This window comes from Dama dama, chromosome X, assembly GCF_033118175.1.
Source record: "Dama dama isolate Ldn47 chromosome X, ASM3311817v1, whole genome shotgun sequence".
Lineage (NCBI taxonomy): Eukaryota > Metazoa > Chordata > Mammalia > Artiodactyla > Cervidae > Dama > Dama dama.
Window position 1 is genome coordinate 157,946,114 of NC_083714.1, and position 71,908 is coordinate 158,018,021.

The 71,908-nt window shown below is 48.9% G+C and overlaps 1 protein-coding gene across 1 annotated transcript; it reads right to left on the reverse strand.

The window, feature by feature from the left end:
- Positions 1 to 18,687: 18,687 nt before the first annotated feature.
- Positions 18,688 to 53,283, reverse strand: LOC133052985 (G-protein coupled receptor 143-like). The gene is given in 11 exon segments (XM_061137739.1): positions 18,688 to 18,782; positions 20,930 to 20,935; positions 31,275 to 31,518; positions 32,892 to 33,009; positions 34,700 to 34,808; positions 37,168 to 37,277; positions 42,439 to 42,531; positions 44,556 to 44,650; positions 45,923 to 46,032; positions 53,015 to 53,069; positions 53,071 to 53,283. Coding segments are annotated over 11 exon segments (1,248 nt in total).
- Between the last annotated feature and the right edge of the window lie 18,625 nt (positions 53,284 to 71,908).

Consider the following 71,908-nt stretch of genomic DNA (forward strand, 5'->3'; position numbering starts at 1 on the left):
CCCCTCCCCTCCCCAATTTGTTTTGGGAATCTGAGTTTCCACTCACAGAGCAGAGACCTTGTTTTTTTTTTTCAGGGGCCCACATCTGGGTGATGTTCCTTAAAGGTCTTTGGGGTGTTCTTCATACTCACGGGAAGGTTTCTGTACCCGTATGGGCACTGGTCTTGGTCACTGTTGGTGATGGGAGCCTGCAAATCACTAGTTTACATGCATGAGAAGGTGCGGGCAGCAGATAATGGACCTTTACAAAAGGCTCCGAATTGCATGGAATTTGGGGTTTTTTTCCCACAGCCTAGCTCCCTTTTTCTGCAAAGTGTCTTCATCCACACACAAGGTAAGCAAAGTGAAGAAATAGGTCCACCCGGAGAGCCACATGGGAAGTCGAGGGGAGGGAGGCTCCACAGGGGTCGGGGCAGCCAGGGACTTCAAGGTTCAGGGGAAGAGTTAACCCAGGTCTTCTGCATTGCAGGCAGATTCTTTACCAGCTGAGCCACTGGACTCTGGCTAACGGAAGCCAGAATGATTGAGGAGTATACTAAGCAGCTCTGAGGTATCCCAGGCATGGGGGCAGGACAGACAGAAGCAGCCAGAGCCGGGCACAGAATCGGGCCCATGCAGGTAACACACACAGCACTGGGGAGCTGCCCACACCTCAATGCCAGACGCTGGGCTGGCCCCTAGGAATTCACCCAGGCTGCCTTCCAAAGCAGACGTTCCAGCTGCCAACCCCTTCCCGGAATTGCTTCTGCACAGCCCATTGCCTTGTGCATCAGCTTCCAACGTTGAATTGGGGCATGAGTCTCCTCAGCCGCGCCAGGCCCATCTGAGACACGCTCTGGCTGCAAGGGAGCCTGGGAAAGCCAGCAGCTAGCATCTTTGCTCTAGAGTTGGGTTGGGGCTGTGTCTCGCTCGGCAGGAGGAACCCTCAGAGGAGAGCCGTCAGGGCTTCTGATGATTTTGGCAGACTGGATATCAATACAGAGGTTAAGAACTCAGAAAAGCTCAAAAGTCCTTTTTACTGCTGCTGGGCATCTTGGGTCCAGGTGGCTGTGACGTCATAACAAGGGCAGCTTTAGGAGCTTGCAGCCCTGGGCACCACGGTCATGGTCATGGGATGCCCTGAATCCCCTCTGTGGCCCTAGGACTCCAAAAGCACAAATCCAGCAGCTGCCTGGACAGCTTTCCCCAAGCAAGACAGATTTCTGATCTTGATGTGAATGAGGGTCACATGGCAAAACTGAGGAAATGGTGTGTGCTTGTGCCATAGAGTTATCTAGGTGGCTTGTGTCTCCTGTGTGTAGTATGTACAATATTTTCGTCCCCCAAAACGTATATGCCTGTGTGTGTTTATAATACATAAAGTCTGTAAACAGACAGTCCTCCACACTGCCCCGCAAATGTAGACCAAGCAGATGTGGAGGGCATCTGTGGATTTTGGTTTCCATGGGGGTCCCAGAACAAACCTCTCATGGATACCAAAGGACAGCTTTATGTTATTATATATTTAAGATTATGGAATGATGGAAATGTTGGCAATGATCTGAGCATAGTCAGGTCCTAAGCCCATGTAACCAAAGCTACAGTTTTTCACATAGTCATGTGTGGATGTGAAAGTTGGGCCATAAAGAAGGGTGAGTGCCCAAGAATTGATGCTTTTGAACTGTGGTGTTGGAGAAGACTTGGGCTGCAAGGAGATCCAACCAGTCCATCCTAAAGGAAATCAGTCCTGAATATTGAATGGAAGGAGTTATGCCGAAGCTCCAATACTTTGGACACCTGATGCGAAGAACTGACTCCTTGGAAAAGACCCTGATGCTGGGAAAGGTTGAAGGCGGGAGGAGAAGGGGACAACAGAGGATGAGATGGTTGGATGGCATCACCAGCTCGATGGACATGCCTTTCAGCCAGGTCCGGGAGCTGGTGGCGGACAGGGAGGCCTGGCGTGCTGCAGTCTATGGGGTCGCAAAGAGTCTGACATGCTGAGGGACTGAACTGAACTGAACGGAAGCCTGTATCAAGACAGGCAGAACGAGCCCTGTTTAACGCGTGCAGAATTTTGGAGAATAGTCAAGGAAGAGAAGAGAGAGCCTCAGGGAGGTAAATGCCTGGAGAAGCCTGAGATACAGGAAGAGGCTATGATTACGACCAAATAAAAGCAAGTGTGTGCCTGTAGCGTCTCCACGACCACCACACGAAACCCTACCGTGGCCTGCGGGGGGAGAGGCACTCGCAGAGTCCTCTTGGGGCAGGATGAAGATGAGTCCGGGGGGATCTAGGTCGGAATAGGTCACACCAAGAGTGATGAGCCCTCTGAGAGCAGAGGAATTTAGAAGATGGGGGATGGGGGAAGGGCTCACGTCAACGGCCATGGACCCTGCAGCCACATCTCAGGAGAGTCCAGGTTGCCCATCGAGATGGTGGGAGCAGCCGTTTTACTGGAGCAGAGAACCTGCTCCTCCTGGAGACCAGGCAGTCAGTTCAGTTCAGTCGCTCAGTCGTGTCCAACTCTGTGTGACCCCGTGGACTGCAGCACACCAGGCTTCCCCATCCATCACCAACTCCTAGAGCTTGCTCAAACTCATGTCCGTTGAGTCAGTGATCCCATCCAATCATCTCATCCTCTGTCGTCCCCTTCTCCTCCCACCTTGTCTTTCTCAGCATCTGGGTCTTTTCAAGTGAGTCAGCTCTACGCACCAGGTGGCCAAAGGATTGGAGCTTCAGCTTCAGCATCAGTCCTTCCGATGAATATTCAGGACTGATTTAGGACTTTAGGATGGACTGGCTGGATCTCCTTGCAGTCCAAGGGACTCTCAAGAGTCTTCTCCAACACCGCAGGTCAAAAGCATCTCCTCAATTTTCTTTATAGTCCAACTCTCCCATTCACACCCGACTACTGGAAAAACCATAACTTTGACTAGACGGACCTTTGTCAGTAAAGTAATGTCTCTGCTTTTTAATATGCTGTCTAGGTTGGCCATAACTTTCCTTCCAAGGAGTAAGCATCTTTTAATTTCATGGCTGCAGTCACTGTCTGCAGTGATTTTGGAGTCCCCAAAAACAGACTGCCACTCTTTCCCCATCTATTTGCCATGAAGTGCTGGCACCGGATGCCATGATCTTAGTTTTCTGAATGTTGAGTCTTAAGCCAAGTTTTTCACTCTCCTCTTTCACTTTCATCAAGAGGCTCTTTAGTTCTTCACTTTCTGCCATATGGGTGCTGTCATCTGCATATCTGAGGTTATTGATATTTCTCCTAGCAATCTTGATTCCAGCTGGTGCTTCTTCCAGCCCGGCATTCCTCATGATGTACTCTGCATATAAGTTAAATAAGCAGGGTGACAATATACAGCCTTGATGTACTCCGTTCCCTGTTTAGAGCCAGTCTGTTGTCCCATGTCCAGTTCTAACTGTTGCTTCCTGATCTGCATATAGATTTCTCCAGAGGTAGGTCAGGTGGTCTGATATTCCCATCTCTAAGAATTTTCCTGAGTTTGTTGTGGTCCACACAGTCAAAGGCTTTGGCATAGTCAATAAAGAAAGAAGTGGATGTTTTCCTGGAACTCTCTTGCTTTTCTGATAATCCAGCAGATGCTGGCAATTTGATCTCTGGTTCCTCAACCTTTTCTAAATCCAGCTTAAACATCTGGAAGTTCACGGTTCATGTACTTTTGAAGCCTGGCTTGGAGAATTTCGAGCATTACTTTACTAGCGTGTGAGATGGGTGCAATTGTGCAGGAGTTTGAACATTCTTTGGCATTGCCTTTCTTTGGGATTGGAATGAAAACTGACCTTTTCCAGTCCTGTGGCCACTGGTGAGATTTCCAGATTTGCCGTCATGTTAAGTGCAGCACTTTCACAGCATCATCTTTGGGATCTGAAATAGCTCAACTGGAATTCCATCACCTCCACTAGCTTTGTTCGCCATGATGCTTCCTGAAGCCCACATGACTTCGCATTCAAGAATGTCTGGCTCTGGGTTGGTGATCACACCATCATGATTATTTGTGTGATGAAGCTTTTGCTTATATAGTTCTTCTGGGTATTCTTGACACCTCTTCTTAACATCTTCTGCTCCTGTTAGGACCATACCACTTCTGTCCTTTATTGAGCCCATCTTTGCGTGAAATGTTCCCTTGGTATCTCTAATTTTCTTGAAGAGATCTCTAGTCTTTCCCATTCTATTGTTTTCCTCTATTTCTTTGCACTGATCCCTGAGGAAGGCTTTCTTGATGTTCTTTGGAACTCTGCATCCAGCCTGTGTTACAGGTCCCAGGCTTTTTGCAATGAGGACGGAGTGCTCCTGCCCCCTGCTGGAAGCTTGTGCTTACTACACCCAGGCATTTTTTCAGCAAGAACAGAGCGCTCCTGCCCCCTGCTGGATCCTTGAGCTTACTACGCCCATGCTTTCTGCATAGAAGACAGAGCATTCCTGCCCCCTGCTGGCCGCTTGTGCTTACTACTCCCAGGTTTTTGGCATAGAAGAGGGAGCATTCCTGCCCCCTGCTGGACGCTTGTGCTTACTACTCCCGGGCTTTTGGCATAGAAGACAGACCGATCCTGCCCCTGCTGGACGCTTGTGTTAACTACACCCAGGCTTTTTTTTTTTCCCTTTTTTTCCCCCATTTTTTTTATGATGCTCCCAGGTTTTGACAGAGACCACAGGGTGCTCCGCCCCCTGCTGGACGCTCGTGTTTACTACTCCCAGGTTTTTTGTAGAGAAGGCGGAGCGCACCTGCCCCCTGCTGGAAACTTGTGCTTACTATTCCCAGGCGTTTTTACAGCAAGAACAGAGTGCTCCTGCCCCCTGCTGGACACTGAGTTTAGTACTCCCAGGCTTTTTGTATAGCAGACAGAGCATTCATGCCCCCTGCTGGATGATTGTGTTCACTACTCCCAGGCTATTTTCGGAGAAGGCAGTGCACTCCTGCCGCCTGTTGGAAACTTGTGTTTACTAATCCCAGGCTTTTCACATAGCAGACAGAGCGCTCCTGTCCCCTACTGGACACTTGTGTTTACTACTCCCAGGCTTTTTTCGCAGAAGGCAGAGCACTCCTGCCCCCTGTTGGAAGCTTGGTTTCTCTAATCCCAGGCATTTCACAGAGCAGACAGAGCACTCCTGCCCCCTGCTGGATGCTTGCGCTTAGTACTGCCAGGCTTTCTGCATAGATGACAGAGCATTACTGCCCCCTCCTGGAAACTTCTGTTTACTACTCCCAGGCTTTCATTTCTTTACTTTTTTTTTTTTTTCAACCTTTGGCTCTCTTGCAGAATGAAGTCAACGCCATCAAATGGGATCCCTCTGGCATGTTGCAGGCCTCTTGCTCTGATGACATCACATTGAAGGTAAGGCTGGAATGACCCTAGGTGACCCCCGGAGCCCCCACACTGTCTTCAGTCCCAGTGCTGCTCCTGCAGCTGACAGTTGTGTCGTGAGCTCCCTTAATGTCTCTGTCGTCTTTTGTCTTGGCAAACGGCGTCCCGCTTGCCCCGGGAATGAAGCCCTGTTTATCGGCCACAGTCCCGCGGAACTTCCTTTCGTTCCCGAGGCCTTTCTCCCATCCAAGTACTAACTAGACCCGACCGGACCCTGCCTAGCTTCTGAGATCAGACTAGGGTAGTATGGACCGCCCCCCCTCCCCCCCCCCGTCCCCGCCCTCGCCCCCGCCCCCGGCCTTTCTCACGGGCGCCCCCTGGTGGTCAGCAGACGCCTCTGCCTGTGAAGCACCTGCCCTTTGTCAGACACCCACCCCACTGGCCCTGAGCTTCCCAGAGACAAGAGAAACCTCTGCAATGCTCCAGGCAGGAGCCGTGACCAACTCCGCACTCCCCGGTGGGAGAATCAGCCTTTGCTCACTGCGATCCCATTGTGTCCCCTAGATCTGGAGTATGAAGCAGGACATGTGTGTCCACGACCTTCAGGCACACAGCAAAGAGGTATACACCATCAAGTGGAGTCCCAGCGGTCCAGGCACCAGCAACCCCAACTCCAGCATCATGCTGGCAAGGTAATTGACAGACACCTCACACCCCAGTCTCACTTTCCAAAAACTCCCTTGATCACTGAGGCTGTGCCAGCCACGCAGTGGGTAAAAGTCACTCACGTCCCCAACAGACCTCGAGATGCAGTCAGGGTGTCTTACAAACGTGTTTATGCCCTCAGATGCTAAAGAGTCTGCCTATAATGCAGGAGACTTGGGTCCGATCCCTGGGTTGGGAAGGTTCCCCCAGAAAAGGAAATGGCAACCCACTCCAGTATTTTTGCATGGAGAATCCCATGGACAGAGGAGCCTGGCGGGCTACACTCTGTGTGGTTGCAGAGAGGTGGACACGACTGAGCAACTCACAACTTAGCTTGGACCTCGCGCTTGGTTGGGCTTCCCTGATAGCTCAGTTGGTAAAGAATCCACCTGCAATGCAGGAGACCCTGGTTTGATTCCTGGGTCAGGGAGATCCCCTGGAGAAGGAAAGGCTATCAACTCTAGTATTCTGGCCTGGAGAATCCCAGGGGATCACAAACTAGTCAGACACAACTGAGCGACTTTAACTTTGGGCTTGGTTTACTTGGCCCAACTTGGCTGCAGCTGGGAAGAATGTTGAATGGTGATAAAACATCCCCCAGCCGATACCAGATCCAGTCTAACTGTTCATACTGGCTGTCCCTTGCTTTTTTGCCACCAGGGACCAGCTTTATGGAAATCACTTTCCCAAGATTTCAGGATGATTCAAGCACACTACATTTCCTGTGCCCTTTATTGCTGTTATGATTGCATCTGCTTCAGCTCGGATCATCAGGCATTAGATCACAGGGGATGGGGACCCCTGGTATAGGCAGTAAACCCCCTTAGATGCCAGCATCGGAGGCAGAGGACTAGTCAGTCAGTGATACACCAGAAGGGAGCAGAGTGGTTAGACGTTCACAAAAGGTCATCACTGAGGCTGCGTTCTGCAGTCTTGTGTGTTCCTGGTCCTGGTCCGACGTCACGCAGGATACAATGTTGCACTCCCAATAGGGTATTTTAGTAAGAACCTTGAGGGACACAAGCTAAAGATATTCCAAGTGAAAGGATGGATACCCTGAGGCTTCTAGAAACCATGATCCCATGAAGTGTGGGTGTGTCTGGCCTGGGAAAGACAGGACTTGGGAGGAAGGGGTAGTGGGTTTTTTTCTGCCTAGTTTCAGAGAATGGGGTGGAGGGGAGAAGTGGCCGGTGGCCCCGCATTGCTGAAAGTTAGAGGTAGCCCCCCTCCCCTTGTCTTTGTCCCATAACAGTGGGATGTACAGTCTGTTACTGAAAGTGCATGACCCAAGGCCATCTCTCAGAAAACACAGAAAGGAATTGTTGCATCAGCTGAAAAGCTGATCCAGAAAAACATGAGAGGTGTTATCCTCTAATTGCCAGTCACTGTCCTCAAATCCACTGAAAGGTCTAGGAACAAAACAGTGTCTTTTGTTTTGCATTGTTTTGTTTCTGAATCACATGGTACCATGACGGGTGTAAGTGAGGCTTCTAGACAACCAAGCATAAAGAGATGGATGTAAGTCCCAGAAGAGGGAAGAAATGCTGAGAGAAACAGCTTTGTGGTGGGTGGGCTACCCAGGTGGCACTAGTGGTCAAGAAGCCGCCTGCCAGTGCTGAAGATGTAAGAGACATGGGTTCGATCCCTGGGTCAGGAAGACGCCCTGGAGGAGTGCACGGCAACCCACTGCAGTGTTCTTGCCTGGAGAATCCCATGGACAGAGGAGCCTGGCGGGCTCCATGGGGTCGCAAACAGTCGGACATGAATGGGACAACTTGGAACGCATGGATGCCCACTCTTCTTTCAGATTTAGACGTAACTCAAATTTGCAGCTCCCGGGAGTGTGATTATATATTTGGATGCGATTATATTTTAATTTGCATGGGATTAAAATTTGTGTTCGCTCACTTAGCTATGTCCCCAAATATGGCTCTCGGCTCTATTTTTGGAATTGTTTTCATTGGCAGCGATACCATGTGTTGTCAGTGGTGGGACTGTTTTAGAAACTGTCGCGAAGATATCTCGTTCATGTCTCAGAGAATGCAGAAATAAATGAGTGTGGTTGTCAGTTTGTTCCCCTGATAACAGCATCCAAAAGGAGAAAGAGATTTATTGTGTGACTCTTTTTTTTTAATTTATCCTAATTGGAAGAAAACACTTTATGATGTTGTGATGGTTTTTGGCATACCTCAGCACAAATTGGCCACAGGCATGCATGTGTCCCCTCCCTGGACCGTGGCTCTTTGTTCAGTGCATCTTGAGTCATGTTCTAGAAGAGGAAGAGGTACCCATTTACAGTCTCTGAAACGTCAGAGTCTGCGCAGGACAGCCACTCTTTTACTGTGAGAGTCGCATCCTCAGGAGACTGGCGGGAAACTGCTGGGAGCTGTGGTGAGCTTTTCTGAACCCACGGGCATCCTCAGTGACCTCTGTGTCCTTCCAGCGCCTCATTCGATTCTACCGTCCGACTCTGGGACGTAGAGCGGGGCGTGTGCATCCACACGCTCACCAAGCACCAGGAGCCCGTCTACAGCGTGGCCTTCAGCCCCGACGGGAAGTACTTGGCCAGCAGCTCCTTCGACAAGTGCATGCACATCTGGAACACTCAGGTAAGCCCCCTGCATCCCCGCCACCTGGGTCTCCACCCCTCCCCAGCCCCACACCCAACACAGTCAAGTTCTCACTGACCCGTGGGCTTCCCTGGTGCCTCAGGTGGTACAGAAGCCACCTGCAATGCGGGAGACCCTGGTTCGATCCCTGGGTCAGAAAGATTCTCCCGGTGAAGGGAACAGCAACCCACTCCAGTGTTCTCGCCTGGAGAACCCAGTGGACAAAGGAGCCTGGCAGGCTACAGTCCATGGGGTCGCCAAGAGTCGGACATGACTGAGCGACTGACACTTTGATTTCACTTTCTTGGTGACCCCAGAACCCGAGTTTGCACTCAGGAGTGCCTCGCCTCGGACACATATCTAGACACATCCTCGGTTCCCTGGAGGGGAGCATAAGCCCACCCAGCGGCATCTACACAGGGCTCTTTGTGGGAGCTGGGTCGCCCCTGCGAGGGACTCGGGTTATGTTTTTTCTGAGTCCTTGGCAGGAAATGTTGCACCCACCACTGCCCTCCATTGGCAGCAGCAGACATTGTGTGTGGTCCCAGGATGGACCTGCCCTCTTCAACCTCCCTCTCCCCAACCATCTCAACCCTCCAGGTCATCACAGAGCACCGAGATAAAGTCCCCATGGTCTATCCAGCAGCTTCCCACGTTTTGCATTCTCCTCACCAACCCCCCCCCCCTGCCCCGCCGCCGCCCCCTGCCGTGGCCATAGTTCTGATTCAGACTTCCCGCAGCCACCAGAGCCCCTTTCACTGAAAGTTCTATCAGCATCCGTGTCTTTGGAAGCTTCTGGGCCGACATCCCCAGCGGGGGGGTGGTTTCGTCAGTGTTCCCCTCTCGGGTGATTAAGCCCTTGCTTTGCAGAGCGGAAGTCTCGTCCACAGCTACCGAGGCACCGGGGGCATCTTCCAGGTGTGCTGGAAAGCCCGGGGCGACAAAGTGGGCGCCAGTGCGTCAGACGGCTCCGTAAGCGGCACCCTGGGGTTCCTCCCTCGGCGGGAGAGAGAGGGGATGCAGGGGCGGGGGGCGGTTTCGGGAGGGGGTCAGAGAGCGATCCAGACCGCTGAGAACCACGTGGGTGCACTCCCAGGGCCGGGATGGGCCTCGGAGATGCCTGTTGACGAAGGAAGCATCTGGGCTGGGCAGTGCTCTGAGAGCGGACCTCTCTTCTCACTTCCTGGATGTTGTTTTTTTTTTTTTCTGGCGGAATTGATGGTTCTCAGCTGGGACGATTGCACCCCTGGAGACATTGGAAGTGTCTGGAGGCATTCGGGCTGTGGGTTCTTTTGAGGGTGTGTGGGGGGCGTTGCTGGCATCTGATGTGGAAACCGTGGCTGCTGCTGGAACTCTCGGGGTGCTGGGGACCTCCCGCCACAGCAGAGAAGTGCCCCCCATATCCCAGGTGCTGAGCAACTTGGCCCACCCTTGGCTTCCACGTTCGTCCTCCCACCCGGACCCTCTGGTGACGAAGGCCCAACCTTCCATTCCACCGGTCTCCTGGGTCCCAGTAACCGTCTGCTGGTGCCCTGAGGTGTCCAGCTTGCGGATTCATGCCTGCACTCTGGAATTGCCCTGAGCTGTAAGGCAGGGTGCTGGCTGGCTGAGTGTCAGCCTGCCCCCCTGCCCCAGATGTGTGCTGAGGCTTCAGTTCCCTTCTGCTCCACCATGTAGTGGTCTGGTCTGTGACACCCACCCATGGCCGTGGCCTGCGGTTGGGTGGTAATGATGTTTAGACAGCCACCTGTCCGCTAGAGCTGGTGGGAATGAGCCCTGAGTGAATTCACTCTGAATGAAAGTTCATTCAGGCTGAATGAACACAGAGTGGACTGTGTGCAAAGAAAACTTTATTTATAAACAAGTGGACGGCAGGCCAGGTTTGGTCCACGGGCCGTGTGCCATCCTCTGCTATTAAGGGCATCTTATGTTGCCTCTCAAGATAACAGGTGCTTTTCTCTCTCCTTCCAGGTGTGCGTGTTAGATCTGCGAAAATAAACACACACAGAAAAAAATGTTATAGACACGAGAAGAGAATTCTAATGGACCAGCAATGAACATGTGGGCTTGTAGCACTATTCAGAAACAATTCCGGCAGCTCCTAAACAGCGCCAGCCTGACCTTAGGGAGTGTCCTTTGAGACGAAGTCATCCCTGGCTACCGGAGTCTCTATTTTTTTTTTTTTTTTTTTTTTTTTTTTGTGGTAAACTTCACCAAGAAGTTTAAAATGGAAAACACACACGCAAGTCCTATTAAAGGGGGAGGAAAAGGAATGGTTTCCACCCGGAACGTCCAGCCCCGGGGGAGCGCAAAGCCGCCAGCTTGACGTGGTGCACAAATCGGTTTCCACCCAGAACAGGCTCTGATGGTTGAGAGGAACGAAAAAAAAAGGAAAGGCTGTGCCAAAACGAAAAGAAGGGGGAAAAAAATGCTGTGATAAACCAGAAGGGGAGGAAAAAACGCCTCCTGTCAATGGGTTTTTTGTTCTTGGATTTTTCGCTAAAAATTTGGACATTACAGTTAAACTCTCACAAGGACGTTTGAAAGACCAGTTTGTATGGATGAAATGGGTACCTTTGTAATCCCAACAGATTCTGTTTTCTAGAATCTTTGTCCCAGTGGTTTTTCTATGGGCTGGAATCCTGTCGTCTTGGTTGGTGGGCTTGGGGGGTAGGGGAAAGGGGCGGGCCTTGGGTCCAAGGTGGAAACTGTTCCTGGGTGTCTTGCTTCTTTGCTGTTGTTTCACCCACCGTAGACACAGCCCCTCTCTCTTGGATGGTGTGACAGTCTCTGACGACAGCTTTCTTGCCTGCATCTTCCCCTCCCCACTGCCCCACGCCCCTCCCCCTCCCCATGCCCCTCGCCCTCCTTCCCCCATGCCCCTCCCCCATCCCTCTCCCTCATAGTCACCTCACATCTTCTGTCTCAAGGGCACTTTCGGTGCATAATAAGTGCTTTATGTAAGAAGGCTGGGGAAGGGGGACTTTTTACAGGAGGGGGAAGAAGAAAAAAAAAAGTGACTTATAAGAGGAAGATCCCAGAGTATTTTTGGAGAAGAAAAAAAAGATATTTTTTATGTTAAAACAATTTTAAAATCGTAAAATGGCCATTCAGACATGAGAGCTTTGTGTGATTCATATTTAACAAAAAAGTAAAGATACCTTTAAGAAGAGACAGGTAGAGGAGTCTCTTCACTTTCAGCTTGGTGGAAGGCAGTGAGGGGACTCTGGGTGGGCCGCTCTGGAGTTGGCCACAGGGCTGCTTTGTGCAGCTGGAGCAGAAGACCCCAGACCCTTTTCTGCTCCAGGAAGACCTTGGCCTTTTGTTTTGTTTTTTTTTCCTGCTGCGTCAGACCGTAGCCGCGGACAAGGGGATGCCCTGGAACCCAAGAAGCATTCCCAGAACCAGCATCAGTGAAAGGGGGCCGAAAGAATCGCCCCGTTCCACACCACCAATGCCGCCTAGTTCAAGACTCGGGGCCAAGGTGGGCCCCCCACCCAAAACCAGGCGCAGATTGGCCAAGTCCCTCAAGGGCTGACCAACCAGAGGGGCCTCTGGGACTTCATGGGCTTTCCCAGCGACAGAAGCAATCGGGGAGAGCTTTTCAGTCCTTGGGGGTAAATTAACAGATGTAGGATGTCTTCACAGGTCATTTTCACAGTTTGCTTCCTCTGGCAGCAGGTCAGGAGAAAGGAATTGTCGTGTTTTTTTTTTAAACAAATCTTTTTACTGTTTTTTTAAAAAAAAACATTAAAACATGGCTTTGTGTGTCCCTAGGGGAGTTTTCCTTTCCCTTGAATCAGGTGATCTTTGTACTTAACAGTTGTCTTGTTAACAACATGGCCTCGGCAGTGCAAGCAGCTTCTAGACGTCGTGCAGAGCGCTTCGCGGTCCTCAGTGTCCAGATGGGACCTTGGTGCTGAAAGCAGAGAATAACGCACAGAACAATCCCCTGATGCTGACCCAGCTTGTAATTAGCACAGGGCCTCTGGGCTTATCTGTCTCCCCCCCTAGCCAGCAATGGGGCTGACTGTGGGTGGGTAGGTTGCAGCCCTTTTGTGTCCCAGCAACCAGCCTGAATGGTATACGGAGGGTGGTGGTATCTGTCCATGGACCCAAAAGCCAACCACAGGGCATGGCCAGGCCTTTGTGCAGAAGGTGGATTGTCCCGGGAGCAGCCCCAAAGCCAGAGTGCATTCATCTCTCTCAGTGCATTAACGAGTCTCCGTGGATCTGAGAGTTTTTCAAACCGCCCCGCCACCCCCACAGGTACAAGACCAAAAGGCACTCTGTTCACAGGTCGGGCGTGTTATTCAGGCTCTGCTGTATCTAAACGCTTAACCTTTCAGAAGAAGGTCAGTGTTCTGTTGGAGTCTCCACTCCCACCTTTGAAGATCGCAGAAGCCCTCAGGGGTCCACGGATAATCACTGCTCCCCCCACCACCCCCTAAATGACTAACTTTGAGATGCAGTTTGCAGAGGTCTAGATGAACACCATGTCTGTACCCCTTCCCAAGTAAAAACGTGGCACTCTCCACACAGCATCAGCTGTCCGGGGTCCAGACGCAGTTTGCATTTGATGAGCCAAATGCTGCTGGAGGGTGGTGATGGTGGGATTCGGTATAAAAGGCTCAAGAGAGGATCATCACGGGGAGGTCAGTACGCAGGGTCTCCCAAGTGTTGACGTTGGCCTCCTGGTGAACCTGAACCAGGCTGGAAGTTGCCGGATTGGAGCCATTGGGAGGTCAAGGACGCGGACTGGATACCAGGCGCTGCGATGATGTGACGCTGCTGAGATAGACAGAACTGCCGGTGTACCATCGGGGAAGAGGCCCCGGGGTGGGGACCACGAGGAGGAGGCAGCCAGCATCCCTGGAAGCCATGCCTACCCTGAGTCACCCCCGCTGTGCCTCCTGGCAGTGCTCGGCGGGAACATGGCCTCGGCAGTGCAAGCAGCTTCTAGACGTCGTGCAGAGCGCTTCGCGGTCCTCAGTGTCCAGATGGGACCTTGGTGCTGAAAGCAGAGAATAACGCACAGAACAATCCCCGGAATCGTCCGCCATGCAGGCGAGCTCGTCCGGTGCGCATGCACGCACGCAAGCCCGTGGAAGCGAGTCCGATGCCACTCGGCGGCTACAGAACCGCAATGTTCACTTTGTCTTTCTGAAAAGAGATCTCGGAGCCAAGGGAAGTGCACTTTGTCGGGAGTAAGGGTCTACTTTGTTCCGTGTTTTTTTTCTTTTTTTTTTTAACCTTTCAGCCCACTTTTTTTTTTTTTTTTCCTATCGTGTTTCCCATCCAATGCAGAGTGTCTCCCTCCCTCCGCTCCCCAAGGTTTGTGAATTTCTGGCTTCTGCGGTTTTTATTGTCTGTGTCAGACGTGCAGCCAGATGTCCTGTCCGCATCTTCCAGCTTCTGTTCCATCCACACGGCCCCCACCCGCCACCCCGTTCCGTTTTCTCCACCAATCCCCCACAGTAACCCTCACCCTCATGCTCTCCTGGAAGGAGAATCACCGTGTGTGTATGTGTGTGTGTGTGTGTGTGCGTGTGTGTGTGTGTGTGTGTGTGTGTGTGTGTGATGGCTCATTTGTTCCAAGAGAGAATCAACAAACCATATTCGGTTGTCTTGAATAAATTGCTCTATTTTGATAGAGAACTTTCCGCGTGTGCTTTCTTCTTCGTCTGGGGCGGTAATTTTGGGGGGCCCACCCTGACTGCTCTGCTGAGTCAAGTCCCCAGGCTCTTGTGTTTTTTTTCTCCAAGAGAGATGGGCAGGAGCCAGGGCTGCTTTTACAACCAGCTGGTTGTAAACCAGAGGAAGAGACCAGAGGAGTGTAGACGCATTAGGATGTGAAAGGCGAGCATGCTTTTTTTTTTTTTTTTGTAACTAGTTTCTTTCTTGTTACTTTGTTTCAGGCTGGCTGTTTTAGAGAAGTCTTAAAGCAGATGGATGTTCTGTCCTCAGGCTTGGGTCACTGGCAGTTTTGAGTTCCTCAATGAATAGACTTAGAAGAACCTAAAGTCATAGGGATGGCCGGTGACCGCAGGCAGACACGTGCAGACAGTGACCAGTTCCCTTTATGCCGCTGAAATCCGTAAACAGAAGCCACATTGTCACTTTGAAGCGATGTCCGCCCCACCCCCAGTGACAGGCAGCGGGGAACTGACACAGAGGAGGCCAGACGGGCTGCATCTGGCCATGCATGTGAGTCACCCCAAAGAGCCTCCGGCCACAAGCTGACCCTGAGTGGGAATCGCACAGGACCTGGGCTGTTGCTTCTGCCCCAGTGTCGCCGGGGTGCAGACCTGCCTGCCTGATTCTATATTTTCTCTCTCTCTCTGTTTTTTTTCTTTTTTTTTTGTAAGACTTACTAAGCTGACCAAGCGTGCTCTCATGCGGCAGAACTGGGGTGAGGTTCTGAGCACTCTTGAGCCCTTCTGCTGAAGAGTCTGGGGTGACCCGTGTCATGAACCCACCAGGGTACAGGTTGTGTGGCAGGACTTAAGCACCGGTCAATGAGGGTGGTGGAACTCGGGCTTCTGTAGCTGTAGCCACAGACGCTGGTAGCTCGGTCACAGCTTCAAGGAGGTCCCTTTGTGCTGTGATGGAAACTGGGTTGAGACCAGATGGCCCGAGCTTTTACCTAACTATCATCTCTATGGAACCCTTTGCTGCACTGATTCTAAAAATATTTGTCCATTGAGACCCCTCCCCTCCCCAATTTATTTTGGGAATCTGAGTTTCCACTCACAGAGCAAAGACTTTGTTGTGTTTTCAGGAGCCCACATCTGGGTGATGTTCCTAAAAGGTCTTTGAGGTGTTCTTCATACTCACGGGGAGGTTTCTGTGCCCCTGTGGGCACTGGTCTTGGTCACTGTTGGTGATGGGAGCCTGCAAATCACTAGTTTACATGTATGAGAAGGCATGGGCAGCAGATAATGGACAGTCACAAAAGAGTCAGAATTGGGTGGAATTTTGGGGTTTTTTCCCCCAGCCTAGCTCCCTTTTTCTGCAACGTGTCTTCATCCACACAAAAGGTAAGCAAAGTGAAGATATAGGTCCACCCGGAGTGCCAAATGGGAAGTCAAGGGCAGGGAGACCACAGGGGTCGGGGCAGGCAGGGACTGTTAGAAGTGTTACCTTCCCCTGAACCTTGAAGTTAATAATAACTCGAGCATGGGAGCTCCTATAAAGAGAAACACTTATGCTTGAGCCGAGTTACTGAGAGAAACTCCACACAAAGCATGATTGTGAATGAGGAGGTGGGGAATCTGCAGTAGGGCAATGAGCAGGCTCATTTAAACACTTGGCAAGGCTATGGTTTTTCCATTGGTCATGTGTGGATGTGAGAGTTGGACTATAAAGAAACTTGACCACTGAAGAATTGATGCTTTTGAACTGTGGTGTTGGAGAAGACTCTTGAGAGTCCCTTGGACTGCAAGGAGATCGAACCAGTCCATCCTAAAGGAGATCAGTCCTGGGTGTTCATTGGAAGGACTGATGTTGCAGCTGACACTCCAATCCTTTGGCCACCTGATGCGAAGAGCTGACTCACTGGAAAAGACCCTGATGCTGGGAAAGATTGAAGGCAGGAGGAGAAGGGAACGACAGAAGATGAGATGGTTGGGTTGCATCACTGACTCAATGGACATGGGTTTGGGTGGACTCCGGGAGTTGGTGATGGACAGGGAGGCCTGGCGTGCTGCAGTCTGTGGGGTCAAAAAGAGTCGGACACGACTGAGTGACTGAACTGAACTGAAAGTGAAACTGTTAGTCGCTTCAGTCATGTCTGACTCTTTGCTACTGTGTGTAGCCCGCCAGGCTCCTCTGTCCATGGAATTCTCCAGGCAAGAATACTGGAGTGGGTTGCCATTTCCTTCTCCAGGGGATCTTCCCGACCCAGGGATTTAACCCAGGTCTTCTGCATTGCAGGCAGTTTCTTTACCAGCTGAGCCACTGGACTCTGGCTAACGGAAGCCAGAATGACTGAAGAGTATACTAAGCAGCTCTGGGGTATCCCATGGGTGGGGGCAGGACAGACAGAAGCAGCCAGAGCCAGGCACAGAATCGGGCCCATGCAGGTAACACACACAGCACTGGGGAGCTGCCCACACCTCAATGCCAGACGCTGGGCTGGCCCCAAGCTGCCTTCCAAAGCAGACCTTCCAGCTGCCAACCCCTTCCCGGAATTGCTTCTGCACAGCCCATTGCCTTGTGCATCAGCTTCCAATGTTGAAGTGGGGCATGAGTCTCCTCAGCCGCACCAGGCCCGTCTGAGACATGCTCTAGCTGCAAGGGAGCCTGGGAAAGCCAGCAGCTAGCATCTTTGCTCTAGAGTTGGGCTAGGGCTGTGTCTTGCTCGGCAGGAGGAACCCTCAGAGGAGAGACGTCAGGGCTTCTGATGATATGGGCAGACAGGATATCAATACAGAGGTTAAGCACCCAGAAAAGCTAAAAAGTCCTCTTTACTGCTGCTGGACATCTTGGGTCAAGGTGGCTGTGATGTCATAACAAGGGCAGCTTTAGGAGCTTGCAGCCCTGGGTACCACGGTCATGGTCATGGGATGCCCTGAATCCCCTCTGTGGCCCTAGGACTCCAAAAGCACAAATCCAGCAGCTGCCTGGACAGCTTTCCCCAAGCGAGACAGAGTTCTGATCTTGATGTGAATGAGGGTCACATGGCAAAACAGGAAATGGTGTGTGCTTGTGCCATAGACTTATCTAGGTGGCCTGTGTCTCCTGTGTGTAGTATGTACAATATTTTCATCCCCCAAAACGTATATGCCTGTGTGTGTTTATAATACATAAAGTCTGTAAACAGACAGTCCTCCACACTGCCCCACAAATGTAGACCATGCAGATGTGGAGGGCATCTGTGGATTTTGGTATCCATGGGGGTCCCAGAACAAACCTCTCATGGATACCAAAGGACAGTTTTATATTATTATATATGTAAAATTATGGAAAGGGAAACGTTGGCAATGATCTGAGCAGAGTCAGGTCCTAAGCCCATATAATCAAAGCTACGGTCTTCCCCATAGTCATGTGTGGATGTGAAATTTGGACCATAAAGAAGGCTAAGTGCCCAAGAATTGATGCTTTTGAACTATGGTGTTGGAGGAGACTTGGACTGCAAGGAGATCCAACCAGTCCATCCTAAAGGAAATCAGTCCTGAATATTCATTGGAAGGACTGATGCTGAAGCTCCAATACTTTGGACACCTGATGCGAAGAACTGACTCCTTGGAAAAGACCCTGATGCTGGAAACGATTGAAGGCAGGAGGAGAAGCGAACTACAGAGGTTGAGATATTTGGATGCCATCACCAGCTCGATGGACATGGCTGTGAGCAATCTCCGGGAGCTGGTGATGGACAGGGAGGCCTGGCGTGCTGCAGTCTATGGGGTCGCAAAGAGTCTGACACGCTGAGCGACTGAACTGAATGGAAGCCTCCCTTAGACTGAATCACCACCGCTAAACACAGCTGAGGACCGACCGAAGGCTAACCTGGTGGTCCAAGCCTGCCCTCCTCTGCCCCCTAGTGGTGGATGAGGAACTTGCTCCCAGGCGCGTCACCGGTCCCTGCATCATCACTTATCTTATACAAGAGCCTTCGCTTAGAGGTTATTATTCAGGCAGACCCCACGTCAGGCTGGGAGCTCGGACACAACTACTTCTTTATTATCATTATTAACTCTTCCAAGGACCTGGGTCTGGCATTGACATTACAGCCAGATCAGAAAAACGAACGTCCACGGACACTCAGGACAAGCTGCTGGCGTCGAAGGGAATCTGCCTTTCGTTCCCAAGCACAGGCTCACGGTAGGCCTCTGCATCACACAGAGGCTGCCAGGGAACACGCTGTTAACTGTGATGGCAGGAAGATTCAGTGGGGGGGGGGGGGAGGGGGGGGGAGGGCGGTGTATACTACACCCCGAAGTGTGCTGACTGCGGGGGCGAGCGCACTGTGTGAGGGATGAGAACCCTCGCGTCTGAAAACACACACAGAGGGCCTGACAATCTGCCCTGCCCCCGCCCCAGCCCCGTCGCGTCCTCTCTACGCGTCTCCTCGGACTTGCGGAACAGAGTCCGCCGCCTTGCCGCTGCGGGACACGCTTGCGACGTGGATTTCGATGGTGCTGCCATCGGAACCTGGGGAGGAAGAAAGAATGTCACGGGTCATTGTAAGTGTCTGGGAGTGCCTTCCACAAGTTGCACGGCGGTATTCAAGAGAGAAAAAAAAAAAAAACACAATATGTCCACCCACGTGGGATTAAAGCGTCCCTAAAGGACAGAGCGAACCCTACAGAATCATCTCGGGCATCTTGACTGATGTCATGACTGTATCCACCCCACTACCCTGCCTGGAGACACTCTCAGCCACACCCCGTGGATGACGCAGAGCAAATGGAAACCGGGCCTGTTGACACCGTGCAGCTTCCGGGCCCTGGGACTTGCGCTGAATCAGGGGTCCCGAGATCTCAGAGCTCTGTGGTCCTAGAGGGTTCCCTCGGGCAGTGGTGACCCGGCAACCACTGCACAATTCCAGGAGGTGCCCGGAGGCCTTCTCTTGCTAAAACTGAGAGTGGCCTTTTCACGGATGATGCCACGTGGTTGGAAGAGGAGGAGGCAGGGTGTGGGGAGCAATCAGTGGAATGAAAAGCCAGGCGTCACTTGCCAAAACTGTGCTCCTAGAGGCCATCCCAGTGACACACCTTCCTCTGGACCCTGTGGGAGCAGATGTGCGAATTATTCTCTCAGGGCAGAAATACCCAGGCTTGCCTGCTGTTGTGCCAGGTTCTAGGGTATGCGTGTGTGTGTGTGTGTGTGTGTGTGTGCATGCACACATGTGCATGTGTGTGTGTGTGTGCGTGTCTGTGAGGAATGAGCCGTGGAAGGGTGGCCTTTTCAACTATGCATGAGGCAGATGAAAACCTGCCATTGCTGAAAACCTCCAAATCCCAAATTCCCTCAACCTACACGCCCTGCAGATGGCTGCAGCCTGTTCCCATCACAGCCCTCTGCTGGCTCAGAACCTTCAAGCACAGGCTTCTTTACACCCAAGCTCAGTCCTGCCACAGGGCCTTTGCACATCCCCTTTTCTGCCTATGAAACTCTTTGGATTTTCTTGTGGCTCACTCCCACACTGCACTCAGGTCTCAACTTAAATGTTCCTTCCTTGTCAAGGAGATGTCATGGACGACTAGATAAAACCAGTCTCCTGCCCTCTATGGATATGCCATTGTTCACAGCACTTCCTCTTTCCTTTATTTATATTTTTAACTTTTTTAATTTCTATGATGTCCAACCTTTTTTTTTCCTTGAGTCGCTTGTGCTTTAAGTGCATTATTTTAAATTATTTGTTATTTTTAACTTTTTTAATTTCGATGATGTCCAACCTTTTTTTTTCCTTGAGTCGCTTGTGCTTTAAGTGCATTATTTTAAATTATTTGTTTGTAGCTGTGCTGGGTCTTTGTTGCTACACGTGGGCTTTCTCTAGTTGCAGTAAGCAGACTTAGTGTAGCTGCTTCTCTTGTTGCAGTGCAGATTCTATGGTGCACGGATTTCAGTATTTGTGACTCATAGACTGAGCAGTTGGTGGCACATGGGCTTTGTTGCCCTGTGGCATGTGGGATCTTCTTGGAACAGGGGTCAGACCAGCGTTCCTTGCATTGCAAAGCAAATTCTTAACCACCGGACCACCAAGAGTCCTTCACAACACCAAGGACCACCAAGGAACCACTGGGGTCCTTCTTCATAGCACTTCCTGGTCAGGACTTGTGGTGCATGGGCTTAGTTGCCGCCCCCCCAGCATATGGGAGTCTTCCCGGCCCTGGGATCGAACCTGTGTCCCTGGCACTGGCCAGTGGATTCTTCCCCATAGACCACCAGGGACATCCTTCACTTATTTGTGATTTTCATTCTCTCTGCCGCTAGAATGGAGACTGCCATGGACAGTGCACTCATCTCTCTCAGTCACCGTAGTATGTGTGGCCCCTGACACATAAAAGGGGCTCCATAAACAAATGGAGCATAAATCTTGTGGGGTCATGGCCTTGACATCAGAGGGAGGCCACACGGGTCCCTCTCAGCATTAAGACACTAAGTATCAAGACAGGCAGAAACGAGCCCTGTTTAACGCATGCAGAGTTTTGGAGACTACTCAAGGAAGAGAAGAGAGAGCCTCAGGGACGTAAATACCTGGAGAAGCCTGAGATACAGGAAGAGGCTATGATTACGACCAAGAAAAAGCAAGTGTGTGCCTGTAGCATCTCCATGACCACCACACGAAACCCTACCGTGGCCTGCGGGGGGAGAGGCACTCACAGAGTCCTCTCAGGGCAGGATGAAGATGAGTCCGGGGGGATCTAGGTCGGAGTAGGTCACACCAAGAGTGATGAGCCCTCAGAGAGCAGAGGAATTTAGAAGATGGGGGTGGGGGAAGGGCTCACGTCAACGGCCATGGACCCTGCAGCCACATCTCAGGAGAGTCCAGGTTGCCCATCGAGATGGTGGGAGCAGCCCGTTTTACTGGAACAGAGAACCCGCTCCTCCTAGAGACCAGGCAGTCAGTTCAGTTCAGTCGCTCAGTCGTGCCCAACTCTTTGTGACCCCATGGACTGCAGCACACCAGGCTTCCCTGTCCATCACCAACTCCTAGAGCTTGCTCAAACTCATGTCCGTTGAGTCAGTGATGCCATCCAACCATCTCATCCTCTGTCGACCCCCTCTCCTCCCACCTTCTCAGCATCTGGGTCTTTTCAAGTGAGTCAGCTCTTCGCACCAGGTAGCCAAAGGATTGGAGCTTCAGCTTCAGCATCAGTCCTTCCAATGAATATTCAGGACTGATTTAGGACTTTAGCATGGACTGGTTGGTTATCTTTGCAGTCCAAGGGACTCTCAAGAGTCTTCTCCAACACCACAGTTCAAAAGCATCTGCTCAATTTTTTTTACAGTCCAACTCTCCCATCCATACATGACTACTGGAAAAACCATAACTTTTACTAGAGGACCTTTTAATGTCTCTGCTTTTTAATATGCTGTCTAGGTTGGTCATAACTTTCCTTCCAAGGAGTAAGTGTCTTTTAATTTCATGGCTGCAGTCACTGTCTGCAGTGATTTTGGAGCCCCCCAAAATAGTCTGCCACTGTTTCCACTGTTACCCCATCTATTTGCCATGAAGTGCTGGGACCGGATGCCATGATCTTAGTTTTCTGAATGTTGAGTCTTAAGCCAACTTTTTCACTCTCCTATTTCACTTTCATCAAGAGGCTCTTTAGTACTTCTTTGCTTTCTGCCACATGTGTGCTGTCATCTGCATATCTGAGGTTATTGATATTTCTCCTGGCAATCTTGATTCCAGCTGGTGCTTCTTCCAGCCCAGCGTTCCTCATGATGTACTCTGCATATAAGTTAAATAAGCAGGGTGACAATATACAGCCTTGATGTACTCCTTTCCCTGTTTAGAGCCAGTCTGTTGTTCCATGTCCAGTTCTAACTGTTGCTTTCTTGATAACTCTGCATTCTTGGAACTCTGCATTCAAATTGTGTGACAGGTCCCAGGCTTTTTGCAGTGTGGACAGAGCGCTCCTGCCCCCTGCTGGAAGCTTCTGCTTACTACTCCCAGACATTTTTTCACCAAGAACAGAGCGCTCCTGCCCCCTGCTGGCCGCTTGGGCTTACTAGTCTCAGATTTTTTGCATAGAAGACAGAGCATTCCTGCCCCCTGCTGGCCGCTTGTGCTTACTACTCCCAGGCGTTTTTCAGTGAGAAGAGAGCGCATCTGCCCCCTCCGGGATGCTTCTGCTTGTTTACTACTCCCAGGCTTTTTGCATAGAAGACAGAGCACTCCTGCCCCCTGCTGGTCGCTTGTACTTACTACTCCCGGGCTTTTTGCATAGAAGGCAGAGCGATCCTGCCCCCTGCTGGACAATTGTGTTTACTACGCCCGGGCTTTTTTTTTCTTTCTTTCTTTCTTTTTTTCCCCATTTAATTTTATTATACTCCCAGGGTTGTTGCAGAGAACACAGAGCGCTCCTATCCCCTGCTGGTCGCTTGTGCTTACTACTCCCGGACTTTTTGCAGAGATGACAGAACGTTCCTGTCCCGTGCTGGGCGCTTGTGTTTACTACTCCCAGGCTTTTTGCAGGGAAGGCAGAGCGCTCCTGCCCCCTGCTGGACTCTTGTGTTTACTACACCCAGGCTTTCCCCCCCCCCCCATTTACTTTTATTATGCTCCCAGACTTTTTGCATAGAAGATAGAGCGCTCCTGCCCCCTGCTGGACGCTTGTGTTTACTACTCCCAGGCTTTTTGCAGCAAAGACAGAGAGCTCCTGCCCCCCTGCTGGACGCTTGTGTTTACTGCTCCCAGGCTTTTTGCATAGCAGACAGAGCGCTCCTGCCCCCTGCTGGACGCTTGTGTTTACTACTCCCAGGCTTTTTGCAGCAAAGACAGAGAGCTCCTGCCAACTGCTGGACGCTTGTGTTTACTGCTCCCAGGCTTTTTGCATAGCAGACAGAGCGCTCCTGCCCGCTGCTGGACGCTTGTGTTTACTAATCTCAGGCTTTTTGCAGAGAAGACAGAGCGCTCCCGCCCCCTGCTGGACGCTTGTGTTTACTACACCCAGGCCTTCATTTCTTTCTTTTTAACCCTTTGGCTCTCTTGCAGAATGAGGTCAACGCCATCAAATGGGATCCTTCTGGCATGTTGCTAGCCTCCTGTTCTGATGACGTGACATTGAAGGTAAGGCTGGTATGACCCTAGGTGACCCCCGGAGCCCCCACGCTGTCTTCAGTCCCCGTGGTGCTCCTGCAGCTGACCGTTGTGTCGTGAGCTCCCTTGCTGTCTCTGTCGTCTTTTCTCTCTGCAAACGGCGTGCCACTTGCCCCGGCAGTGAAGCCCTGTTTATTAACCGTGTTCCCACGGAGCCTTCTTCCGTTCCTGAGGCCTTTCTCCCATCCAAGTACTAACTAGACCCAACCGGACCCTGCCTAGCTTCTGAGATCAGATCAGGGTCCTTTGGACCGCCGCCCGCCCCCAGCCTTTCTTACGGGCGCCCCCTGGTGGTCAGCGGACGCCTCTGCCTGTGAAGCACCTGCGCGTTGTCAGCCGCCCAACCCGCTGGCCGTGAGCTTACCAGAGACAAGAGAAACCTCTGCAATGCTCCAGGCAGGAACCTCCCCTCCCCTCACCCAGTGGGAGAATCAGCCTTTGCTCACGTGATCCTGCTGTGTCCCCTAGATCTGGAGTATGAAGCAGGACATGTGTGTCCACGACCTTCAGGCACACAGCAAAGAGATATACACCATCAAGTGGAGTCCCACCGGTCCAGCCACCAGCAACCCCAACTCCAGCATCATGCTGGCAAGGTAATGGACAGACAGCCCGCACCCCAGTCTCAGTTCCTGAAAGCTCCCTTGATCGCTGAGGCTGTGCCAGCCACGCAGCTGGTAAAAGTCACTCACGTCCCCAAGAGACCATGAGATGCTGTCAGGGTGTCTTGCAAATGTGTTTTTGCCCTCAGATGCTAAAGAGTCTGCCTATAATGCAGAAGACTTGGGTCTGATCCCTGGGTTGGGAAGATTCCCCTGGAGGAGGAAATGGCAACCCACTCCAGTATTTTTGCATGGAGAATCCCATGGACAGAGGAGCCTGGTGGGCTACAGTCTGTGGGGTCGCAGAGAGCTGGACATGACTTAGCGACTCACACTCAAAGTTACTTAGAAACTAACTAACTCAAACAGAGAGACCGCTCACTGTGCAAGGGCTGCGAGATAGAGGTTATCACGTCATGGCTAACTTGAGATGAGGATGCTTTTAACCTTGAGGCTGGAGGAAGGAATTGTGTACCTCCATTCTCTCAGCACTTTGCTTTGATGAAGCTTTTTACTACAACTGAAAAAAGGAAACAATTTAGCTTGGACCTCGCGCTTGGTTGGGCTTCCCTGATAGCTCAGTTGGTAAAGAATCCACCTGCAATGCAGGAGACCCTGGTTCGATTCCTGGGTCGGGAAGATCCCCTGGAGAAGGGAATGGCAACCCACTCCAGTATTCTTGCCTGGAGAATCCCATGGACAGAGGAGCCTGGTGGGCTGCCGTTCATGGGGTCACAAAGAGTCAGGCACAAGTTAGCGACTAAACCATCCCCTTCAATCTTTCCCAGCATCAGGGTCTTTTCCAAGAAGTCTGTTATTCGCATCACATGGCCAAAGTATTGGAGTTTCAGCTTCAGCATCAGTCCTTCCAATGAAGGGACTCTCAAGAGTCTTCTCCAACACCACAGTTCAAAAGCATCCATTCTTTGTCGCTCAGCTTTCTTTATAGTCCAACTCTCCCATCCATACATGACCACTGGAAAAACCTTAACTTTGACTAGATGGACCTTTGTCAGTTAAGTAATGTTTCTGCTTTTTAATATGCTGTCTAGGTTGGTCTTAGCTTTTCTTCCAAGCAGCAAGCATATTTTAACTTCATGGCTGCAGTCCTAATCTGCAGTGATTTTGGAGCCCCCCAAAATAGTTTCTCACTGTTTCCCCATCTATTTGCCATGAGGTGATGGGACTGGATGCCATATTCTTGGTTTTCTGAATGTTGAGTTTTAAGCTAAATTTTTTAGTCTCTTCTTTCATTTTCATCAACCGGCTCTTTTGTTCTTCTTCACTTTCTGTCATAAGGGTGGTGACATCTGCATATCTGAGGTTATTGATATTTTCCAGGCAATCTTGATTCTGGTTGGTGCTTCCTCCATCCCAGCGTTTCTCATGATGTACTCTGCATATAAGTTAAATAAGCAGGGTGACAATATACAACTTTGATGTACTCCTTTTCCTATTTGGAACCAGTCTGTTGTTGCATGTCCAGTTCTAACTGTTGCTTCCTGACCTGCATACAGCTTTCTCAGGAGGCAGGTCAGGTGGTCTGGTATTCCCATCTCTTTAAAAATTTTCCACAGTTTGTTATGATTCACACAGTCAAAGGCTTTGGCGTAGTCAATAAAGCAAAAGTAGATGTTTTTCTGGAACTCTCTTGCTTCTTCAATGATCCAGCAGATGTTGGCGATTTGATCTCTGGTTCCTCTGTCTTTTCTCAACCCAGCTTGAACATCTGGAAGTTCACAGTTCATGTATTGCTGAAGCCTGGCTTGGAGAATTTTGAGCATTACTTTGCTAGTGTGTGAGATGAATGCAATTGTGTGGTAGCTTGAGCATTCTTTGGCATTGCCTTTCTTTGGGATTGGAATGAAAACTGCCCTTTTCCAGTCCGGTGGCCACTGCTGAGTTTTCCAAGTTTGCTGGCATATTGAGGGCAGCCCTTTCACAGCATCATCTTTTAGGATTTGAAACAGCTCAACTGGAAACCAGGCAGCAGCTGGGAAGACAACTTCCGGTTCCGAAACCGCATTCCTGCTGGAGGCGCTTCACAAAGGCTTTGATTTCTCACAGGGTCACCCCACACTGTTAACGCTCACATCCTGAGCATTAACAGTTTCTGTAGTTCTTGCAGAAAGACCATGGCCTGGAGGGTCACACGGTGGCTCATGATCGAGGTCTCAGCTGAGCACCCACCCTCGTGACCTGACACTTTAGGGCATGCTCTTCACCCTGTGTTGTTTTTTTTTTTTTTTCCTTCAAAGTTCTTGCATCCTTCGCTGTCCTCTCAGGCTCCACAAAGGAGACCCCTTCTTGCCACAACCACTCTACGAGTCTCAGATGCCAGCACCGTTGCAGATGACCCCTTCTCCCCTCTTCCCAAGCCTAGCCCCACCTGGGCTGAGATGGTCTGCTGTCTGCACCGATGCTTTCCAGCATGTCTGCCTTTCCATGGGTTTCTAGTCTGGTCTTAGCAAATCCAACAAGGCCGTGGTGGGTGTGTACTCATTCTGCATCAGTGGTGTGTGAATACCCGAGTGTCCTTGCAGGAAGTGCAGCTGCTGATGACCTCACAGTGCCCAAGGGCCAGGGCCCCTTCCTAGCAACTCCCGGCAGTGAGCCTCGCCAGTCAAGGCGGGCTCTTGGGAGCTTCCCGTCTCCATGTAGACCTACCATTCGGGGAGGCATGTCATCTCTTGGGCCCTGGGCCGTTGTCTCTTGGATCCCTTGACACCTCAAAGCCCTAGATGGGCAATCCCAACTGGGAGGCACGGAGCATAAGCTATAGAGAACGTATGATACTTTGCCCTGAATCCCTGGCAAGTTGTGGAATCGCCTTCAAGGTTTAGCTGGCCTGACAGATTGGAGGCCCTGGGGTGTGTTAACTCCCTCACTCCCCTGGCACTGGCAACCCATGGAGCCACCTGGAGTTATGTGGACCGCACGTGGGTGGCAGGAAAGAATAAGAGACAACAAGACGGATGAGACAGAATAGAAACACGTGGAAGGTAATGGGGAAGTGTGGGAGAGAACAGGGAACTCTGAAGATCAAGGAAAGAATTGTGCAAAATAGAACCGTGTGTGGGGGGAGAACAAAGAAAGAGGAAACAGGGAGTGGAGGGAAAGACAAGGTCTTGTGAGAGCAACAGAATTGCAGAAGAGGAGAAAACTGCAAGAGGGAGATGAGGGATGATGGGGGAAAAGAGAACCATGAGAAAGACTGGCATTCGGGAGAGAAAAAGGAACTTTGGGAGCCACGGAATTGTGTCGGAGGATACAGAGAGGTGGGGGAGACAGAATCGTGAGAGAGGCTGCTATGGGAAAGGACAAGAACTTGTGGGAGAGATATGGAATTGTCAGAACAGAGAATTAATGTTACCAAAAGGTATGCATGAAAGGGTCTGGCTGCTCACCATTCAAAAGCCAGTAAATGGGCCAGCTTGGTGGAAAGGAAAAATTTGCTTTATTTCAGATGCCGGCAACTGCAGGGGGAGGGTGGCAGATGTCTGTCCAAAGGCCAACTCCCCGATAGTCAGGGGGTGAGAGCTTTTATAGACAAAGTTGGGGGGGGTGGTTACATGCTGAAACGGTATAGTCATCTCTGTTAGTCATCTTCACACTGGTCATCGGTTATCTGGCTAGCGTCATCATGGTTGTTTTAGGTACATGTAATCTTTAGTTCCCAAGTGCAAGTGTCCCCATGTCTTTGCAGTGAGTTCTGGGAATTGTTGGCAGCTCAAGTCCTGGGTACAGTCAGGTCATCATGTAATTAACCTTCCACCTGGTCTGTTTTGGTATCTATAAGACAGCTCACAGGATGTGGCTCAGAATATTATCTATAGCCCTTCAGAAAGAACTAAAGGTCCTTGTGTATGTGTGTTAGTCGGTCAGTCATGTCCAACTCTTTGCAACCTCGTGGACTGTAGCCCACCAGGCTCCTCTCTGTCCATGGAATTGTCCAGGCAAGAATACTGGAGTGGGCTGCCATTCCCTTCTCCAGGGGATCTTCCCAACCCAGGGATCAAACCTGGTTCTCCTGCCTCACAGACAGATTCTTTATACCGTTTGAGCTACGGCAGAAGTCTCACTATACTTAATGACTACATTATTATTATTTGGTCTCCTCTGATTGTTTTCCTTTGTTTCAGCATGTCTCACCTCTCTGATTAAACTTATTCTTTGACTAAACTTCTCCACCAGCAGCAGGCAGGCAGAGAAGACGATGGAAGGGCGGAGGGTGGGCAAGAACCATACAGTCTTACTCTATTTCATTATGGGGAAAGCGTGTTGTGGGAGAGGCTGGTCATCGTGGAAAAGAGGGTTGGGGGAGCCCTGGGAGAATAATTCTGGGATGAATGGGCAGTTGTGGAAAAGAAAAAAACAAAAATGAGAACAGAAAATCGTAGAAGAATAAAATGGCAGAACTGAAATGTGGTCGGGAACAGAACCGTAGGAGATAAAATGGCGATATGAGACTGACCACAGATAGCAAAGACCTGTGGGAAAGTAAAATTATTCGAAAGAGGAATTTTGGAATGAAACTGAAAGTTGTGGGCAAATGGAGAGTTGTGGGCAAGGCAAGGATTATAGGAAAGAAACTGTGGGATAAGTGTGGAGCTTCAGAAAAGACGCAGGGTTGGAGAGAGAAGTAGGGAATTACAGGGAAATAGAGCTTTGTGGGAAACACGGGATTGCATGGAGAAGGAGGACGTATGGAAAAGCAAGGGATTATTGGAAAGATGGGACAGCTTGTGGGAAATCCTGATTCTTCACAAAGGTACTCTTTGTATTTTGAACTCAAGTTGTCATCAGGAATTATACACAAAATCCTCTCACTATGAACTGTTGCCACAGTCGTGAAAGTGAAGTCGCTCAGTCGTGTCCGACTCTCTGTGACCCCGTGGACTGTAGCCCCCCAGGCTCCTCCATCCATGGAATTTTCCAGTCACTAGGTTAGTCCTACGAGCAAATGTAAGCGTTCTGTCTCCGCTCAGAAACCTTAACTGGCCTTTTGCTGGCCACAAGATAAAAATGCAGAATCTGTAAACACCCGTTGACAGATCTCTTCCCCATCTGCCTCTCTCCAGCTTCGCACTGCCAAACGACATGCAAGTTCAGCCTTTTATTTATTTGTAAGTCTTTATTTCTAAGTTCCCCACGTGATACTCCTCAGAGATGCTCACACCCCAGCCCCCGCCGCAGCTAAAGTGGTTTTGACCGGGTTGCAAGCACTCAATGAATATTTGTTCAAATTCAGTTGACTTCTCTGTTAAGTGGCGAGTAAGTGCCAGACACCGCATTAGACGCTTAATGACAGAGGCTCGGTAGAAGTCTGTTGGCCTGGAAATGAATCCTGAAGTAGCAGATAGAGGCTTAAGGATATGATAAGCAAGTCAAGCTTCCTCCTAACAGTGCAGACGGGGAGAGGCTTCGAGTTTGTATCTCTGGGCTTTTCTCTGACACGTAACAATATTTTCTGTCTTATGAAAGCAAAGTGGCTGGAAAGGAGAAAGGAAACATGCCCGAGATTAAGGCAGCCTTATCTCATTTCCAAGATTACCACTTTATTCGAAAATGCCTCCAGTTCCTGAGGCCTTGCGGTTCCTCAGCATACAGCCTATGGTATAGATGCGGGGGTCTAGTATGTAGGAGTCATTCTGTTTGCTGACTTGTACCCACATCTTTAATTGTGGTGTTGGAGAAGACCCTTGAGAGTCCCTTGGACTGCAAGGAGATCCAACCAGTCCATCCTAAAGGAAATCAGTCCTGAATATTCATTGGAAGGACTGATGCTGAAGCTGAAACTCCAATCCTTTGGCCACCTGATGTGAAGACCTGACTCATTTGAAAAGACCCTGATGCTGGGAAAGATTGAAGGTGGGAGGAGAAGGGGGTGGCAGAGGATGAGATGGTTGGATGGCATCACCGACTCGATGGACATGAGTTTGAGCAAGCTCTGGGAGTTGGTGATGGACAGGGAGGCCTGGCGTGCTGTAGCCCATGGGGTCACAAAGAGTTGGACACCACTGAGCGACTGAGATGAACTAAACTGAACCCACATCTTTAGCCCAGATTGCTCTACCTTGATATTTTAAATGAAGATTGGAAATTTTCATGACCCTTTTTTTTTTTTTTTTGCCACACCACATGGCATGTGGGAAGCTTAGTTCCAGATCAAAGATTGAACCCTTGCCCCCTGCAGGGGCAGGGCTGAGTCTTAACTCCTGGCCCAACAGGGAAGTCCCCTTCATGGCCATTTAGTTCTATTCCTCCCCAACATTTGCTTCATCTTCCCACTCAAGTGAAAGTTTCACTTTCAAGCTTTAGAGAAACATTATTTGGGCCTTAAAATGATACTTTCATCCTCCATATCAGTTGGGCTAATGGACATTAACCACAAATTAGCTGAAAAGTGAAAGTGAAGTCGCTCAGTTGTGTGAGACTCTTTGCGACCCCACGGACTATAGCCCACCAGACTCCTCCATCCATGGGATCCTCCAGGCAAGAGTACTGGAGTGGGTTTGCCATTTCCTTCTCCAGGGGAATCTTCCCGACTCAGGGATTGAACCTGGGTCTCCAGCATTGTAGGCAGACACTTTACCATCTGAGCCACCAGGGCAGTCCAAATTAGAAGAACAAGATTTTAAAAAGAGGACCGATTTGAGGACCACAGTGCGAGAGTCTTGAAATGAAGAGGACAGAGCGGAAGAGCCAGCGATGGGTGACCTGCATTTCGTCTTAAACGCCCCCGGATGAAGTGGACAAACCAAAACTGCACGTAAAAATCTCCAGAGGTCAGGTCACCTACTGTCCATTGTCTTACAGGAAATGTCAGCGCCGGGCGAGAAGTGACCGTTTATCTCAGACTCAGAATGTCATGCATCCCAAGGCAGAGCTAGTGATCATTAACACAAGGCTATGGTGCTCAGTCCCTGGGTGGGGAAGATCCCCTGGAGGAGGGCACGGCAACCCGCTCCAATATTCTCGCCTGGAGAATCCCCATGGACAGAGGAGCCTGGTGGGGCAACAGTCCCTGGGGTCGCAGAGACTTCGACAGGACTGAAGCCAAATGGCACGCAGGCAGAGAAAAGGCACCACGCTCACATTATAAGGAGAGGTGAGTGATGAGCTGCAAGATTCAGGTGGTCCCTTTCCACTCATGCCCTGAAGCTGGTTCCAGAAAACGGGGCAGAGAGCCTCCTGGTTGTTGACAAAGGAGTTCCTGGGGAGCCCGGGGCCCCCAAACTAGGCCTGCCCCTACCCAGAGGCTCTTACCTTCAGACAGCAGGCTCAAGGCCTCGTCGGAAGTGTGTGCGCCGCCTGGAAGCTCCTTCTTGGGAGTGGGGCTTTCCGCGGGCTTGTGGGGGCCCCCGGGGGACGGGGGATCCCCCTCGGTGGCCGAGGTGGTCATCGAGTCCCATGGGATCTCCTTGGTGGGACCTGGAAGCGTCAGGCAGCAGCCTGTCCAGCCGTAGAAGGCCAGGGACAAGAGGAAACCTTGGGCTGGATTCAGGATCCCCTGGGAGGGAGGAGAAAGAGACAGCATGTAAGTCAGGGCGCCGACGGGCATCAGGGCTCACGGGGGTCACTCTGGTGCACAGGGCTGGCCTCAACTGGGACGTGCCCCGTTGGCTGGTTTGGGGCAAGAGAGAGACTGGCTTGGAGGTGCTGGGCCTTCAGAGGTGCATGGGGGACACAGGAAACCAGGGGGGTGGAGAGGAAGGCCCCAGGCATCACCCCACGGATGTGGGTTTTCTAGAACGCTTTGTATTTATGGACAGTGTTCCAAGGGATACCTCCAACTCTGTGGCTTTTTCAGTCTGCAACATTTCTTCCAGAGAAATTCCCAGATATTCTTAGTCTGCCTCAAAGGTTTGAGACACTTGCCAAACTGACTTACCAGAGTCATATCCGTTTAATAATGATGCCAATACTGAATATACAAGTATTTAATTGAGGGCACGGCACGCCTCTCACTTGTTTATTCGCTAAGTCATGTTGAACTCTTTGCAAGTCCATGGACTGTAGCCCGCCAGGCTCCTCTGCCCATGGGATTCTCCAGGCAAGAACACTGGAGTGGGTTGCCATGCCCTTCTCCAGAGGAACTTCCTGACCCAGGAATCGAACTGGGGTCTCCTTCATTGGCAGGCGGATTCTCTACTGCTGAGCCACCAGGGAAACCCAGGCACCTCTCCACTAACAGCTCCTGTATGGAGTTTTTGTAGTGGAGACACAATATATTGGAAACTTCGAGGACAATGTATCCGTGATCTTTCCACCATATTATGGTGTTGTGTTTCTAGGCAATATTGTTGCCTACATGTGTGATTAGGGAGTTGAAATGAGTATAATCTCTACATCCTGCATTTTTCACTTATTACGAGATTTCATAATTGTCATGCTTTACATTGTCATTTTCAACATCTGCATACCATTCCATCAAGATCAAAGACAGTGATTTACTTAACCATTCCCTTTTTAAAAAAAAAAAAAAAAAAAAAGATGTGGGTTGTCTAGAATGCTTTATATTTATGGATAGTGTTCCAAGGAATACCTCCAACTCTGTGGCTTTTTCAGTCTGAAACATTTCTTCCAGAGAAATTCTCAGATATTCTTAGTCTGCCTGAAACGTTTGAGACACTTGCCAAACTGACTTACCAGAGTCATATCCATTTAATAATGATGCCAACATTGAATGCACAAGCTAGCTCATGGACCACAGCCAGATATGGGGGCCCCTGCAACCTCTTCAACTCACTGCATATTTAATCATAGATCATACTTAGATCATACATAGATCATACTTCTCAGTAGTTTTTATCCTCTCTGGGTTTTTTTTGTTTTTTTGGTTTTTTTCTTTAGGAAGTACATTTTAAATCACAATTGACCTACCATCATGAACCATGTGGTCTTGGCTGCATTTCTGACCTGTTTCAAAGAGCTCCCGTTGATATCTGGTTGCATTTCAAGATAGAACAAAAGGCTTTCATTGATGACATTTGAGAACCAGCTGTGAGAAAGAAAATGGGCCACAGGTAAAGAAAACATGCGATATCATTTGCTTTTTAAAAATTTTTGCTTATTTTTTAGTGGGAGGATAATTGCGTCACAATATCATTTGTTTTCAATGCCAGAGGTCAGGGCATATGTCTGCATGCATGAGTGCTGAGTATCTCTGTCATGTCCATCTCTTTGCAGCCCCCATGGACTGTAGCCCGCCAGGCTCCTCTGTCCATGGGATTTCCCAGGCAAGAATACTGGAGAGGGTTGCCATTTCCTTCTCCAGGGGAACTTCCCAACTCAGGGATCGAACCCACATCTCTGGCATTACAGGTAGATTTTTTTTTATCCACTGAACCACCTGAGACGCTCCAGGTAACATGTCTCCCAAGACCTAGAAGTCCAGGAGGGGTGACCAATTAGCTGCAGGAGGAACCAGCACCCCAAGAATTAGACCTCAGAGATGGCACCCCACTCGGCCAAAAGCAGAGACCAAGAGACCCTTCCGAAGGTCACAATCAACATCACATTGGGTGGAAGGTTCTAGCACACGTCAAATAGCCCAGAAGTCATTCCTCCTTTGACGAGCAAGCTGCCATCTTGCTGGAGACCAACACAAACCTTGATGTTTTATGTCGGAAATTTCTGACGTTAGTGTCGGCAGGTCGGTGAAGTTGGAAATGGCAGGCTCGGGCTATTTTCAGATGGAGGTAACTCACAGCTCTCCCAGGAGAATGTCCAAACCAGCCTCCTCCCATCAGATAAATTATTAACCACCACCGTGTGTCCTGTCTTGCAAATCACTCTGTCACTGCAGCAAAGGGCTTTCTGATTTGGTACTTGTCACAGGTCTATTTGCACAGAACACACCCACCTGAGATGCTGGGGCAGGCTGCCTGTGGGGGGCAGGCCACTGAGGGGATGAAGATTGCTCTCTACACTTCTTTTTTTTTATTATTATTTTTAGTTGTTTTTCTGGCCGTGCTCCACAGCTTTCGGGATCTTAGTTTCCTGAACCAGGGATGGAACTCTTGCCCCCTGCAGTGGGAGCTTAGAGTCCTAACCACTGGGCCGCCCGGGGAGCCCTGGTCTCTGTCCTTGTTGCCCTGAGCTGTGAGTCATCACACAGACAAGGGCCATTGCCCCTGTGTCTCATCAGATACAGGAACCCTGCTGTCAAGACAAATGCAGAGACTTCCCTGGCTGTCCAGTGGTCAGGACTCGGTACTTTAGTGCAAGGGATGAGGGTTCAATCCCTGGCTGGGGAAGTAAGATCCCACATGCTTCACATTGCAGCAAAAAATAATAATAATAATTAAAAAATAATACAAAGATGGATGCAAAAATAAAAGATGGGTTTAGAAGGCATGATGAAGCATTTGATTTGAACATTAACCCCGGCGATGGGACAATACTCGGGAGGCAAGTGGTTGGGATGTGTCCACGTTAAAGTGAGGATTTTCTGTTCTTAGGGATTCTCTATAATTGGAGCGGACGTGAATATCTTTCTAGAAGGTCATGACTGTAGACCGGCCTTCCTGTCTGGACAGAATTGCCTCCAGGGCCATCTGGACAAGCCTCAAAAGGTTTCCTCTCCCAAGACTCTGCCTCTGGAACTCAGGTCACACTTGGGAAGGCACCTGACAAGCAGCTTGCATTTCGCTTCCCAGGGACAGTTTAAAGAAAAAGAAGCACGTTACCAAACGATGAAAACCAGCATTATTTTGAAGAATCGGGTCTTGATCACGGCTCCCAGGCGTCTCTCGTTCTCCGTGTAAACGCCTTGTCTTCCCTTCAGTAAGGAGGCCACTGTGGAGAGCAGGGCGGGACGGTGTGTGATGTTCATGATTTACAAAGGGCAGCAAAGTGGATGGGAGCCCGCAAGTCACCCTGGAGAGCAGGAAGCAAGATACTAACCATGCTTCTCTCACCACTGCATGGGGTGGGGGTGGGGGGGTGCGCTTCTCAGACACTTGGGGCCGGGGTTGGGGGGGGGGGGCGGGGGTACATAGCTTTTAAAGGTTTACTTTGAAGTCTTTGTGGCTTCCCTGATAGCTCAGCTGGAAAAGAATTTGCCTGCAACGCAGGAGACCCCCTTTAGATTCCTGGGTCAGGAAGATCCCCTGGAGAAAGGAGAGGCTACCCACTCCAGGATTCTAGGGCTTCCCTTGTGGCTCAGCTGGTAAACAATCTCCCTGCAATGTGCAGACCTGGGTTTGACCCCTGGGGTTTGGAAGATCCCCTGGAGAAGGGAAAGGCTGGCTACCTACTCCAGTATTCTGGCCTGGAGAATTCCATGGACTTTATAGCCCATGGGGGTCACAAAGAGTCTTTCGAATGACTTTCACTTTCACTTTTGAAATCTTTTAGATTTATATAAGATACACAGAGATAGTAGAGTCCCCATATAGCTACAACCAGCTGCCCCCAATGTTAACGTCTTCCACAATCACACTCACATTGGTCAGCATGAAGAAAACAAGACTGGTACAGTGCTGTTAACTAGACCCCCAATTTTATCTAGATTTTATTAGTTCAGGAACTGTATTTTTAACAGTTTATACTTTTTGTTTTATAATAAAAATTATTTTTATAAATATAAAATATAAATATAAAATTATTTTATTATAAAAATATAAATATAACAGTTATATTTTAAATATAAAAATTAAATTTTTACTATAAAAATAATTTACTAGAGGGCTTCTCTGGTGGTTCAGTGGTTTATAAGACTCCATGCGTCCAACACAGGAGGTGAAGGTTCGATCTCTGGTCAGGGAACTAAGATGCCCCATGCTGAAAGGTGCAGCCAAAAAAATTAAAAATAATAATAATTTATCCTTGATTTCTTTCTTTCTTTGGCCAAGACTCTCTGCATGTGGGATCTTAGTTCCCCAACCAGGGATTAAACCCAGGCCCCCCTGCAGTGAAAGCTCCTAGTCCTAACAACCTTGGACCACCAGGGGAGTCCCATACTTGCTATTTTAAAATGTTGAAAGATTTAGCATCCCTCCTTTAGACAAGTTGGAAAATATAAAAAGAAGTTTAGAAAAAAAATTAATAACCCACGGTCAACCCAGAGACAACTACTGTTAGCATCTTACTGTATTTCTTTCCAGTGTTTTTTCTACACGCAGTTTTCACTTATTTGATGTAAATGAATATTTTTTAATCACTCGGTTTTAATGCAATGTTTTTAAAAAAGCTGTATGTGGCTCAGACGGTAAAAGCATCTGCCTAAAATGAGGGAGGCCTGGGTTCAATCCCTGGGTCGGGAAGATCCCCTGGAGAAGAAAATGGCAACCCACTCCAGTACTCTTGCCTGGAAAATTCCATGGATGGAGAAGCCTGGTAGGCTACAACCCATGGAATCACAAAGAGTCGGACACGACTGAGTGGCTTCACTTTCTTTCTTTCTAATAGGCTATGGGGGCTGTGTGTTTTTAAATTTTTATTGCAGTAGAGTTGATTTCCAACGTTGTGTTAGTTACAGGTGTACACACACTGGTTTTCAATGCAGATACAAAGAGGGAGACCCAAAGAGCCTTGGTGATGTTGTCTCCCTAAGTAGCAGAGCATGTCGCTTAAAGTTCTGCAATCCACAGTCGATCCTCCGGTGACCTTTCTGCGGAGGTGTGTTTCTTTATTCCAATTCTGCCCATGAGGGACCCACAGGGCACACATTCTGGTGCCTCTGACTCACATCCTGCACACCCATTCCTGTTTGCTGCCCAGCTGGGAGAAGACACGGGCCCAGACAACAGGGAGAACCAGCCCCCTCCAACCCACCGTGGACATCTCCGCCCCTGGCCCACGGCTGACCTTTCCTTTCCTCTCCTGTTTCCATCTCCCCCTCCGCCAGTTTTCAAGGACACTGGGTCTTTGGGGACACACCAAGGACAGACTCAGGATGAGTCCAGGTAGAAGGGAAAAAGTCCACGGGTCCCCGGGCTGTGTGCTAACGGATGCTGGCCAAGACTTCATCTAGCCAGTGACTGAGTAGGCTCACTCCCTGTCACTGATGTAAACCCACTCACTCTCCCTAGCTTTATTCTGCTCATCTCTGCAGGATGACAGATGAGGTCAGAGGTCCTAGATAATGACTGGGGCCCAAGACCTGGGGCTCATCCCGTGGCCTCCTCCCTGGGGAAGCTTCCCTGCCCTTTACCTGCAGTCACTGTCTTTCGGAATAGGATGGGGTTGCCCACGAGGACCAGTAGCAGCGGCAAGTACGTGGTGATGTAGTGGGGGATGGCGTGCTCCAGGCCCCTCTCACACCTGGGGGCAGGGGGGAGAAAAACTCAGACATTCTGCAACAATGAGGCTTTGCCTGAAATAACCCGCTGCCTTATCTGAAAGCGGAGATAAGAGGACCCAGTGCACAAAGGGAAATGCACAGATCACTTCTGGCTGCCGGAAGGAAAGCTGACTCACATCTCATCATGTCTGTGGACAAGCAAGTAATCACAGAAGGAGAATCACAGAAGGAGGATCAATCACAGTTCTGTCTGTCTCAGAAAGCGGGCTGCTGTTTCAAGCTCCCTGCCGGAAAACAGTAAAGACAGGAAAAGACTCCGGGATGGTGGACCCCCCCACCCCCACCACAACCTCCCTGTGGGGCCCCTTCAAAGAAAACACACACACTGTTCAAGCAAGACAAAGGCACTCAATAAACTGGTAAGGTGCTCAGCAATTTACTACGTGCGAGGCCTGGCTGACATCACCCATAAGATCCAAGCTCTGCCCTCGGACAACTGAAAACACCCGAGCTGCCAGTTTCTCAGGACACGAGTTCTCAAGGTGACCCATAATCATTTTGGTGGTTCTTTCCAGAAGGAAAGACAGGAATGTCTACTGATGGGTTGGGAGACTCATTCGTCAGCAACAGGACATGGTGGTGTGCTACACACAGGTATGTTACCAAAGCCGGGAGTGTCACTGAACAAATGCATAATTAGAGAAAGTGGCAAAGGGGGAGAGGGAATCCAAAGGAGAAGTTGCTTAGGTCGGACCCCAGATGAGGTGGAAAACCAGAGGAGGGCGCAGCCCTGGTGGCCGGGGCAGGTGGGGATGATAAAGATGCCGGTGCTTTCATCAGTATGGAGTGCTCAAACCAGAGATGAAAGTGGCCAGAAAATGCATGAAAACAGGCATGAAAAATGCAGTGCCCATCTTTTCTTGCCCTAAGGATGGCAATACCATGTGAAGATGGTGAGTTCTTTTTTAAAAGAAGCTTTCTTTTTCAGCTGTGAAAGCTAAACCATGGTCTACAAGGGCTTGAGGGGAGAAATGAGAAGTGGAAACATGAGGAGCAAAAGATGAAATCTGAATGATGAGCATGAGGGACAAATGAATGAGTGTGGGAGCCTGCACAGTCCTGGGGGCTGTGGGTCTCAGGCTCTGAGGATATAAATGATGGAGGGTGGAGATGATGGAGGGTGGAGATGATGGAGGGAGAAGGTGATGGAAGGAGAAGATGATGGAGGGAGGACAGGATGGAGAGTAGATATGATGGAGAGTGGACACCATGGAGGCTGGAGATGATGGTGGGTGGTGATGATGGAGTATGAGATGATGGAGGGTGGCCATGATGGGATGGTGGAAGGTGGAGTTGGTGGAGGAATGGAAATGATGGAGGAAAGAGATGAGGGAGGATGGAGCTGATACCGGGTGGAGCTGAGGGAATGAGATGATAGAGGATGATAGGTAGAGGAGGAAATGATGGGATGATGGGGGGTGGACATGATGCAGGATGGAGGTGATGGAGGAGGAGATTAGGGGATGATGGAGAGTGGATATGGTAAAGAGTGAAGATTATGGAGGATGAGATGATGAAGGTTAGAGAAGATGAGATAATGGAAGTTGGAAGTGATGGATATGGGAGATGATGGAGGTTGGAGGTGATGTAGGGCAGAGAGGATGGGATGATGGAGGAGGAGAGGATGGAGGATGGACATGATGGGGTGATGGAGGCTGGAGATGATGTGATGATGAAGGGTAGACGTGATGGAGGGTGAGAGATGATGGCTGGAGATGATGGTGGCTAGAGATGATGGAGGATGAAAATGGTGAAGGATGGAGATGATGAAGGATGAGATGATGGCAGGTAGAGATGATGGAAGATGAGATGATGGGATGATGGAGGTTGAAAAAGATGGAGGGTGAAGATGAAGGAGGGTGGACATGATGAAAGATGAGATGATGGTGGCCAAAGATTTTGGTGGCTGGAGATGATGGGGATGGATATGATCAAAGATGGAGATGATGGAGGATGGAGATGATGGAAGATGTGATGATGGAGGGTGGAGATGATGGGATGATGGAATCTGGACACGATGGAGAGTAGAGATGATGTAGGATGAGATGATGAAGGTTAGAGAAGATGGGATGATAGAAGTAGAGATGACTGATGGAGGGTGGAAATGACAGAGGGCATTTTGAAAAGACCCTGATGCTGGGAAAGACTGAGGGCAGGAAGAGAAGGGGATGACAGAGGATGAGATGGTTGGATGGCATCACCGACTTGATGGACATGGGTTTCGGTGGACTCCAGAAGTTGGTGATGGACAGGGAGGCCTGGTGTGCTGTGATTCATGGGGTCACAAAGAGTTGGACACGACTGAGCAATGGAACTGAACTAAAAGATGATGGAAGGTTGTGATGATGGAAGATGAGATGATGGAGGCAGGAGATGATGGGATAATGGAAATGATGAGATAAAGGAGGTCAGAGATAATAGAGGGTGGACATGATAGATGTTAGAGATGATTATGGATGAGATGATGGAGGTTAAAGATGGGATGATGGAAGTTGGAGATCATGAAGGGCGGGGATGATGGAGGGTGGAGATGATGGAAGCTGGAGATGATGGAGGCTGAAGATGATGGGATGATAGAGATAATGGGATGATGGAGGGTGGAAATGTTGGAGGGTAGAGAAGAAGGAGGATGGAGATGATTGAGGGTGGAAATGTTGGAGGGTGGGGATGAGGCAGGGGGAAGATGTTGGAGGATGAGATGATGGAGGTAGACATGATGGGATGATGGAGTGTGGAGATGATGGGGACAGTGAAGGGCAGACTGGGGGGTGGAGATGGTGGAGGGTTGACATGATAGAGGGTGGACATGCCGCCGGCAGATGAAATGATGGTAGCTGGAGATGATGGAGGATGGAGATAATGGAGGATGGTTCTGTTGGAGGATGTAGATGATAGAGGAAGGAGATGATGGAGGATGGGGTGATGGGATGATGGATGGTGGAGATGATGGAAGGTGGAGATGATGGAGAGTAGAGATGATGGAAGATGAGATTTTAAAGGATGAGATGATGGAGGTTAGAGAAGATGGGATGATGGAAGTTGCAGATGATGGAGGTTGGAGGTGATGTATGTTGGAGATGTTGGAGGGTGGGGTTGATTGAAGATGGAGATGTTGGAGGGTGGAGATGATTGAGGGTGGAGATGTTGGAGGGTAGGGATGATTGAGGGTAGAGATGTTGGAGGGTGGGGATGATATAGGGTGCAGATGTTGGAGGATGAGATGATGGCCTATGAGATGATGAAAGATGGGCATGATGGGATGATGGTGGTTGCAGGTGATGCATGTTGGAGATGACAGAAGGTGGGGATGATTGAGGGTGGAGATGTTGGAAGATGAGATGATGGAGAATTAAGATGCTTCGGGGGAGGTCTTGTGTTAATCTCAGGAGCACCTGGGCTCAAAGGAAACAGCCCCAGGATCCCACAGGTGGACGTGAGGGATAAAAATTCTCTTTCCGAAAAAAAAAAAAAAAAAATTCTCTTTCCGATTAAGTGCATCCCTCTGTAACAGCTGCTTACTCTGTCTTTGTCCTTTTAAGGTTCCTGGGGAGAGCAGGTTGTTTTGAGGGGTCTACACACAGGCCTGGAAGTAGTCACAGTTGACAAGCCAATAGGACTGTGGAGACATTTGACTGAGCAACTACAAGAAATTAAGAAAGATGGGGAGAAACAGTCTACACCACAGGTCAGCAAACTTTTTCTCTAAACAGACAGTAAATATTTTAGGCTTCAGAACCCTCACAGCCTCTGTCAAATCTACCCAACTCTAATGGAAACAGCCATAGACAATACATACACAAATGGGTACGGCTGTGTGCCAATAAAACTTTGTTTACAAAAGCAGGCGAAGGGCTGGATCTGTACTAAGGACCATGCTGTATTGATCCTTGGGTATGTGCTGTGCTGTGCTTAGTCACTCAGTCGTGTCTGACTCTCTGCAACCCCATGAACTGTAGCCTGCCAGGCTCCTCTGTCCATGGGATTCTCCAGGCAAGAATACTGGAGTGGTTTGCCATGCCCTCCTCCAGGGGATCTTCCCAACCCAGGATCGAACCCAGGTCTCCCGCATTGCAGGTGGATTCTTTACTGTCTGAACCACCAGGGACGTCCAAGAATACTGGAGTGGGTAGCCTATCCCTTCTCTGGGGGAACGTCCCAACCCAGGAATTGAACTGGAGTCTCCTGCATTGCAGGCAGAGTCTTTACCAGTTGAGCTACCCAGGAAGCCCCTCCCTGGGTCTACACCACCTTAAAATCACCAAGACACCATGTCCAACCTCTGATTTCCAGTTTTCCATTAAAACATAGAGTATATCTCCTTAGAGGGGCCTTGAGGTTTTATAAATGGTAAAGGGCAGGGATTCAGACTCAAAGAAATGTCTGAGACAGTTTCAGAGGCCACATCTCCCAGCATGTGTTCAGAAGAGCACAGGATGGAGACATGAAAAAAACGTGCAGACAGCAGAGGCTGAAAATGAGCTATTCTAAAAGCAACCCTTTGAGTCTCCCAGACATCTGCAATGCATCCTTGGGATGTTCAACTCACCTGTGTGCCCAGAGGAAGCTGGTTTGAAGGATAAAAAGAAAAAGGAGCAGGTAGGGGAAAGCCATGCCCATCACAGGCGTGTAGAGAGAAGAGATGCACCCCCAGCTCTGATTGTGCCTCTGAGGTTGTTTTTTTGTTTGTCTGCTTAAACACGACCCTCAGTACAGATCCGGCCCTTCGCCTGCTTTTTGTCAATAAAGTTTTATTGGCACACAGCCATGCCCACTTGCTGTATGTATTGTCTATGGCTGCTTTACCCATTAGCGCTGAGTAGTGAAAGTCATGTAACATCGAACTCACCATTGTAAAGTGGACGACTCAGAGGCATTTAGGACATCCACGGTGCCATGCAAGCCCCACCTCAAGCTGTGTATCCACACTGGGCACAGCACCAAACCAACACACACGTGACGGGCAGGAGCGGGGGACCCTGACCGACTCAAGGAGCCAGTTATGTGCTCGCGGCTGCACGGATCCTGGACAATGGCCCGCCCACCCACGCGGGGTCGGCATCCAGGCATGTCCTGCAGGAGGATGCCCCAAGGGGGTCGGGCGTTGGGGGAGCCCCGGCTTACCTGGTCATGGAAGGATAGTACAGCATCAGGGCTCCCTCCATGCTCAGCAGGGCAGCCAGGCCCCAGGCCATCAGGTGGTACAGCAGGATGGTACTGGGAAAGGGAGAATACAGGTCCAGAACCTCAGGTCCAGCACCTGCCCAGCCCCGCACTCCGCCAACAGAGGGAAAACACATGCAGAGCAGACTCTGGGCAAACAGCCCCCTGATTGTGCCTCAGAGGGTGGCTTTGTTTGTTTGTTTGTTTAAACATGGCCCTCAGTACAGATCCGGACCTCTGCCTGCTTTTGTCAATAAAGTTTTATTGGCACACAGCCATGCCCACTTGTGTATGTATTGTCTATGGCTGCTTCACCCATTAGCGCCGAGTAGTGAAAGTCACGTGACATCAAACTCACCATTCTAAAGTGAACAACTCAGCGGCATTTAGGACATCCACAGTGCCATGCAAGCCCCACCTCAAGCCAGTTTTGAAACATGTTCATCCCCCTAAAGGGACACCCAGACCCGTTTGGGGGTCTCTCCCCATCATGCCTGCACCTCCAGCCCCAGGCAACCACTCACCCACGTCTGTCTCTATGGATTCGCCTATTCTGGACATTTCATCCAAGTGGAAGCATAAATAACGTGGCCTTCTGAGTCTCATCTGTTTCCCTTAACCTAAGGCATTCACGGTCCCTCTAGTCAAAGCTATGGTCTTTCCAGTAGTCATGTGTGGATGTGAAAATTGGACCATAAATAAAGCTGAGCACGAAAGAATTGATTCCTTCAAACTGTGGTGTTGGAGAAGACTCTTGAGTCCCTTGGACTCCAAGGAGATTCAACAAGTCCATCCTAACAGAAATCAGTCCTGAATATTCATTGGAAGGACTGATGCTGAAACTGAAACTCCAATTCTTTGACCACCTGATGCGAAGAACTGACTCATTGGAAAAGACCCTGATGCTGAGAAAGATTGAAGGTGGGAGGAGAAGGGGATGACAGAGGATGAGACGGTTGAATGGCATCACTGACTCAATGAACATGAGTCTGAGTACAACTCTGGGAGTTGGTGATGGACAAGGAGGCCTGGCATGCTGCAGTCCACGGGGTCGCAAAGAGTCAGACATGACTGAGCAACTGAAGTGAACTGAAGTGAAGCCTTTCAAGATTGACAGGAGGGACAGACATTTGAGGTGCACAGCAAGAATACCTTACTGTTTTGATTGTGCCTGCCGCTTTTTATTTAAAAACAAGCTGGCATTAGATGTCTCTTGGTGGAGTGCCTGCTGGGAGTTTCTGATGGACTGCATCTCAGTTCAGTTCAGTTCAGTCACTCAGTCGTGTCCAACTCTGCAGTCCCGTGGACTGCAGCACGCCAGACCTCCGTGTCCATCACCAACTCACAGAGTTTACACAAACTCATGTCCATTGAGTCAGTGATGCCATCCAACCATCTCATCCTCTGTCCCCTTCTCCTCCTGCCTTCAAACTTTCCCAGCATTAGGGGCTTTTCCAATGAGTCAATTCTTCACATCAGGTGGCCAAAGGATTGGAGTTTCAGCTTCAACATCAGTCCTTCCAATGAATATTCAGGACTGATTTCCTTTAGGATGGACTGGTTGGATGTCCTTGCAGTCCAAGGGACTCTCAAGAGTCTTCTCCAACACCACAGTTCAAAAACATCAGTTCTTTGGGGCTCAGCTTTCTTTACAGTCCAACTCTCACATCCATATATGACTTCTGGAAAAACCATAGCCTTGACTAGACAGACCTTTGTTGGCAAAGTAAGTCTCTGCTTTTTAATATGCTGTCTAGGTTGGTCATAACTTTTCTCCCTAGAAGTAAGCGTCTTTTAATTTCATGGCTGCAGTCACCATCAGTGATTTTGGAGCCCCCCCCTCCTCCAAAATAAAGTCTGCCACTGTTTCCACTGTTTCTCCATCCATTTGCCAGGAAGTGATGGGACTGGATGCCATGATCTCAGTTTTCTGAATGTTGAGCTTTAAGCCAACTTCTTCGCTCTCCTCTTTCACTTTCCATGTCTACCCTACAGAAATAAGAGTGCTCGTGGCCTCTCCAATGTTCCCTTTGGGCAACGAGCTAGGGCAAAAGAACCCGGCTGCTCGCTCTGAATACCTCTGTCCCGCCGACCTCCGGATCACCAGGTAGACGTCCACCGCATAGCAGAACAACCACCAGAAGCAAGCGCTGTACAGTAGCTGGATCCAGAGCTGTCATTACAAGCGGGGCATCCCAGCCCCTGGCTGCGGGCTGCAGGTGGCCCCGCCCCACCCCTGACGTCATCCCAGCCCCTGGGTGCGGGCTGCAGGTGGCCCCGCCCCGCCCCTGACGTCATGGCGGGGGGGAGGTCCCAGGAAAGCCCTCCGCAGACACGTGGCAACTCTTGGAAGCCCAGACTGGGATGTGGCCTGGGGACAGGTGGGTACCTTGGTTCCCCCGTCTGCTCATTTGGACTGGTCCAGCGAGCCCCGCCTGGTGCTCACGCATATAGGCAGAGAGATGAAGGGCTCAGAGATGAAAGGCCTGGCCTGGCACTTTGAACCAGAAGCCCTTCTCCTGAGGATGAAAGAGGATGCGCAGGATGGACCTTCCCAGGAGAAGGAAGGCAGGGACGTGCTGTAATGCTAAGTCCCTTCAACGGTGGCCGACTCTTTGCGACCCCGTGGACTGTAGCCCGCCAGACTCCTCTGTCCATGGAGATCCTCCAGGAAAAAAATACTGGAGTGGGTGGCCATTCCCTCCTCCAGGGGATCTTCCCGACCCAGGAACTGAACCCACGTCTCTTATGTCTCCTGCATTGGCAGGCGAGTTCTTTTACCACTAGCATCACCTGGGAAGCCCACGAATAGATGTACTTAGATACAGTTTTGATAAGTACATACCTGCAATAAATCAATAACTTTCTTTTTTCTTTTCCTTCCTTTTTTTTTTTTTTTTTTTTTTTTTTTTACTAACCAGTTTGTTTTAACTGTGGCTAAATCTTAGGTAAGGATTAAACGTGTGTTTAAGGATGGGGGAAGGAAAATATTAGTGCAGTGGTTCTCAAACTGGAGTGAGGCTCAGAGGCCACTGGTGGTTGTGTAGTCTCTGAGTCGTGTCTGACTCTTTGTGACCCCATGGACTGTAGCCCACCAGGCTCTTCTGTCCATGGGATTTTGCAGGCAAGAATACTGGAGTAGGTTGCCATTTCCTCCTCCAGGCGATCTTCCTGACCCAGGGATCAAACTCACATCTCCTGCATTAGCAGGCAGGTTCTTCACCTGTGAGCCACCTGGGAACCTCCAGAGACCCCTGGAGGGTTTGTTAAATCACAAACAGTTCCCCCAACACAGGGTTCCTAGTCAGTGGGGTAAGGGTGGGGTCTCTGAGCTTTTCTAAAAACTGCACTGGGTTGGTGGAAGGGTCAGGACCACACTTCAAGGACTCAGTGTAACAGAGGGGAGTGAAGGGGTGGGGAGGGGGACCAGGGGAGCCACACTTACTGCACTCCCCATGCAGAAGACAGCTGGCCACACGTCTGTCCTGTTCATGGTGGAGATGTCGTCCACGAAACTCGGAAACCCTAACCACACCGCAGACCAGACCACGATACCTAAGGGACAACCAGGTGATAATGCTTTCTTTGTATCTGCTCCTGATTCATACCTAAAGGGGACCTGGTGACTGTAAAAATGGTGGATGTACAAATGGATGCATGGACAGATGAGAGGATGGATGGATAGAAGATAGGAAGGGAGAGACAAAGACATGAGGGAGGCAGAGAGGAAAGATACACATGTTGGTGGGTGCAGGAGAGACTGAGAGAAAAAAAAAACAACAGACTCAGACGATAAGGATTATGGTTGCGGAGCAATTGCAGGCACTTTGATTTCCACTTTCACTGACATCAGCTACAGTCATGTCCCTTATTTTGCTTGTTCGTTTATTTGCCTCTAAGAGGCGACGGTGTGAATAACAGTGTGTGTTTCTTGCCTATATTTTTAGTGTCCAGCTTAACTAGTCATCATGTTAAAAAAAAAAAAAAAAAAGGAATGACTGAAAAAAAGCACATTCTTTCTTTTTTAATTTTTAAAAAAACTATGGATTGATTTATTTTATTGATTGGTCTTTGTTGCCGCTAACAGGACTTTCTCTAGGTGCAGCGAGCAAGGGCTGCTACCCTTGGGCTTCTCGTCTCTGTGGCTTCCTTGTTGCAGAGAACCAGCTCCAGGGTACCTGGGCTCCAGTAGTTTCATCGCCTGGGCTCAGTAGTCATGGCTCGCGGCCTCACTAGTTGTGGTGCATGGGCTTAGTCACTCCACCGCACGTGGGATCTTCCCAGACCAGGGATCGAACCCATGTGCCCTGCATTGCAAGGCGGAGTCTCAACCACCGGACCCCTAGGGAAGTCCCAAAAAAGCTTATTCTGAAGTTGTGAAAGAGAGTTCCTCCATTCTTTAAAAAAAAAAAAATGAAGATTTTCACAAGGTAGCTCTTGATAATCTACTTCTGACATTTATTATTTGTGAGTTTTCCTTGCTTTTAGATTCAGATACCTAATTCGCCTCTAATCAGTATCCACACTCAAGGTGTATATTAGGGTTGTTAGGTTTGCAATAACATCTGTTTGAGTGTACACTGCATAACACAAAATGCTCAAGGGGAGATGAACAGTACAGACTTGTATACTACTAGCATAATGTGTATAGTTGGCATACAACACATATACTTCAAAATAGGCAACCAAATATACACTGTGTCCTACGCCACCAAAGGGAATTATGGACGCTAAAATTCTAAAGATGTCACTTCTCATTCTTCAGCGCAAATAACATAAATAATGTTTTCTTCCAAATAGTGCTTTGTTGTTTTCACTAGAGAGTTCTGCTTTGAGCTCAATAAACATCTTATTATTATTTTTTTGCATGTATATGAGGTAACGGGTGTTTAGGAAACATTTTTGGTAAATGTGAGTCTTTGTGCTGGATACATAAATGTTTCCTGGTGCTGTGTGTCCATGAAGTCTCAGTAAAGCTGGGGCAGGAGTTCCCTGGTGGTCTAGTGGTTAGGATTCTGTGGTTTCACTGCCATGGCCCAGGTTCAATCCCTGGTCAGGGAATCGGGATCCCACAAGCTGTGCAATTTGTCTAGGGGAAAAAAAGAAGATTTTAAAAAATACTGGGTAAAAAAAACACCCCATGAGACACGCATCTGTATTTCTTTCTGTCTTTATTTTGGCTGCACTGGTCTTTGCAGGCTTTCCCTAGTTTCAGAGAGTGGGGGCTACTCTTCACTATGGACTTCTCATCGCCGTGGTGTCTCTTGTTGTGGAGTGCAGACTCTAGATGGGTCGTGGGCTTCAGAAGTTGTGGACCTCCGTTTCTACAGCGGAGGCTCAGTAATTGTGGCTCACAGAGACTCTGCAGTATGCAGGATCCTCCCGGACAAGGGATCGAACCCGCGTCCCCTGCATTGGCAGGTGGGTCCTTTTCCACTGGACCACCAGGGACGCCTTGGCATCTGTGCTTGTTATTTTTCAGGAGGGAGGTCCAGACACCTCCTGCCTTGCCCTGACTCCTGCTTCTGCTCATTTGCCCACAGTGCCATGTACCTTCCTTCAAAAGGCCAAAGGATGTACCAATCTTATTTCCTGACCCCCAGAAGATGTTTGGCTGCAACTCTATTTCCAGATATTCAAGTTTCTGAAACTATTAAGATGCTTCCCCTAAATGCTTCAGCAGAATCAGGGAGAACACCGATTTTTTTTTTTTTTTAATTTAATTATCCGGTACCACATTCGCTTGGTCGCTAACAGAAAGGGAAGTATTCCTTCCTGTCTTACTCCAATCTGAAAAAGTGACTAAGAGGTTCAATAGCACGTGTCTGGAGTCCAGATTCTTGAGCATCTCCAAGCACAAAACAGCAAGAGGAGCAGGAGAGCCAGGCCCTGGGACACATCCACCAGATATCTGGTCCAGGTGGCTAGAAGCTGCTCTTACACCCTCAGGACACAGAGGTGGAAGGCACTCAAATACCATCAAGGCCTCTCCTTCAAGAGCAGATGATTCCAACATGGCCAGCACCTGTCAGCGCTCACAGAACACAGACGCTCTTTGGATCCTGATTTGAACTAACTAACCGAAAACTGGCATGTATGACATGCCTGAACATGTAGCGGTGATATGAAGGAATCGGTTTTCCTTATTTTTTAGAGAGTAATGATATCAGTGTGATATATATATATATATATATATATATAATTACATATTATGATACTATATTATACTTAATATAACATATTGGGCTTCCCTGATGGCTCAGAGGGTAAAGTGTCTGCTTGCAATGCGGGAGACCCAGGTTCGATCCCTGAGTCAGGAAGATCCCCTGGAGAAGGAAATGGCAACCCAATGCAGTATCATCGCCTGCAAAATCTCATGGACAGAGGAGCCTGGTGGGCTACAGTCCATGGGGTCACAAAGAGTCAGACACAACTGAGTGATTTCACTTCACTAATATAACATAGTAAATATATTATATATTGTAATATATAATAATATTGTAACATACTACACAGTATATGGCTTCCCTGGTGGCTCAGTAAAGAATCTGCCTGCAATGTGGGAGACCCGGGTTTGATCCCTAGATTGGGAAGGTCCCCTGGAGAAGGGAATGGCAACCCACTCCAGTATTCTTGCCTGGAGAATCCCATGGACAGAGGAGCCTGGTGGGCTACAGTCCATGGGGTCACAAAGAGTCGGACACAACTGAGTGATTTCACTTCACTAATATGACATAGTAAATATATTATATATTGTAATATATAATAATATTGTAACATATTACACAGTATATGGCTTCCCTGGTGGCTCAGTAAAGAATCTGCCTGCAATGTGGGAGACCCGGGTTTGATCCCTAGATTGGGAAGGTCCCCTGGAGAAGGGAATGGCAACCCACTCCAGTATTCTTGCCTGGAGAATCCCATGGACAGAGGAGCCTGGTGGGCTACAGTCCATGGGGCTACAAAGAGTCAGACATGAGCGAGTGACTAACATAGACACACATGTAGTATACAGTATGTTACAAGAGACATAAGTTATATATTATAATTATGTATATAATTATATATGTTGAAATCTTCTACAGTTACATACTGAGATTTGCGTGGATGAAACGATATAAATTCTGGGATCTGCTTCAAATTAATTCAGTGGAGAGTGGGGTACAGGGATGAGGTATAGAGGAAGCTAGGTGATGAGAACAGGGGGTTCATTATACAGTCTCTCTACTTTTGCATATATGTAATAAAGTCCCAAATAAAAAGTTTAAAAGGTCAGCAGTATCGAGCTTAGAGTTCGTAAAACATGCCATGCTAGGGTTGAAAGCAGGGGTCAGCAAAGTTTCTGTAATGGATCAGAGAGAAAACATTTTAGGCTCTATGGCCCACACTTTGTCTATACAACACTCACTTCTGCCCTGTGGGGGATCGGGTGGGCGGAAGATGTGGCCTCGACAGGATACAAGTGCAGGGCATGGCTGTGTCCCCATCAGACTCCACTTGTGGATGCTGACATTCACATTTCACGGGATGCTTACATGTCAGAAATACTGTTGTTCTGTAGATTTTCTTAAAAGCATTTATTTACTTGGCTGGGCCAGGTCTTAGTTGCGGCAATGTGAGATCTTGTTCCCTGACCAGGGATCGAACCCGGGCCTCCCACCTTGCAGGCAGACATTTTACCATCTGAGCCACCAGGGAAGCCCCTGTAGATTTTCAAAACACACTTTAAAATGTAAAAACGTTCTTCACCCATGGCCCGTACATAGAAACGCAGGCTGGATTTAGCCTAGAGACTACAAGTTTGCACACCTGTGATAGAAAACCAAAACTCAGATGGATACATAGACAAAAAAGGAAATAAAAATTTTATCATATATATGGAGTTTTCTTCCTGATCCTGCTAAATTGGTTTGGAAACAACTGCATGTGTGTGCGCTCAGGCCTGATAGTATTAACTATTAGTCTCCCACTGGTGTAGCGATCATGGAACCATTGTATTTTCTGGTTTCTCCTTCACAGCACTGCCTAAAGTTTCCCTAACAAGAGCAGTAACAAATACATCAAAGTGTTAAAAAAAAAGAAAAGAAAAAGAATAAAAAAGAAGTCCCCGGAAGCAACTTTTACCCATATTGTATTGCAGATTCTACTCCTCCTACCATTGTGTCCCTGGGAAGCCCTCTCTGGATCAGTCCTCCCACCCGTGGGCCAGGCGCTCTCAACCACGCACATCCGGTACCCACTCCCGGGGGGGGGGGGGGGGGGGGGGGGTGCGGGGGTCCCATTTGCACACGGAGGGGTCCCCACTTACGGCCGCTTGCGCTGAAACATGTACCACCCGCCGGCTGGGCACCCCCACTCGTACACAGGGCTCCCCACTCGCAGGCCGCACACCTTCAACCGTGCACAGATGGGTCCATAGCCATGGGCAGGGTGCCCTCATCCTTGCACGGAGGGGACCCCACCCGCCTGCCGGGCGCCCTCAACCACTCACAGACGGGTCCCTCACTTGCGGGCCTGGCTTCCTCACCCGCATATGGAGGGGTCTCCAGTCCCGGAGACCAGGCACAGTCAACCGCGCATGGAGTGGTCCCCATCTGCGGTACGCACACCCTGAACCATGCTCACCACTCCCGGGACGGGTGTCCTTCCCTCCACATGAAGGGTTCCCCTGTCGAGGGCTGTGTTCCCTCAACTCCCAAGAAGAGGGTCCCCACTCGCGGCCCCACACCCTCAACTGGGCATGGAGGGGTTCCCACCCACGGACCGTGTGCCTTCAACCGTGCATGCAGTGGTCCCCACCACAAGGCTTTGCGCCCCCAAACGCTCACGCAGTGGTTCCCACCCGCGGGCCGTGCACCCTCGAACACACACAGAGGGATTCCAACTCGCGGGCCACAAACCTTCAACCGCACACGGATGGGTCCTTAAGGCTGTACGCGTGCCCTCAACTGCATTCCAAGGGTTCCCCACCTGTGGGCTCTGCGCCCTCAACCGCGCACGGAGTTGTCCTCACCACAAGGCTGTGCGCCCTCAACTCCCATGAAGGGCGTCCCCACACGTGGGCCACGAGCTCTCAACTGGGCACAGAGAGGTCCCCACTCGCAGGCCGTGTGTCTTCATCCGCGCACGCAGTGGTCGCCACCACAAAGATGTGTGCCCTCAACCACTCACGCAGTGGTTCCTACTCGCAGGCCATGGGCCCTCAGCTGGGCACGGAGGGCTTCCCACCCGCGGACTGGTGCCTTCAACCGCGCACGCAGTGGTCCCCACCTGCGGGCCGTGCACCTTCAACCGCACGCGGAGGGGACTCCACTCTCCGGCCATTGGCCCTCAACTGGGCACGGAGGGTTCCCGACCCGTGGTACTTGACTCCTGGAGAACGCGCAGATGGGTCCCTACTCATGGGCCTGGTGTCCTCACCCACACACAGAGGGGACCCCACCGGCAGGCCGTCTGCCCTCAACCGCGCACGGAGTGGTCCTCACCAACAGGACTGTGCGCCTTCAACTCCCACGAAGGGCGTCCCCACTCGCGGGCCACGCGCTCTCAACAGAGAGGTCCCCACTTGCGGGCCATGGGCCTTCAAATGGGCATGAAGGGGTTCCCACCCCGGGCCGTGTGCCTTCACCCACTCATGGAGGGGTCCGCACTAGCGGGCAGCGCGCCTTCAAGCACACACGGAAAGATCCCCACTCTCGGGCCGCGGGCCCTCAACTGGGCACGGAGGGGTCCGCACCCGTGGTGCGTGCGCCCTAGAAAACGCACAGACGGGTCCCTACTTGCGGGCCTGGCGTCCTCAGCCTCACACGAAGGGCTCCCCACCGTTGAGTTGAGTGTCCTCAACCGCGCACGCAGTGGTCCCCACCTACGACGGGCGTGCGCCCTCAACTCCCACGAAGGAGTCACCACTGGCGGGACGCACCCCGTCAACCTCGCACGGCGGCCCACCCGCGGGGCCGCGGGGTCCTCAACCGCGCGCATAGGCCCGCCCTGAAAAAACGCACAGACGGGTCTGTACTTGGGGGCCGGGCGTCCTCACCCACAAACTGAGGGAGCCCTACTCGCGGGCTCCGTGTGCTCAACTGTGCACGGAGGGGTCGCCACCTTTGAGCCGTGTGCCCTCAACCGCGCACGCAGTGGTGCCCACTTACGACGGGCCGTGCGCCCCCAACTCCCACGAAGGGGTCCCCACTGGCGGGCCGCACCCCGTCAACCTCCCACGGAGGGCCACCCGTGGGCCGCGGGCTCTCAACTGCGCACCTAGGCGCGCCCTGAAAAAACGCACAGACCCGTCCCTACTTGGGGGCCCAACATCCTCAGCTACAGAAGGAGCCCTACTCGCGGGCCGCGCGCGCTCAACTGAGCGCGGAGGGGTCTCCACCCGCGCAGTACGCGCGGACCCTGAACCACGCACGGAAGGGTCCGCAGCCGTGCGCCCTCACCTCCCAAGAAGGGGTCCCCACCCGCGGGCCGGGCGCCCTCACTCGCACACCGACGGGTCCCCCCCTCCCCCCGCCCGCGCGAGTCGCGCGCTCACCCAGGCAGCCGAGCAGGTCGCAAGCGGTGGCGGCGCGCACGATGCGCACGGAGGCGGGGCCGCGGGCCGAGGTCCGCGGCGGGGGCCAAGGCGACCCCGGGGCGGGCGGGCCGGCGCCCGGGCCGCAGCAGCAGGAGGCCGAGCGCCAGGCGGAGCGCGCCGCTGCCCAGGCACAGCGCGTGGAAGGCCCGCGGCTGGAAGCCCAGCGCGAGCTGCGTGGCGGCGTCCCGCGTGGGGCAGCAGAAGGTGCCGAGGCGCGGGGAGGCCATGGGTCATGCTGGGGACGCGCGCGACTCGGGTCTGCCGGCCAGCCTGGGTCCTGTGCTGGGCGCGGGGTCCGCGGGGAGGGGGCGTCCTGTGCCCTGGGCCTCCCCGCGAACCCCGCCCGATCCCCGCCCCTCGCTGGCAGAAAGGGCGCCAGGCTCCTTGAGGGCAGCGCGGAACGCCACGAGGCCTCACGAGGGTGATGATTGGTAGCGAGGAGGAGGGGTGGGGGGCGGAGAGCTCAGGGTCGGGGAAGTTCGCTTTCTTGCGGGTCAGCAGGCCTTCCCAGGGTGGGGGGCGGTTAATTCTCCAGAACCCAGAGCCCCCAACACTGCTGTCTCATCTTAACCCATCTCCCCCAGAAAGCACGCACTCTGGCCAGGTCTGACCAGTCTGAGTCTCTGACATCCTTCATTTTGATCCGTGTCCAGTTCATAAACAGTGACCCTGTGGTGATTAGCCTGAAAATACTGCTTTTCTATGGGCACTCTCCACCACGGAAATCACCCCACAGAGCTAGGACTTTCGCTTGAAATCAACAAACCTTTGAAGAAAGGGGAAACTCTTTTGCCAAACTGGACACACACACACACACACACACACACAAGTTTTGTACCTTCAGGTCCGCTCCATTTTTAGTCATCTCAATAATGTAGGGTTAGATTTTTCACATTGTATATTAGCTTTCAAGAGTAACTCTGTTTAGGAAAAAAAAATGTTCAAGTTTATCCAGATTTTCTTAAAGTGTGTTAGTCGCTCATTCGTGTTCGAGTCTTTGTGACCCCCGTGGACTGTAGCCCTCCAGGTTCCTCTGTCCATGGGATTCTCCAGACAAAAATACTGGAGTGGGTTGCCATGCCCTCCTCCATGGGATCTTCCGGACCCAGGGATTGAACCCAGGTCTCCTTCACTGCAGGTGGATTATTTACCGTGTGAGCCACCAGGAAAGCCCAACTGCTTTCATTTTTAGAGGAATTGCATTACACATTGAAAATCATGCTGAATTCTATATATAGCGTAAGTTTCAAAATGATATTAGTACTATTAGTAATATACTGAGTGAGCTTTAAAAAAAACAAACCAACAACAATTCTTAAAGCTTAAAAAATAAGAGCCCCATCTAAGTTAAGGCTTTACCAAAAGTGAAAGTGAAAGTTGCTCAGTCCTGTCCGACTCTTTGCGACCCCATGGACTATATAACCCATAGAGTTCTCCAGGCCAAAATACTGGAGTGGGTAGCCTTTCCCTTCTCCAGGGAATCTTCCCAACCCAGGGATCAAACCCATGTCTCCTGCATTGCAGGCAGATTCTTTACTAACCAAAACTTGAAAAAAAGAAAAACACCACCTCCATCATACTTATCATCAGGAAATTTAACAGGCCCATTTGCAGCCAGGAGCAGACAGTCTTTGACCTCCTCCCAGCAGTAAACATGCCGTCTCAGAATTTTTCCAACCAGAGGTAAGGCGTCCCTATGCTTTTCCTCCACCTTCTCCCATGCCAGAGGTTCATCTCCATTTCCACCACCAGCTTTGCAGTTTTAAGACAGACAGAGTTTGGCCTCAGCTCCTCAGCCTTCCTCCTGGAAAACCACAGGACTGGGCTTCTGTTGGGGCAGAAGGCAGAGGGGAGGTCACTGCAAGATGGAAGCAGAGCCTCTAACCAGGAGCTGCAGACGCTGCCGCTTCAGAAAGATCCACGCTGGCTTGTCTGGAAGCAGGGGGCAGCTGCTTTGATAGAAGTCAGAACACACACTGACGCTGTGGAGATCTTAACCACCCTTGGAGAGTATGCACTTGCTTGTAAACACAGGACAAACCATCGTAGGACTACTCACCACACCCTGATTCCTTCAGAGAGTGGAGATCTCAGTACCTGTTTGGAACAGTTGATCTTCTACTTCCTTGGCTCCTGGAAAGCAGAACATTCTTTTGGAAGATCGTGTGTGGAACGTGCCTTAGAAGATGAAAATGCCGCGTCTGTTCATTTGCCCTGATGCCAAAGGTTCTGGGGGCGGATCCGTGCAACAGCCTCACTGCATTTCAGTCTGTTTCTGCCCAGTGTCCTCCAGAATGGAAAAAATGCTCAAGGTTGCCTACAGAGCTTTAAGAGAATAAAAAAAAAAAAGTATTGTGGTGAGTTACATCTTGGCATTCAACCCCTTTTCTGTCCCCCTACCCCCCACCTCGGGGGGAATTCAGTAGCTCTTCAAATATTGCACACAATGGATAGGTTTTGAACCTGGGGCTTAGTGGCTCAGTAAACAATCTGCCTGCAGTGAGGGAGACCAGGGTTCCATCAGAGGTTGGGAAGATCCCCTGAAAAGGGAATAGCGGCTAGCCATTCCAGGATTCTTGCCTGGAGAATTGCGTGGACAGAGGAGCCTGGCAGGCTACAGGCCATGCAGTCACAAAGAATCAGACTACAACTAAGTGACTGAGACTTAGAAATCAAAGAGTCCGGCCTGTGGTTTTTGTGGGGAATTAACCTCACCTGACTTGGCTTCCTGAAGGAATCCCAGCCTTTGCTCTGAAGAAACAGCAGAAATGGATGGCTTGAGAAATAGTGCCTAAGAGAGCAGTCAGCAGAACATGCAGTGCTGCCGCCATCAGACTGGCTTGAAGTCCATGTCTCAGCCTGCAAAGAGATGAGCCCAGGCTGGAAAGGAGAGGGTGGAGTTTGTGTCCAGAGACAAAGAAGGAACCCAAGCTAACTTGAGTAACCTTATCCGGGTGCCTTCCGTGAGTTGGCTGCACTGGACAACTTCAAGTCTGGCTTAACCGGCACCCCCACCCTCCTGGCTCATCTTTCTATCTCCAATTTCTGTCCAAGGCAGCAGAAGACGTGTGACATGTCCAAGCTCACAGAGGTCGTAGAGCTGAGACTTCAATCCAGGCAGATCACTCTGTAAGCTCCGGCAGGGAATAGGAGGTTCACTGCCCCGTCAACGTGAGTGTCCGCAAAGGGGTCAGACCGACCTAAGCACTCTCTGCGACTTGTGTCTCGAAGCAACAAGAAGTCCACTTTTGAGAGGCTTGGAGGCAGGTCGCAGGTGGTCTCAGATGTGATGGCATCTGAAGGTCACCGCACTTTCAAGGAAGTGTGTGTTGGGGGGAGTGCTGTGGTCCATGCACCGGTTGGAAAAGTTTCCAGAGATGAGGCAGAATGAGAGGAGAGGAGAGTTTATCAGACTGGGAGAGGCTTTTAGAACAGGGGCCAGCTCAAGGGAGGGCTGACCCCTTTGATGGGCTAGCTGCACATTTTTATAGCCTCAAGACAGAAAATTCCTACTCGAAGGGTGGCATTAGGTGATTGGTTAGGATACTATGTGTGTTAAGTCACTTCAGTCATGTCCGACTCTTTTTGAGATCCTATGGGCTGTAGCCCGCCAGGCTCCTCTGTCCATGGGGATTCTCCAGGCAAAAACACTGGAGTGAGTTGCCATGCCTTCCTCCAGGGGATCTTCCCAACCCAGGGATCAAACCTAGGTCTCTTATGTCTCATGCATTGGCAAGCTGTTTCCTTATTTCAAGTGCCATCTGGCAAGCCCCTAGGATGCTATCGGGTGGATAACAGAGTGGGTATTTTAGCTCATATGGGGTCAGGAAACTGGCCAGTTTAGATCTGGAGGCTCAGGGCACCAGTTGCTATAGGACTTGATCAGTTCCAGAGATTTTTATCCTGTGACCTTGGTCCAAGGGCTCCACACCTGTGACCTTGGTATAGGGTCCCACAGGGAGATGTATAGAATGGACACATTTATCAGTCCAGTTCAGTTGCTCAGTCATGTCTGACTCTTTGCAACCCCATGGACTGCAGCATGCCAGGCCTCCCTGTCCATCACCAACTCCCAGAGTTCACCTAGACTCATGTCCATTGACACATATACACATATTACATATTTCAACCTTCATTTAAATGTTATATTCCTTTCTGAGGCACAGTATACTCTAACATAGTAAAGTGAAATGACTGTTTCTGGGCAGGCATGTGCTCTGAAGTCAGATCTCAACTAATAAAAGAGGCAGTGTGCTCACTAACCACAGACTCTCTCTGATATCGAAATGACTGCTACATTGCTTAGGGAAGCAGCTGTGAGCAGGTGATAGGAAATCCACACCAACCTCAAGGGCTTGACTTGTGGCGAGAACTCGTGTTTGCAGATGACACAAATTTACGTGCAGCTGGTCACATACATGGCAGAAACCTGTCTGATACCCAGACCAGAGCAACAGCTCCATCTCGGAGGGACCGAAAGGCACTCACAGAGAAAGTGTGGGTCTGTCCGCCCCCTGAGGGAGCCCATGGTTTGAACATGGTGGCTCTTCCCTTCGGGTCTTTGGGTCTCATCGTGATGTCCTTGGTGTGGGTCTCATCCACAGAGAAACATGTCCATAACCCCGGACACTCAAACTTGTGACAACACTTTAGTCTATCAAGGGGTCAGAAAACTTTATTCTGAAGAGAAAAGTGAAAGTTGCTCAATCATGTCCGGCTCTTTGCGACCCTGTGGACTCTACAGTCCATGGAATTCTCCAGGCCAGAATACTGGGGTGGGTAGCCTTTCTTTCTCCAGGGCATCTTCCCAACCCAGGGGTCGAACCCATGTCTCCTGCATTGCAGGCAGATTCTTTACCAGCTGAACCACCAGGGAAGGCCTATTCTGAAGAGGCCAGATAGTACATATTTTTGCCTTTGCAAGCTGCATGATCTCTATGGCAGTTACCCACCACTGCCCTGGGGGCCCCAGAGTAGCCACTGGCAGAAGGTAAGTGAATGGATAAGGCATGGTACCAATAAAGCTTTATTTACAAAAAGAGACAGCCACATGCCACAGGGCATGCGGGATTTTACTTTCCTGGAGATCTTACTTCCTCTGCTGGGGAATCCATGCCCGCTGCAGTGGACGCACAGAGTCTGAACCACTGGACCACCAGGTAAGTCCCAATCTAAAATTATTCTGAAATGTAAGAAACTAAATTGTTTTAAAAGCCAATCACACAATAGTTCCTGCAGGCTTTCTACAAGTCTAATTGTGCAGAGCTAAGGAATGACAACCTATCCAACTTTTAGAAACATGCTATGTGTGCCCGGAAGAAATCTCTCCGTTGCAGTAAAAATTCCACCACCTTTCAGACAGTGGTCCTCCGTCGTTTCCTGTTATTTCTACCGCTAGTCAAATACTGCTATGTTCTTTGAAGGGGGGTCACATAGACTCAGTTGAAACAAAAGTTTTGTCCGGTGGCCAGTGAAGGAATTCCCAGCATCCGAGGCAGTAGCTGTGGAACACCAAAGAAGCAGAGGCTTCCGTTTCAGTGTCCTTCTTCCTGTGAAGCCCTCGAATTATCTCAGCCTTAAGGATGCACAGATGACCGGTCCCTTTTGCCGTGTGTGTGTGTGTGTGTGTGTGTGTGTGTGTGTGTGTGTGTGTGGTCATGACTGTACTGGGAATGAGAAGGAGGAAACTGGATAAACTTTGTGTGTGTGCTAAGTTGCAATTCTTTGTGACCCCCATGGACTGTAGCCCGCCAGACTTCTCTGTCCATGGGATTCTCCAGGCAAGAATACTGGAGTGGGTTGCCATGCCCTTGAGTTCCCCTGAGCAGTGATCAAAGCTGTGCCCCCTGCATTGGCAGCATGGAGTCTTAACCACTGGACCACCAGGGAAGTCCCATCTAAGAATCTCTTACAAGTATCTCTATTGGATTTTTTGGCTTCCCAGGTGGCCCAGAGGTAAAGAATCTTCCAGCAGGAGAAGCAGTTTCAATCCCTGGGTTGGTAAGATTCCTTAGAGAAGAAAATGGCAAGCCACTCCAGTATTCTTGCCTGGAGAATCTCATGGACAGAGGAGCCTGGCAGGCTACAGTCCATGGGGTTGCGAAGAGTGGGACAGAACTTATTGACTGAACATGCACACATTGTTTTTGTTTTTCCCCTTAAAATGTGCCATATGAAGCTAGAAAGGCATTTATTGTATAATCACCCAAATGATATCACAGTGAAGGAGCAGAAATTTCATTCTGCCTTTGGGCAAAGCAGTACATTTGAGGTTATCTTGCTGAAATCTCACACGTGGAATCTTTTTTTGCAGCTTCAAAATCGCTTGCATTGGTTTCCACTAGAACCACCTCCATGACACTGGTGTCACGTTTTCAGCCGGCAATTTCATTGGCAGAACTATCCCCAAGTTATGAGCAGGTTGGGACCCACAAGGCATGCAAAATTTGAAAAAGACGTTCCCAAATATAATACTAGGGATGAAGGTAAGGATGCCAGGTGGGCATCAGGGCTCCTGTTCTCTCAGGACCCTCAAGCCTGCCCCCTGCCCAGCTCTGTGACCTCCAGACCCTGACCTCAGCTGAGGGTCACTCATGGGGTGGTGATCGTGGCCTAGGCTGGGAGTTACTTCACACGTCTTCTTTATCCATTCATCTGTTGATGGACATCTAGATTGCTTCCAAGTCCTGGCTATTCTAAATAATGCTGCTATGAAACTTTGGGCTGCATGTATCTTTTTGAATCATATTCTTCTCTGGATTTACGCCCAGGAATGGGATTGCTGGTTCATATGGTAACTCTGTTTTCAGTTTTTAAAGGAACCTCCACACTGTTCTCCATAGTAACTGCATCAATTTACATTCCCATCAACAGTGTAGGAGGTTCTGTTTTTCCCCACCGCTTCTCTGGCATTTATTATCTGCAGACTTTTTAATAATAGCCATTCTGACTGGTGTGACGCAATACCCCTTGGTGGTTTCGATTTGCATTTCCTTTTATTGGTGATGTTGAGCATCTTTTCGTGTGGCCTGTTGGCCATCTGTATGTCTTCTTTGGAGAAATGTCTATCTAGGTCTTCTGCTGGTAGGTATCCCAGATCTTGGAGAAGGAAATGGCAAACTACTCCAGTGTTCTTGCTTGGAGAATTCCCCGGACAGTGGAGTCTTGTGGGCCACAGCCCATGGGGTCACAAAGGGTCACACACGAATGAGCTTCTGAGACATGCCAAATCTTTATGTGAGGGCTTCCCTGGGGGGTAGTCCTCCCTCAGCTGAAGGTTGGGGACTAGGCTTCTGCAAGCACCACCTGAGGTCAGCAGATCCTTAGCCTGACTCCTGCTCCTCGCAAGGGGAAGCCGTGTAAGTCAGCTGTGGGGCTTTAGCCAGGCTTCTTCCAAACTAACTGGCGAAGTCCCCTTCATTCTCCAGGACACTTTTGAGTGGTTTCCATTTCTCCAGTAAGCTGACTAAATGTTTCCCAAAGGTGACAAGTCCGGATCCTGGGAAACCTGTCAACGTTACCTTATTTGGGAAAAAAGAAAAAGAAAAAGGTCTTTGCAGATGTGATTAAACTAAGGATTTTGAGATGCAGAGGCGATAGTTGATTCTTTAGGTGGGGCTTTAGGGCAATCACAAGAAGCACCTACAGCCATCCAAAGGTGGAAGTGGGGAGGAACAGAGTCACTGCTAAAACCTCCAGGCATGTTACGGCCCCACTGACACCTTTTTTTAAAAATGTACGTGTGCGTGCTCACTAAGTCGTGTCCGACTCTTTGCACAACCCCGTGGACTGCAGCCCACCAGGCTCCTCTGTCCATGGGATTTCCCAGGCAAGAATACCGGAGCGGGTTATGCTTCATTTGACTGTGCCAGCTCTTAGTTGTGGCATGTGGGATCTTGGTTCCCTGACCAGAGATCGAACCTGGGCCCCCTGCACTGGGGGTGCAGAATGTTAGCCACTGGATTGCCAGGGAAGTCCCTTCTGCTGACACCCTGATTCCAGACTTCAGGCCTCCCGAAGGGAAAGAATAGCTCTTCACTGCTTGATAGTACTTTGCTAGAACAGCCCTAGGAAAGATAAGACAGTATCCGGAAAGCATCTCAGATTCCACCTGCCCTAAAGAAACTCATAATTGCCTCCCTTCAAGTGTGCGTCTGCCCAAAACGGAAAAGGACACAGTCAATCAATTCCAAGAGGAGCAAAGAGTCCCATACAGGATAACCCAAGGAGAAATATGCCAGGACATATACTAATAAAACTAACAAAGATAAAAAACAAACAATATTAAAAAACAGCAAGGGAGAAGCAATAAGTAACATACAAGGGAAACCCTATATGCTTAACAGCTGATCTTTCAACAGAAACTCTGCAGGCCAAAAGAGAATGTCATGGTACGTTGAAAGTAATGAAAGGGGAAAAGCTACAGCCAAGATTACTGAATGCACAAGAATCTCATTCAAAATTGATGGAGAAATCAAAAGTTTTTCAGACAAACAAAAGTGAAGTGAATTCAGTACCACCAAACCTGTCAAGAAATACAAGAGAAGAAAAGGATCTACAAAATCAACCCCAAACAATTAAGAAAATAGCAATAGGAATATATATATATTATATATATATATATATATATATATAATTACTTTAAATGTAAATGGATTAAATGCTCCAACCAAAAGACACAGATTGGCTGAATGGATTATAAAAAAAACAAGACCCATACATACACTGTCCACTCACTTCAGATCTAAAGACACATGTAGATTGAAAGTAAGAGAATGAAAAAATATATCCCAGCAAATGTAAATCAAAAGAAAGCTGGAGTAGCAGTCCTCGTATCAGACAACATAGCCCTTAAAGAATATTACAAGAGAGAAGGAAGGGCATGACATGATGGTCAAGGGATCAATCCTAGAGGAAGACAAAACAATTGTAAATATCTATGCACTGAACATCTCTGCTTATTTAACTTATATGCAGAGTACATCATGAGCAACAATGGACTGGATGAAGCACAAGCTGGAATAAAGATTGCCGGAAGAAATATCAATAACCTCAGATATGCAGATGACACCACACTTATGGCAGAGAGTGAAGAGGAACTAAAAAGCCTCTTGATGAAAGTGAAAGGGGAGAGTGAAAAAGTTGGCTTAAAGCTTAACATTCAGAAAACTAAGACGATGGCATCTGGTCCCATCACCTCATGGGAAATAGATGGGGAGACAGTGTAAACTGTGTTAGACTTCATTTTTTTGGGCTCCAAAATCACTGCAGATGGTGACTGCAGCCATGAAATTAAAAGACGCTTACTCCTTGGAAGGAAAGTTATGAACAACCTAGATAGCATATTAAAAAGCAGAGACATTACTTTGTCAACAAAGGTCCGTCTGGTCAAAGCTATTTTCCCAGTGGTCATGTATGGATGTGAGAGTTGGACTGTGAAGAAAGCTGAGCGCCGAAAAATTGATGCTTTTGAACTGTGATGTTGGAGAAGACTCTTGAGAGTTCCTTGGGCTGCAAGGAGATCCAACCAGTCCACCCTAAAGGAGATCAGTCCTGGGTGTTCATTGGAAGGACTGATGCAGAAGCTGAAACTCCAATACTTTGGCCACCTCATGTGAAGAGTTGACTCACTGGAAAAGACCCTGATGCTGGGAGGGATTGGGGGCAGGAGGAGAAGGGGATGACAGAGGATGAGATGGCTGGATGGTATCACTGACTCGATGGGCATGAGTTTGAGTAAACTTTGGGAACTGGTGATGAATAGGGAGACCTGGTGTGCTGTGACTCATGGGGTCGCAAAGAGTCAGACACGACTGAGTGACTGAAATGAACTGAACTGAACTGAACTGATGCACCGAACATAGGAGTACCTCAATACATAAGACAAAAACTAGCAGACATAAAAGGAGAGATTGACAATAACTCAGTAATAGTTAGAGACCTTAACACCCACACACACATTAAAAGGACAGATCATCAAAACAGAAAATTAATAGGGAAATACAAGTCTTAAAACATAGATTAGAGGAGATAGATCTCACTGATACACTCAGGACATTCCATGCAAATGCAGAAGAATACACCTTCTTCTTAAGTGCACATGGAACATTCTCCAGGATAGACCACATCTTGGGTCACAAATTAAATCTCAGTAAACTTAAGAAAATTGAAATCATATCAAGCACCTTTCTGACCACAATGCTATGAGACTAGATATCAATTACAAGGGGGGCAGGGGGGGAGGTAAAAAAACACAAAAAACGTGTAGATTAAAAAATACATTTCTAAATAAACAAAAGGTTAATGAAGAAATCAAAGGGGAAATCAGAAAAGGCAAACAGTATCCTCAATGACAAGAAATTGAAATCAGAAAAAGAGAAGGGTGTCCATTCTCACCACTGCTATTCAGCATAGTCTCTGAAGTCCTAGCCAAAGCAGTCAGAGAAGAAAAAGAAATAAAAGGAATCCAGATTAGGAAAGAAGTAAAACTGTGTTTGCAGATAACATGATCCTCTACACAGAAAACCCTAAAGACACCACCAGAAAATGACTAGAGCTAATCAATGAATATGGTAAAGTTGCAGGATATAAAATTAACACACAGAAAATCCCCTATAATCCTATACACTAACAATGAGCAAGAAGAAAGAGAAATTAGGGAAATAATCCCAATTCACAATTACAGTGAATAGAATAAAATACTTAGGAATAAATATATCTAAAGAAACAAAAGACCTACATATAGAAAACTATAAAACACTGATGAAAGAAATCAAAGATGACACAAATAGATGGAGAATGCTCATGGATCATGAGCTCACCATGCTCATGTATCAGAAGAATCAATATGGTGAAAATGATTATACTACCCCAAAGCAATCTATAGATTCAATGCAATCCCTGTCAAGCCATCAATGATATTTTTCACAGAACTAGAACAATTAATTTCACAATTTGTATGGAAACACAAAAAAAACTAAAATAGCCAAAGCAATCTTGAGAAAGAATGATGAAACTGGAAGAATCAACCTGCCTGACTTCAGATTATACTACAAAAGTACAGTCATCAACACAGCATGATACTGGCACAAAAACAGAAAGATAGGCCAATGGAACAAAATAGAAAGTGCAAAGATAAATCTGCACACCTGTGGACACGTTATCTTTGACAAAGTGAGCAAAAATATACAATGAAGAAAAGACAATCTCTTTAACATGTGGTGCTGGGAAAATGGGTCAACCACCTATAAAAGAATGAAACTATAACATTTTCTAACACCATACACAAAAATAAACTCAAAATGGGTTGAAGATCTAAATGTAAGACCAGAAACTACAAAACTTTTAGAGAAAATCATAGGCAGAACACTCCATGACATTAATCACAATAAGATCCTGTATGATCCACCTCTCAGAGTAATGGAAATAAAAAACAAAAATAAACAAAAAGGACCTAATTAAACTTAAAAGTTTTGCACAATGAAGGAAAATATATGCAAGGTGAAAAGAGAGCCTTCAGAATGGAATAAAATAAGAACAAATGAAACAACTGCCAAAGAAGTAATCTCTGAAATATATAAGCAACATGTGCAATTAAATACTGGTAAATTAAATGACCCAATCTTAAAGTAAGCCAAATAACTAACTAGATATTATTATGAAGAAGACATATAGATAGGTAACAAACACATGAAAAGATGTTAAACATCACAGATTATCAGAGAAATGCAAATTAAGGTCATAATGAGATACCATCTCATGCTGGTCAGAATAGCTGCCATGAAAAATTCTACAAACAGTAAATACTGGAGAGAGTGTGGAGAAAAGGGAACCGTCTTATACAGTTGGTGTGAATGCAAACTAACACAGCCACTACTGAGAACAGTGTAACGACTCCTTAAAAATCTGGAACTAGAATTGCCATCAGTTCAGTCAGTTCAATTCAGTCTCTCAGGCGCGTCCAACTCTTCACAACCCCATGGACCACAGCACACCAGGCCTCCCTGTCCATCACCAGCTCCTGGAGTTTATTCAAACTCATCTCAACTGAGTCAGTGGTGCCCTCCAATCATCTCATCCTCTTCATCCCGTCTCCTGCCCTGTCTTTCCCAGCATCAGTATCTTTTCCAGTGAGTCAGTTCTTCGCATCAGGTGGCGAAAGTATTGGAGTTTCAACTTCAACATCAGTCCTTCCAATGAACACTTAGGACTGATCTCCTTTAGGATGGACTGGTTGGATCTCCTTGCAGTCCAAGGGACTCTCAAGAATATTCTCCAACACCATAGTTCAACAGCATCAATCCTTGACACTCAGTTTTCTTAGAAATCCAACACTCACATCCATACATGACTACTGGAAAAACCAGAGCCTTGACGAGATGGACCTTTGTTGACAAAGTAATGTCTCTGCTTTTTAATATGCTGTCTCGGTTGGTCATAACTTTCCTTCCAAGGAGTAAGCGTCTTTTAATTTCATGACTGCAATCACCATCTGCAGTGATTCTGGACACACACACCCCCCCGCCCAATAAAGTCAGCCATTGTTTCCACTGTTTCCCCATCTATTTGCCATGAAGTGATGGCATCTACCATGCTCTTAGTTCTCGGAATGTTTAGCTTTAAGCCAACATTTTCACTTTCCTATTTCAGTTTCATCAAGAGGCTCTTTAGTTCTTCACTTTCTGCCATAAGGGTGGTGTTATCTGCACATTTGAGGTTATTGATATTTCTCCTGGCAAGCTTGATTCCAGCTTGTGCTTCCTCCAGCCCTGCTTTTCTTATGACGTACTCTGCATAGAAGTTAAATAAGCAGAGTGAAAACATACGGCCTTGACGTACTTCTTTTCCTATTTGGAACAGGTCTGTTGTTCCATGTCCAGTTCTAAATGTTCCTTCCTGGCCTGCCTACAGGTTTCTCAAGAGGCAGGTCAAGTGGTCTGGTATTCCCACCTCTTTCAGAATTTTCCGGAGTTTATTGTGATCCACACAGTCAAAGGCTTTGGAATAGTCAATAAAGTAGAAACAGGAGTTTTTTGGAACTCTCTTGTTTTTTCAATGGTCCAGCAGATGTTGGGAATTTGATCTGGTTCCTCTGCCTTTTCTAAAACCAGCTTGAACATCTGGAAGTTCATGGTTCATGTATTGCTGAAGCCTGGCTTGGAGAATTTTGAGCTTTACTTTGCTAGCATGTGAGATGAGGGCAATTTCTAGTAGTTTGAACGTCCTTTGGCATTGCCTCCTTTTGGGATTGCAGTGAAAACTGACCTTTTCCAGTCCAGTGTCCACTGCTGAGTTTTCCAAGTTTGCTGATATATTGAGTGCAGCAATTTCACAGCATCATCTTTCAGGATCTCAAATAGCTCAACTGGAATTCCATCACCTCCACTAGGTTTGTTAGTAGTGATGCTTTCTAAGGCCCACTTGACTTACATTCCAGGATCTCTGGCTCTAGGTGAGTGATCAAGCCATGGTGATTATGTGGTTGTGAAGGTCTTTTTGTATAGTTCTTCTGTGTATTCTTGTCACTTCTCGATATCTTCTGCTTCTGTTAGGTCCGTACCCTTTCTGTCCATTATTGAACCCCTCTTTGCATGAAATGTTCCCTTGGTATCTTGAATTATCTTGAAGAGATCACTAGTCTTTCCCATTCTATTGTTTTCCTCTATTTCTTTGCATTGATCACTGAGGAAGGCTGTCTTATCTCTCCTTTGAATTCTGCATTCAAATGGGTATATCTTTCCTTTCCTCCTTGCTTTTCACATCTCTTTTTTCACAGCTATTTGTAAGGCCTCCTCAGACAGCCGTTTTGCTTTTTTGCATTTCTTTTTCTTGGGGATGGCTTTGATCCCTATCTCCTGTACAGTGTCACAAACCTCCATCCATAGTTCATCTGGCAGTCTGTCTATCAGATCTAGTCCCTTAAATCTATTTCTCACTTCCACTGTCTAATTGTAAGTGATTTTATTTAGGTTATGCCTTAATGGTCTAGTGGTTTTCCCTACTTTCTTCAATTTAAGTCTGAATTTGGCGGTAAGGAGTTCATGATCTGAGCCATAGTCAGCTCCCAGTCTTGTTTTTGCTTACTGTGTAGAGCTTCTCCATCCTTGGCTGCAAAGAATATAATCAATCTGATTTCAGTGTTGGCCATATAGTGATACAATCCAACAATCCCCCTGCTGTGCTTACACACTGAGGAAACCAGAACTGAAAGAGACAATGTTCATTGCAGCACTGTTTACAACATCTAGAACATGGGGGAACTATGTCCTGGGAAATAGCTTCCTGGGAAAGCAACCTAGATATCCATTAGCAGATGAATGGATAAGGAAGTTCTGGTACATATATACAATGGAATATTACTCAGATATAATGAATGCAAAAAATGAATGCAAAATTTAAAAATGAATGCATCTGAGTCAGTTTTAATGAGGTGGATGAAACTGGAGCCTATTATACAGAGTGAAGTAAGTCAGAAATAGAAATACCAATACAGTATATGAAAAACTACCATGTATGCAAGACAGGAAAAAAGAAACAGATGTGAAGAACAGAATTTTGGACTAAGTAGGAGAAGGTGAGGGTGGGATGATATGAGAGAATAGCATTGAAACATGTATGTTACCATATATAACATATATGAACAGTGCAAATTCAATGCATGAAGCAGGGCACGAAAAGCTGGTGCTCTGGGACAACCCAGAAGGATGGGGTGGGGAAGAAGATGGTAGGGGGTCTCAGAATGGTGATACACGTATACCCCCATGGCTGATTAATGTCAATGTATGACAAAAGCCACCACAATAATATAAAGTAATTAGCCTCCAATTAAAATAATTTAGTTTTTAAAATAAATTAAAAATAAAAATTATGGCAGAAGTTCAGAAACACACTGTGTAGTTATTTTGGAATGTGGGTCATGCAAAGATCTATCTTATCTGTGGACAAATACAGTAACCCCAAAGGCCTGAACGTATGATCAGTGTTTATTTTGAGTAAATATAAAACTGCATATTTAACATGGGAAAATTAAGTGAATGAAAATCAAAATTAAGAACTATAATCAAAGCATCTCTTGAGATTCTGGGGTCTCATATCTTGAGCCTCCAGAATCTCATCTTCATCCAGTGTCTTATCTCCTGACACTCTGGTGTCTAGTCCTCTGAAACTCCAGAATCTTATCTGCTCAGACTCAGGGGTCTTGTTTCCTCAGACTCCAGATTCTGTTCTCCAAAATTTCCAGGGTCACATTTTCTAGCCTCCAGGGTCTCATTTCCTCAAACCAGGGTCCCATTTCCTGAGTCTCCGGGGTCTCAACTCCGGATTCTCCACTGTCTCTTCTCTTGAGTCTCCATGGTCTCATATCCTGAGTCTCTTATATTAACTAACTTTAGTCTCATCTTCTCTCCTGAGTCTCCTGTCCAGGGTCTCATCTGCAATCTCCATGTTCTCATCTCATTTCTATAGTCTCATCTCATTTCTGTGGCCTCATCTCCTCTCCTGGGTCTCCAGGGTCTCATCTCCTGATACTGAAAGGTCTATTCTCCTGAGACTCCAGAGTCTCATATCCTCACTGTCCACCATCTCGTCTTCCTTGTCTCCAGATCCTCTCTCCTGGGTAGCTTAAGTCTTGTCTCCTCTCTTGAGTCTCCTGTCCAGGGTCTCATCTCCTGAGTCTCCAGGGTCTCTTCTCCAGGGTCTTGTCAACTGAGACTTAAGGGTCTCATCTCCTGAGCTCAGGGGTCTTGTCTCCTGAAACTCCCAAGTCTCATCTCATGAGTAGCCTAAGTCTCATATTTGTGTCTCCAAACTCTTGTCTGCTGAAACTCCAGGGTCTCATCTCCAGAGACTTCTGAGTATCTTCTCCTAAACTCTAGCATCTCCAGGGTTTTGTCCTCTGAGTTTCTGTGATCTCATCTCCTTAGTGTCCATGGTGCTATCTCCTGAGTCTCCAAGGTCTCATCCCCATCATCTCAGCTCCAGAGTCTCTAGGGTCTCATCTACAGCCTCTCATCTCCTGAGAATCCGGGATCTGGTCTCCTGCGATTCCAAGGTTTCACCTCAGGGTCTGGGGTCTTGTCACCTCAGACCCTGGGGCCTCGTCTCCTCAGACCCTGCGGCCTCGTTTCCAGAGACCCTAGGGTCTCATGTCCTGAACTCCAGAAACTTGTCTCCGGTTTCTGAAGCTTTGTTTCTTCAGATCTTTGTCTGGTTTCCTAAGTCTCTGTGGTATAATCTCCTAAATTACCAGTGTCTTATCTCTTGAGTCTCTATGGTCTTATCTCCTGAGTCTCCAGACTCTCCTATCTTGAGTAAGCTTAGTCTCATCTCATCTCCTGAGTCTCCAGAGCCTGCTCTCCTGAGTCTCCTGTCAGGATGTCCTCTCCAAATATTCCCAGGTTTTCACTCTTGAATCTCCACTATCTCATCGCCAGGGTCTCATATCCTGGGTCTCCAGCATCTCACCTCCAGGGTCTTATTTCCTGAAAATCTATGGGTCTAGTCTCCTGACACACCAGTGTCTGATCCCTTGAGGCCTTGGGATCTCATTCCCTGAGTGTCCACCGTCTCGACTCCCAAGTCTCCAGACTCTTCTCTCCCGAGTCTCCTATCCAGGGTCTCATCACTTAAGTCCCCATGGACTCGTCCTCTGAGTCTCCAGGTTCTCATTTCCTGAGTTTCCAGGGTCCCATCTCCTGAGTCTTCAAGGACTCATCTCCAGGGTCTCTCTCCTGAGTCTCTAAGGTCTCTTCTCCTGAATCTTTATGGTCTCAATTCCAGGGTCTCGTCTGCTGAGACACTGTGGTCTCGTCTATTGATTCTACTATGTCTCCTCTCCTGAGTTTCCTGTGCAGAGACTAGTCTCCTGAGTCTTCAGGTTCTTGTTCCCTGACCCTCCATGTTCTCTTCCTCTGAGTCTTCAGGGCCTCGTCTCCTGAATCTCCACAGTCTCATTTCCTGGGTCTCTTCTCCTGAGTCTTAAGGTTCTCATCTCCATAGTCTCAGGCTCTCATCTCCTGGAGATTTGATGGGTCTCCAGAGTCTCACCGGCAAGGTTTTGGCTCATGAGACTCTTAGTTCTTGTATCCTGAGCCTCTGAGAACTCATCTCCTAAAACTTTAGAGTCTAGTCTCCTGAGTCTCCAGGATCTCATCTTCAGCTACTCGTTTCCCGAGTCTTCAGCATCTCATCCTCTGGTTCTCCAAGATATAGTCTCCTGAGTTTCCAGGAACACATCAGCGTGTTCTCATCTACTGAGTCTAATTTCCTGGGTCTAGGACACTGAGACTCTGGTCTCTCATATCCGGAGTCTTTGGACTCTCTTCTCCTGAGAAGTCTAACTCTCATTTTCTCTTCCAAGTCCCTTAAGTTTACTCTCTTAAGTCTCCTATCCCAGGTCTCCAGAGTATCCTTTCCCGGGTCTCATCACCTGATTCTCCAGAGTATCATCTTCTGAGTCTTCAGGATCTAGTCTCCTGAATCTCCAGGAGCTCATCTCCAGGTACTCATCTCCTGAGTCTCCATCATCTCATCCCCTGATTTTCCAAGGTCTCATCTCCTGAGTCTCCAGGGACACATCTGCAGTTTCTCATCTACTGAGTCTCCAGAGTCTCTTCACTTGAACCTCTAGAGTCTCATTTCCAGAGTCTAAGCCTTTTATACTCTGGGGTCTTGTCTCTCCAGTCTCTGGAGTGTTGTCTCCAAGTCTTCATGGTCTCATTGGCATGGGCCCTTCTGAGTCTCCAGGGTCTCATTTCCTGAGTCTTGATTCCTAAAATACCTGGATCTCACCTCCTGAGACTTTTGAGTCTCATCTTATGAGATTCTGGAGTCTTGTCTCCTGAGACACCTAGGTCTTGACTCCTAAGACTCCTGGATCTCATCTCCTGGGACTCCTGGGTCTCATCTCCGGATTCTCTGGGGTCTCATCTACAAGTCTCCAGAGTCTCATCTCCAGGACCTCTACTCTTGAGTTTCCAGGATGTAATTTCCAAGGTATCATCTCCTGAGACTCCTGGGTTTCATCTCCTAATATTCTTTAATCTCATCTCCTGCGTCTCTGAGGTCTCGTCTCCTGATTCTCAGTGCTGTCTTCTGTGTCTCCTGGGTCTCATTTTCAGCATGTCATATCCTGAGTCTCTAGGATCTCTTTTCCTGAGTCTCCAGGATCTTGTCTCCTGAGATTCTGTTGTCTCAGCTCCTGAATCACAGAAGTCTTATTTCATGAAACTTCCAGTTCTCATCTCCTGAGTACCCTCCTAAGTCTTGTCTCTTCCCTTGTTCTCCCAAATCTCCTTTCCTGAGTCTAATATCTGGTGTGCTAGATATCTTCTTTCCAGGGTTTCATTCTGAGTCTCCAGACTCATCTCCTGAGGCTCCAGGGTCTCATCTCCAGAGTGTCATGGATATTGTCATCTCCTTAGCTCCAGGTTCTCATGTCCAGGATTTCATCTGCAGAGCCCCCAGGGTCTCGTCTCCCATTTCTCCAGGGTCCCATCTCCAAGGTCCCATCTCCTGAGACTTTCTGTCTTGCCTCCTAAGTCTGAAGAGTCTTGTCTCCACAGAGTTTGGAGTCTAATCTCCTATGTGTCCACTGTGTCATCTCATGACTCTCCAGAGTCTTGTCACCCAAGTCTCCAAAATCTCTTCTTCTGAGTCCATGGTCTCATTTCCAGTATCTTGTCTCCTGAGTCTCCAGAGTGTTATACTGTCACTCCTCAGAGTCTCTTCACCTGAGTCTCCAGTCTCATTTTACAGGGTTGCATCTGCTGAGACTTCAGGGTCTCATCTCTTGAGCTCTCTGCTGTCCCAGTCCTTGAGTCTCCACTGTTTCATTTCCCAAGTTTCTGAAGTCTC